The 72,089-nt window shown below is 38.3% G+C and overlaps 1 pseudogene; it reads right to left on the bottom strand.

Moving 5' to 3' along the window:
• Positions 1–39,519: 39,519 nt before the first annotated feature.
• Positions 39,520–50,603, bottom strand: LOC107651406 (olfactory receptor 2Y1-like; annotated as a pseudogene).
• Positions 50,604–72,089: the final 21,486 nt, after the last annotated feature.

The raw sequence follows: 72,089 nt of genomic DNA, 5'->3' as shown, positions 1-72,089 counted from the left end.
AGGCGTGGACTACTACATCTCCCCCTGTTTGTTTTACACACAAATGAATAGTGTAGCAACATCACAGCATTAACAAATACAAACACTCTGGTGCATAATCATATTCTGATACAGAGATGAAAAACCCACCCTGATTGTATAACTTAGATATACCAATCAAGAGTGAACCTCAGCATAAACTGATTCAGTGATCAATCTTAAAAATCCCAAACTGATCTTTCTATCTGCCTGTCTGTATTTCAGGATCAATGCAACAGTCTTAGTAGATATAAAATGTTAAGAAAATAATTTCCACGCTACTGATCCTGGTCTAATGAGGTAGAATTCTATGGTTCACATGACAGGTGCAATAATCAAACACGCCACCTTTCACAGTCTGGACCATCAGAAGTTGTCTGCCTTTTTCAACAGTTAGCAAAATACTATCTCTGGAGATGAAGGATAAGTCCTTCCTTTCTCTCATACTGATACTGCATCTTGGGGATCTTTCCGTGCTCACTGCCAGGTGCCTGCCACATAGGAAACTGGTTGGTAGCTCGATGCCAGGACATCCAGCGACTGAGGGTGTCAGTACGCCATGTCTCTGCATTTCCCAACGTCAAACATCCATTTCACATGGAAAGTGTATAATCGTGGCTGAGGCTGTCTGGTCCATAATGAAAGCTTCATTATGATTCCCCTTACATGCAATCAGACATCACTCTCCAGAATGGTCATCTGAAAATTAACAATTGCTGTCATGTTCTCATGTTCACTGACTGTCAGGTGACTGTAATTCTAGAAATCTTTGCACCTTCATAATTCTGGATCAGAGCATTAACAGTACTTTCTTTGTACTGAAAGTTCTGGCAATAATTGTGCAACAGAAAAATCAAAGTTGAATACTTGAAAATGAATCAAAAGTGTTCTCTCAAATGAACATACTGATCTCTATATGATTCCTCTCCCTTTTCTTTTTGTTTGTGTGTTGGGAGAGATCCCTTCAAAGAAAAACATCCTCTCTGAACAATTCTGGAGGATCACGTTATCATATGTCAAATGATCTTAGAAAATTGATCCTGGGAACCTGATCCCAAAATTAATACAAAATTCTCTTGGCTCTACTGAGCCAATGTAAAATATCAGAATTTATATTCCCAATGATTCCTAATTCCTGATCTAAAAAGATCAAAATTCACCTTGTATATGAACATAATTTTGCACCATTACAGGCTTTTCAAAAACATTAATACAATAATCACAGTGCAATTTTTAACAAATACCAATATTCCCATACACTTTACATTCTCAATTGTAGCTTAGATAGCCACGATGGTGACAATGAAGTAATATTTCAAGTTCTGACTGCATATTCCTTATGTCATCCTTATTTAAATCTCTGCTTGTATAAATAAACCCATCAATATGATAACCAAGCCTATACCATTACCAATATTTGCAAAATTCATTCCACCAAACCAATGTTTGGGTAAATAGAAGCTTAAAAAAACAATTTCTACAGTTTCTTGTACCTATAGAATTTGACATAGCTTTTTCATACCTAGTTGTTAGTGTATAATATTCAATGTGACAATAACTCAGGTTCCTGATTAAAGATTTCCTAGTGTCTTTTGCCTGATCTCTCATCCTTTCTTGAGAGTAACATCAGTGTCATCTGTCCATTAACCATGAGTGAGCAGCATTTTCTGCTTAGCACCTCATTTTTGTTGTCAGAAGTATCAGATCTATGCTATGAATGAAAGTTTTCTATCTCCTACTCTCTGGAGAGTCATACCAAGGTCTATACCCTTGTTGGATAACAGCATTTCTTACAATACAAGTGGTAGATTCACAATGCATACAATATACATTCCTTTTGACAGTATCATATACAAAATACAGGGTATACATTAGTAGCTAGACAATTTGTAGCTAATTCATCTCAATCCCATAGCAAAGTCTTTGGAGTGTGGGACACATCTGGTGTCTTATACTGAAATGAGTGTGTCTTTCAGTCCTTCTGAGTTAGCATACTCGATGTTGCTCTGGATACCACATCTCAATGGATGTCAGCATGACAAGTGTCCATCAGTGGTCTAATAGCCAATGTCTCTAATAGTGTAATGTCATTGTTCTGGAGTGATATTAGTTACCAAAAGAAGTGTCTCTCCAGCGTGCCTGGATTGTGGCTGGCATGTAGATAGCTGATGACAACAGCGTTCGTCTGCTTCTCTTCCTGGTCTGTATCAGCTGGCATGAAGCATGACGTGGGTGACCAGATGTTTTCATCATCTGTGAACATACAAACAAGACCTCGGCCCAACATTATCATCCCCTTGGGTCCCTTACAGTCTTAATATCTCGATGATATTCAACCCAATCAGGTATCTCACACAATGTGATCTTTATCATTACATTCAATATTGATTATTACAAAGCTTTAACTTATATTCCTTCTGGGGTATAGAAGAGATAGATGATTAGTGATACCATATCCACCTCTTTCCTTATGAAAGTGGAACAGTCACAGCTTAACAAAATTGACTTCTAGATAAGTCTGATTCTAATAAAAACATGTTGTTTGCAAATATAATGTACCCTTTAAGACAACAATCATAATTACATGTTGGATAGTAATACCATTTGTGCTGCAAGTGGACAGCGTTCCTTATACTGTCATAACATTCCCAATTATACCCTTTTGATATTTGATCAAATTTGGCTAACATGGAACAATTCCAATAAAATGATTTCAAGTTACACATTGTACCAATACCATTCAAAATTTTCAGGCATGTAATAGATCTCTTACCAAATACCCATATATTCATAGAACAGAATATCTGTCCATAACCTCGACCCCAAATGAAAGCCTCATTGGGTCTCAGAGAGTTAGAAAGTGACAGAACATATATACTGTCAGTTTTTGAATCTTGGGGCTCATGAATTCCTTTGATCTCTATTTACCATAGCTTGCATGTAAGCCATGAGCTATGCAATTTAGCCCTTGCATTACTGTTAAAAGCCCTGCTATTCCAAGCTGTGTGGAATAGATAGTAGTGCACGGTTATCTGTAATCACTTTGCTCACTTCTTCATTTGAGCTTGAACCCTAAACCAGGAGAGTAAGTATCTCCCATTACTTTTCACAGCTCAACCTTTGTGCCAGGAGCATGCTGAAATGCACCTTTTGCTCCAAAATATACAGTGGATATCTATCAGAGGTGAAATTAACCCACAACAGTTTGCATTGATAAGCAATATCACCTGCTTAGAAAATTGTTAATAATTCCTCCATAGTTAAAATTAGAAAGCCTTATAAATTCCTTTAAATCATATTCCAATTCATGCTTATTATATCTCAGTATTAAATTTTTCTTCTAGCCAATTACAGCATTAGTGATAAAACTTGCAACCGCAGTTGCTCTGATGCTATCTTCCACGTGGCTCAAGCCACCTGGCCGGTAGAGAAAAAAATTCAAGCTGCTTCAGATTTAAGCCCAAACCTTAAATTTTTCTGTTAGCACTTTAATTACCTCGTGCTTTATACCAATATTTCTCTACAGATAAAACATTTCTAGTCCTGATATTCTGTGGCATATAACAAAAGTCAGAGAAAGATTTTTAATTCTCCTTTTTTGACTTCCTTTATCAAAAATATAAGTAGACATTCCTTTATAATTTTGCCTGTATCCAACCTAAATTAAAATGATTCAATTCCCAGATCTCATCTCACTGTGCTTCTTATCATTTGCAATCACCCAGGTAAAAGCCTGCCTTTACCTGGCTGGACCTCAAACAAAAGAGTTCCTAGGACCTTTTTCAAATGCTAAATGAGTGCAGAGGCTTGTCTTTTTTAAAAAATCTTCTGCCTTTGGTTACAGAATGGCAATATATCTTTTTGCAACTTAGGCTGTTCCGAATTGAACCTAATTCAGGATTATTACCTTGATTCATTAATTTTGCTGAGACCTGCGGTTTTATTAGAAAAAGTTTTTTTTTTGCCTTTAAGTGCCCAGCTTTGAGTCAAAGCAATTACTTCCTGATAAGCCTTTCAAATGCATCCCAGGAATCTGCCTGTGAAGATTAGCTTGCTCCTTTCGAAATCCACTATGCTCTAGCAACTGTCTGTTTCAGACTGAGAGTTCTCAAGTTCTCAATCGCCCCTAGTGAGGGTTTTGCTAGGTCAAATTTTCTTTTTTCTTCCCCTCCCCCTCAGACCGCTCCTCTGGTGTTTCTTAACCTCCGGAGATCCAGGGCGGGGAGAGGAGGCCTCTAACTAGCGGCGGAGGCGTGGGAGGATGGGGGGGGGGTGCCGAGGGGTCCGGCTGTTTGCCCCCAGTGGCTCGTTGGTCTAGGGTGAGTGACTTCTAATCCCATGCCCGCCTGCCTCCTTTTAAAATCCCCAAAATGCTGGAGGACCAGGTCGATAGGCTGGCTTTGAGAGTTTCCTATTCTTGTTTAGTGAAAGTAGGAAGAAAGATGAGAAGACAGATAAGGAGAGAAAGGAAGGTAAGGAAAATAAGGCCACGCGTGGTGAGGAAGAAATCAAGGGGACCGTCAGCCGAGTTGGTGTGCCTGCGACGGGGGGGGGGGGGGGGGGGGGGGGGGGGGGGGGGGGGGGGATAGCCCAAACAAATTAAGGTTAAATTTGGGCCTACCCATGTGCCGGCGGCCGAGTGAGGCGTCCCTCAGTCGATGCGCCGGGCGGGACTCAAACCCACGGATGGGACTCAAATCCACCTAACAACAAAAGACTGTGGCCTCAGGACTCGAACCTGGGGCCACGAAAGACTGTGGCCTCAGGACTCGAACCTGGGGCCAGCAGCGGGACTGTAACCCACTGAAAGACTGTGGCCTCAGGACTCGAACCTGGGGCCAGCAGCGGGACTGTAACCCACTGAAAGACTGTGGCCTCAGGACTCGAACCTGGGGCCAGCAGCGGGACTGTAACCCACTGAAAGACTGTGGCCTCAGGACTCGAACCTGGGGCCAGTACCTGCAGGTGGGGTATGCGTTGGGGGGGAAGGGCGCATCTTCCCGGATCCAACACCCCGTTTATCATAGCGTCGAGCTGAGACTCGAACTCAGGACACTATGAAAGGACTCGAACCTAGATTTGGTAGAAACCGAAACTAGCGGGTAGGGTTGGGAGGGGGTGGCGGGGAGGGGTGAATGGGATGGCATTCGCTTCCTCGGTTTCCCGGCTGGGCCCCTGCTGGGGAGACAGAACCGCGGTACTGCCAAGTCCACACTCAGAAACAGGTCTGGAGTTCAACCGAGTCACGGGCAAGCCCTCACCCCAGAATGGGATGGACCCGTGACGCTTAGGACAGGTGTGTCGTATAAACCCCGACCTGGAGCACAATGTGCCACCCTTTGCCTGTATGCGTTTCACGGGGTCTCCCTCCAGCCATAAAGTATGCCACGCTCTCTCATTCACTCACACACTCAAACCATAACCCCACAGTTTCGGTTTCAAAAAGCCAATAGGGGTCCCGGAGGCTTACCTGCTCGGCATAGGTCTCCTGCTCTCCGTCTGTGGTTCCTGGACACCCTGGGGACGAGCCCCCATATGTTAGGGTCCATTTAGGGGCCAAAGGAACAGAACAGACGCTGCAATCAGCACAGAGAGGTGGTTTATTGTAACTCACTTCACACGCGTGGGGAGGAGCCCAAAGGGGGTTCCCCCCCCCCCCCCAGCAAACTTTAAGGCAGGCTTATATACCCTTGGAGCTCACCGAGGGTCCATATGGTTATCACACGGGTGGAGAAGTCAATGTGGCTATCATTCAGGGTGGAGAGGCTATCCCCCAGGGTTCATTGGCCTAGGAAGGGTGCTTATCTACACCAGGTTCGTGGGCCTAGTTCCCTTTCATCAGGAAAGTGCAAGGCCAAAGCCACAGTTTTCATAATAATTTTTGAGTTTTAGGCTAGATAGGGAACTTATTCCCAAGAGAAATTGCCCTACAGTATCTCTAGGCTCCTGTTGTTCTCATGGGAGTCTCTATACTGTAATTTTCCATGAGACTAAACCTTTGAAATATTGATTGTACATATTGTCAGGTCAATTGAGAATCAATAACAAAATGGAAAGGTGTTTGGCTGCTTTTAAAGAAGTACTCATCAAAAAGAGGATTGGATGAGGCAAAGGTCTAATTCACAACAGGGAGGGGTTTTCCGTATTGTTCATTATGCAGGTAGGCTTCTTTTCTCTCTTCCCTGAAAGACCTTTCTATAAAGGAGTTGCAGGAACTATTGATTCTGAAATCATCACTATTACTATTAAACACTACTGATTTTTACTCCATACAACCTGGATCATACAGCTAGATAAAAGTCTGAGGCCACATTTGAACTCAGGACTACCACTTTCTTCATTGTGCCCCTTGGCATGCCCAAAATTTAGCATAAAATGGCCAAGTCAAAAGGAAAATTATACAAGGAAAAGAGACAATTAAAACGCCAAGAGGAACAACCACCTGATCAAAAACATTTTAAACTGTGTTTGTGTATTAAAGACTCCAAAGAATGGATACTCCTGAATCAGTGTATCAACTACTACAGCAAGCAAGTACAAAGTGTGTGAGTAGACAGCCTATTTTTTATATACAAGAGAACTCCTCCCCTCATTCATCATTGGCTGGTCACTAAAGAGTTACAATCTATACATGGAAGCTAGCTAATTAGAATGCAGACCAGCAATACCTAATTATACTAAATATTCATTTGGTCCTAGCCAATCAGAGTAGACCACATTCTTTTTAAACACTTATCTTCCCACTTGGAGTCAGTACTGTGTATTGGCTCCAAAGCAGAAGAGCAGTAAGGGTTAGGCAATAGGGGTTAAGTAATTTGCCCAGGGTCACACAGCTGGGAAGTGTCTGAGTCCAGATTTGAACCTAGGACCTCCCATCTCTAGGCCTGACTCTCAATGCACTGAGCCACCCAACTGCCCTGAGCACATTTTTTTAATCCTACTTATCTGCATAATATTTTCCTTCAACCAATCAGAGGAGAAGAAAGTTATGAGTTTCAATTTCTACATGTTATCTGTCATTTATTATCTCATCAGCCAGATGTACCTCCCTTAGATGAGTCTCTATTCCCAACAGAATGGTACAGTGGTAAGGGTACTGTGATTTTTAGACACCCCTTCACTGAAAGCTTTAGAGAGGGACACAGTTCAGACTTCAAGGGTGAGAGTAAAAATGTTTTAAACCCTTGCCTATCCTCAGTTAATTATATTAACTGAGGCAGTTAATATAATTAGGCAGTAGTCTCTTGGTAACCGAGGATGATGATTGTCTTTGTGCGTTTTAATCCATGGTCTATAGATGAGTGTGCACAAAGACACTTGTGCGTGAAGGGGATTTAAGTGGAAGTGTCGTTGCACAGAGACAGTCCCACTCTCTCAGTGTTGGAAGCCTGGGTCCAATGGCATAAAAAATTGTTACACCTGGAGACTTCCTCAGCTGCACTGGATGGCCGTGTTGTCCTTTGTGCTCCATCACGCCCTAAGCACTCCCCAGTGCTTTGCTGCATCGCCATCTCAGCCGTTGAACCTTCTTATTAGTTTCTTCTGTCTGTTCCACCGAAGCAGTCTTCACATGCTGGGTGAGCAAAGCCTTGATTCACCAGGGGTCTATGACCCGATAGCTACCCTCATAAGGTTTAGCTGGCCTGTCGAAGCCGTTGCCTGGGGTGTGGCCACTGCCGCATGCTAGCAGCTACTAGGAGCCACAAGTGAGAGCTGGATGTCAGGTGAGGGTCAGAGGCTGGAGAACTGCCCTAGGAGGGCATGACAAGCCCTCCATACCAGAGATACTACCCCTCCCTGAGCACCCCATACACCCCAATTTTACACACACACACATACACACATAAACTGTGTATTGGCACAGTTGTCTATATCCTAAATTCCAGAATTATCTCTGGATCCCAAGGGATAATTTAGAATTGTCCTTTAAAGGAGAAGTGTCCAACACATGGCCTTCCCATAACACTCTCGAGTGAGACACCAAACCAAGTTTAAATATTATTTAGATATAGTTAGCAACAACAAAAATACAGTAAAAAGCATAGATAACATTTTAAAACTAAGTAAATATGTGGCCCAGAAATTAAAATACAATAAAATGTAGTTAAAATTAACTTTTTAAATTAATATGCAGCCTGCAAGGTTCTTTAGGTATGGATTAGTAGTTCCACTATGCCTCCCACACTGGCTTGTACCAAAAAAAAAAAAATCACAATAAAATCCATGTGGTGAGAGAGAAAGAGAGAATAGAAGAGAATAGAACCTCTATCACATTTTTGAGTGAATAAATCAACTGTAGTTTACCTATTTGTCTATGCTAGCTTATTTATTGGCAGTAATCATTCAGTCAACATTTATCTGAAGTGGGATGCTACATAAAATGAATCCAGACACCCAGAAATTCAATTATTAGAACCATTATTTATTGATTAATAAAGAATCTACCAGCTAGGACATATTTCCCTAGTGGAAGCTGCATCAGACTGACATTGCAGGATAGTTTATATAGGTTACAGATACAAAGTTATTTCCTTTCACATACAGGTTCTTATTTGACAAACAAACCTTATCACAAACACAGGTATGTGTGGTCAATGATGAGTGGACAATCCTCAGGTTATTCAGGGGTTGTTTACTTTCACATGTATTTAATCACTTACCTGGCATTCCATCCTGACCTCTTTGATATTCCTGATTTTGCTTTGTTTCCTGACCTTCCTAATTCTCATCCTTAGGCTAATTAGAGTCTAGTCTTCAGCCTGCATAAACTGCTTGACCTCTTGAGGGGGCTGGGTCTGTTTCCTAAAAAATGCAGGAAGGGATTGATCTGCTTTATCTACTTCAATTTTATTATCTTCTCATATTGGGAATACTTCATATCAAGCACTATGCTAAACCTAGAGATACAAAAATAGAGGCAAAAGAGGATCTCAGCTCTCAAAAAGTTGATATTCTAATGGAGGAGACAACATGCAAATAAATATGCACAAATAAGCTGTTATGGTAATTTCCATAGATTCACTGATACATACTGCTGTCAATTAAAACTATCAATATACAGGAATTTAGGAGACAAAACTCAGGTCTATTATGTTTCTGCATAGACCCAGAGTTAAAAAAAAACAAACTCTTAAATTCAAACCTAGATTCTTAAAAAAAAAATAACATCAAAGAAAAAAATACATTTTTTTTGTACCACAGTAGCTAGAAAGAACTCCAAAAGATAGGAAAATGTAAAGATTTACATGATAAAGACATGGTTGTGAGATTTGTATTCCAAAGGTAACTGAAAATAATATCACATCAGATCAAATTTATTTTTTTAATTGCTTATAGGGGAGGAGTCTGGGATTTACAACCATGTGGTGGAAATCATAAATTCTCTTACCTCCATTAGGTTTCTTATCTAAATAAATGGAAGTCTTAGGAAATTATCAGCTGGATACTTTACAACTCTGCAACTTTCCTCAAATGTAGAAGGGCAAAGCATTGAGCACATCTTTGGAGACATGGTGTGAGATTTAAAATTGGTTGAGGTCTTAAACTGTAGTGATTAAAATAGTGGAAGATATAAATTGTGATAGATATAAGAGAAGGTGAGTAAATTTGACCGCAGCTTTCTCAACTCTCCAGACCCCTGCTTTGTTCTCTCTTATTTTCTCTCATCTCCCTTGTCCCTAATTGGGGACCTGTGAATAATTTGACAAGGAGGACTTGTCACTGAAAGTTAATATGGCCATTCTGGATCCAATGTAATTTTGGAGGAAAAACTCTTACAACAATGTTAACTTTGAAAAAACACAGAACCACCAAAGTAGTTAGAAAGAACAGGTCTTTAATCAGGACAAGAAAGACAATGTTATAAGGGCCATGGCACAGAGTCATATGCAAAATGCCATGCAGAGAAAAGTACTGGGACTCTGGGAATATTGTCTCCAGGAAAATGTACCTCAAAGGTGAAGTTTCCAGTGAATTGAAGAACTTTGGGTCTTATATACCTTTTGGGGAATAAAGGAAAGGAAGGACAATCGATTGACTTACATGGAGGCAAAGGAAAAAGGTTGTAGCCAGAGGCTGAGGTATGGAAAAGAGGCTAAGAAGTCAAAAATGGTACTTGAGGTTTGAGTATTTCTATCACTCCTTTTCAGGGCACTTAATGGATGCTTAATAATATATTGTTCATTCTAAGATCAAGTTCAGTTTGGGAGTTCCCTGAAGGCAAGGAACAAAGGTCAATTTGGGGTTTCCATAAAACAAGGTCATCAAAAGCTACATACAAATTAATAGGAAATAAAGATGGGAGGCAGTAGTGAGAACCTTAAAAAACAATACAAGAAAGAATAGAATTTTTTTATTTTTTTTCAAGTTTCCCAATTGGGAAACTTGACCAGCCCAGTACCAGTCCTCATTAATGTATACTACCTATAATTGTTGAAGGAAGCTGAGCAAGGAAAAGATATGGGACCATCTAGATGCCCATTATCAAAAAGTCAAAATATATGCCTCATTGGAAGTGACCTGAATTCTGGCTTTGCATTGTGTAGGCTCCTTGGAAAGTCCCCTACAAGTCCCACCCACCCCAAGTATGCTCCATGATGACTCCCTTACCCTACCTTTAAGAATCAGGGGAGCTCCTTATATTGAGACAGAGAGAGAATGATAGAGTGAGAGGATGTTAGCAAGCAAAATGTCAGAGAGGATGGGACTGTTCTGGGAGAGTTGAGTACCTCCCCAAGGAGATGTCTTCTGGGATGCTAGTATCCTTCTGACAATAGAGCCTATGTGACTAAAGATAGGATGGTGGTGGGATTTCCATCGAATGTTTTGGGGACTCTAGGACCTAGGATGACTCATGTGATTATGATCTATGCTTCAACGTGTTACAATAGGAAATAAGACTTAGGACATAAGAGTTATTGACAGGGCATGGAATTAGAATTTTCACTGGAGCTGGTGGAATAGAATCCCAGAGAAACAGTTAAGCAACTGGCAATCTCTTTGGACCTGAATGAAGTAGGAGGAGTATTTCCCTGGAGCAGCTTGAGAAACTGAAGAAACATGCTGTTACCATGGGAAATTGCCCTCCAGACAATATCCTAAATAGGGCCCCTTGTCCCAAGAACTAAAACTGCCACATCCTTATTTATGTACTGCCATAAGGATATGTTATCTCAAGACTTGAGGTTTCACTGACCTGGATCACAGGCAGACCATATGATAAGAGGAAACATCTGGATACCAGGGACTAAGATTGATGTTCTTCACTTTTGGCACCTGGTTCTCAAGATGACCCCCACCTCTAACCCCTCTATATAAACCAGACCTATGCAATTCTCGAAGTCTTCCGCTTCTTGTGAAGTCCAAAGCTATAGCTTGAATAAAGTACCTATTGTATATTGCATTACCATGTGTGTCTCCTCCTTGGAATCTGAACTAGAACCAGACCAAACATGTGGGGGCTCGTTCGGGATTCCAAAGGTTTGGACCACACAGTGGTAAAAGTACTTGTATCCCTGAAGGGAAATCTGAGTGCATCTGTCTGTGTTAGTGTGTATGGGGAAGGGAGAGTCTGGATTGAGGCATACGGCTAAGTGGCTGCAGATTCCATGCTTCACAGATTATAAGGAGATGACCTATTGCCAAGTCGGACCCATTAAGACCCCCTTTCACCTGTTTCTGAGTAAGAACCTGCCAAGTATGCAGTTTCCGAGTCCCATGAGGGGCAAGACCTGAAAGGCCAGAAAAACAGAAGTTGTTGTTTCAAGATATTGAGAGATTTCCCTTCTAGAGGATTTGATAAGAATGCTCAGTAGGAACTTTTGGGTGCTTAGAGGCCCTCCGCCCAAGTTGGACTTGGGACAGGAATTTTGGGGTGGTTAGAGGCCCCCTGCCCAAGTTGGACTTGGGACAGGAACTGGGTCCCTGCAACAGAAGTTCAAGTCCTCTGAGGACCCAAGGCATCCTAAGTAGCACTGTTAGACAGAGAGTGTGAAAAATGTCCACACTGGCAGATATGCCAAGGAATAGGATCTCTAAGATAAGCCCCTGGGACCAGGGGAATGTAGTCTTGCCTGCCCTGAAACCTAGTGAAAGTCTGTATCTCTGTTGTTCATCTTCCACGTCTGTTTGTTGTCTGGCTTTTACTCTTTGTCTCATGTTTCTTTCTATATTTGAACCCTTAATAGTCCTGATGGGCCAACAAACATCTACCCCCTTAGATTTGGTCTTGGATCACTTCTCCGTCTTTAAGGCATGAGCCAAAATCTCTACCAGGAAGCTTTCAATTCATTGATCAGATCTGCCTTCCTCCTCTGCGGCAGGGAAGAAGTGGGTTGATTCTGAACAGAAAGACTACTGGTGAGACACCCCTACTTTTGGGATGTTTCTGTTTATAATTTTCACTGTTACAGTATAGTCTCTATGTATTCTTAAATTGGACATTCACAAAAAAAGGAAAATGGGGGAATTGCAAAATTGAACTTCCCACAATCAAAAATCCTCAGCAGAGGACAAAAGCAAATGTCTATTCAATGATTTCTTCCTCTTTCTTCCTTTGGATGGCCCCTCGAAGGAGAGAAAAAGAGAAAAATTCAGAGCAGAAAAGGGAGATGTTTTACTCCACAGTTAGAGGCACTTTTCCCTTAAGATTAATTCTAAGGGTTGATGCATGCAACTTGGGAGGATTGCTAATGATTTTGATATGGTACAAATGTAATTTCATGTATTGTGGTAACTGTCAGTTAAATGTGAAATGTTAGCCATATTTTATTAAGCACAAAAACTCATTTTTAGAAGTTTGTTTTGTTAGATCTTCCAATGCATAATGGTTTCAGAGAATTTGAGAATTGTCTAAATGTGATTGATAGCCAGACTGACACAGGGAAGGAATGTTTTGTTCTATAAGAACATAAATTGCACTGGCTACTTTATATATGTAAAAGTCATCCAGAAAAAGTTGTTATGTTGTTGAGGAGAACTTATTCTAAATTTAAATTTGGGATTTTTCAAATCAGATGTTATTTTAATGTATGTGCTGTCAGAACTAGCAACAAGTACTCATATGACACACAAAAAGGGGATGTTTAGATATCTGAGATCAAAACAGATGTTTATCAGAAGTAAACTGGAAGGTTTATCTGTGCTCATCAAGAAGCTAGGAGAGGTCAAAGGAAGTATCTCCTTCAGAGACTTCATATCATTTGACTTCTGTTGCTCAAAGTGACCTTCCTTTGGCCAGCACTTACAGAAATGCAAGGGAAGAAAGGAATTCCTTTTTGACCTGGAACACCTTTGGGGTTTTGAGGGTATCTATGGGAAACCAATACTTCCATATCAGGACCATGGGAACAAGTGTATTTCTTGATCCTGGTGAGGAAAAGAGAGTAGGGAAAAATATCAAAGAATTTTGAGATGGAGAAGAAGAGAGAAGAAGGATTCAAATAGATGATATATTTTCTTGGTAAAGCTCACAAGAAGAAATGAAGTGACAGTTTTTGAATCCTCTCAGTTCATCTGTTCTTTCCTGGAATCTTGGGTCTTCTCTGCCCTTCCCCAACTTGAGCTGCTCCTTTGCATGCTGGATCCAATTTTTCTCTCTTACAATTAGAACCCATGTTATGGAGCATACTTGGGGGGTGGGGTGTTTGTGATGGGCCTTCCACAGAACCTACACAATGCAAAGTCAAAATTCTAGTCACTCCCAATGAGGCATCTGTTTTGACTTCTTAATAAGAAGATAAGCATAAAATGCCAGGCTTGGAAAGAAAGAAAGTCATTAGCCTCACTCTCTCTTATAGAATCATCCAAGTCCAGTGGCATGCCTCAAGATACAGTGGATGATCTTGACATTTTTGACATCTGATCAAGCTCTAAGCACTCTTAGCTGCCTTTATGGCTGTTGGAACAAAATTATTCTCATCTGCACATTCTACCAGGGGGAGTTTTCAGATGCATGTGGCAAGCATCCCCCTAATTCACAGACACTTGGGAATTAGGAGATTGTGAAGCTTTGGGAGAGAATTCTGAAAGAATGATGGCTGCCAGAAAAACAAATCAGGCTGAAATTTGGAGGATTATGAGCCTGTGGCTCATTCTTTATGTAGAGACTAGGTGGAGAAGCTCCAGATGCCTAGGTGTTCTCCTCCACCACTTATTTCACAGGGCATAGGAAATCTATGTATTTGCAAAAGACTGAAAATTCCAGTAGCTGGTGGTATTACTATATGAAAAATAACACCTAAAAGCAGGGTCTGATCATTTGTATTCTTTGATAAATTGAGAAATAAGAGTTTTACTTTCTTTTGATATAGAAATAGAATGTGGGGAATAGGCAAGGGTGGTTTTCCTAAATTTGGCTTAAAATGAACTTCAATTTAATATCACAACTTTATGGATTATACATTGAATGTTTTCTATACCTATGTACACACTTGAATCCATGTAAATTTTCAGCTATTTATAGTTGCCATTCACATTTCAAAAAGCTGCTAGACGGTTAATAGGGAATGCTTTGCCCACTATTTAATATATTTTCTTGCATTTTTCCTGTCAATTTTTATAATACTGTGAGATTTGAATTGCTATGAATTACAAAGATAGTTGTTACCAGCATTTCATTCTGACTTTGCCTCAAAATTGCCATGGAGAAAAGAGATTCAGAATCTACTGGAATTTTTGGTCTTTTGCAAATAAAATCTTTTTTAAAAAACAACTATAATTTGACAAAAATTTAGCAATATTGATGAAAGAGACCTGGACATATCCTCCTCACTGACAACCCAGAAAACAAATCAGATAATGACCCCAAAAAGAAGATGAGGTACCTACTCTCTGGTTTGCTACTTTACATGAATTCTGAAGAAAATGTATTAAGTAAATCTTATATATGTCTCATCTCAAGAGTCTCCCCTCTTATTCTCTCCTTTCTCTTTTTAATTAATTTAGATATCTTCACAAAATGACTAACATGGGAAAATGTTTTACATGATTATATATTTAAATCCATATCAGATTGCTTACTGTCTCAGGGAGTGGGGAGGGCAAGGAGGGAGTGGAGAGAGAATCAGAAGAAGGGAGAGAATTTGATACAATTGTCTTCTGCTTGATTGGCTAACATGACAACAAAGGATAGTAATGAATGCTGGAGGGGATGTGGCAAAGTAGGGACATTAATTCATTGCTGGTGGAGTTGTGAATTGATGCAACCATTCAGGAGGGCAATTTGGAACTATGTTCAAAGGGCGATAAAAGACTGTCTGCCCTTTGATCCAGCCATAGCACTGCTGGGTTTGTACCCCAAAGAGATAATAAGGAAAAAGACATGTTCAAAAATATTCATAGCAATGTGCTCAAAGGAATAATAAAGTAGAGGAATTCCATGGGAACTGGAACAACCTCCAGGAAGTGATGCAGAGTGAGAGGAGCAGAACCAGGAGAACATTGTACACAGAGACTAATACACTGTGATACAATCAAATGTAATGGACTTCTCCATTAGTGGCAATGCAGTGATCCTGAACAACTTAGAGGAATCTACGAGAAAAAACATTCTCCACATTCAGAGGAAAAACTGTGGGAATAGAAAGACAGAAGAAAAAGAACTGCTTGAATACATGGGTCGAGTGGATATGGCTGGGGATGTAGACTCTAAATGAACATCCTAATACAAACACCAAAAATGTGGAAATAGGTTCTGATAAAGGACACAAGTAATACCCAATGAAATCGCAAGTTGGCTGCGGGAAGGGTGGATGGAGGGAAGGGAAGGAAATAATGTGATTATTGTAACCAAGGAATAATGTTCTAAATTGAATGAATAAATTAATTTAAAAAAAAAAAACAATTGTCTTCTGCTCCCCTACACCTCTTCTTTCCATAGGTTCTTATCTTTTTATTCTATCTTTTTGACTTCTCTTTAATAGGCCTTATTTTTTTCTTAGGGCTTATCCCTCCCTTAATTTACTTTTCCTCTTATTCTCTTTCTTTTCTCAAAATTTTCCCCTGGTGTTCTCATTTCATTTGTAATATCAATTTTAAAAATAGTTTTAAATAATTTCATCTCCTCCAGGAAAAGCTCTGTTTTTCTAAAGCTATTTTGGAATCATTCTCTTTTCCTGAATTTGTGACTTGAACATTTTTCTCATCTGAATAGTTCTTTATGGGGGTATTCTTCTCATTCTTCAAGTCTTCTTCTTGATTTAGGAATTCATGATAAGGTTTGGCCCTGCATAGTTCTAGGATGTCTAGACTGACCTCAGGACCTCTTGGCTTCTGCTATTGTATCCCTTAAATAATAAGTATTGTATTATTCCAAGATCACAGAGACAACTAGGGGTAGGGACTTACACACTTTTAACATTCTTAAAGCAGTCTGATTCCAGGCAAACTCTAACTGTCTAATGTTTTAAGTTCTGAAAGCATCTGACCTGGGTTTGGATCTGTGTAATACATCTGTGAGCTTGCCCTTGGTTGTACCTCAAATAGATTACTTTTGGATTTAGCAACAATTCTCTATCTGGAAAGCTCTGCTAATTTGGTGATAGACCTTGAGCCTCCCCTTTGGTCTAGGATTTCTGCCTTTGTTACTCAACTGAAGGTTGTTCTTGTTATTCTGACTGTAACTAAGATCCCACTCCATCCCTGAGGTCAGAGTCAAAAAGCTGCTGCTTTGTTTCTTGAAGCTGTTCCTCACTCAATACATACTTTAGGGTCCACGGTCACTTTTCATGATGGACTTTAAGCACAGGTTCCCTCCTCAGTCTGCCCTGCATCTATAGCCTGGAACTAGACAATGGCCATGCTTTTTCTTGCTCTTTGCCCAAGGTCAGATCCCTCTGAGTGGCTCTGGGATCTCTTGCACTAGAACAAACCAGTTCATACTCTGGAATGTTCTGCATGAATTTTTGTGGCCACACTCCCATCCCCACAGTCCTTGAACTTTTCTATCTGTTTCTATATATCTGACTGAGCTAGAAAAATAATTCACTGTGATTTTTTCCCACTTAGATTTCCCAATCAGGACTCATTCGGGTACAATTTTTAAATAGATTGATTCATTGATCTATTTGGTTAATTGGAAATCTGCTTTCCCATGTGAATGTTGGGAACCAGAAATCTACTTTCCTATGGGAAAGTCAGTCCCTGTGAGGAACTTCAGAGGCCAGTGTCCAAAATAACATATGGTTCATGTATGTGCTAAATCTAATATAGATTAAATATAATAGACAATATGGTACATTCTGCACACAAATGCTAATGGCACATCTGGCTTCTGTAAGATAAGGCTTGCTTGCTTTTGTCAATAAGGCAGTGTATCATTCACAGTACTGTTTAAACTTACCTTGCATCTTGCACGTATATGTAACCCTATAAAAACTGTCTGTAACCAGTTCAGTGTTTAGGAAAGATTGCCCTGGTCAGTAACTTCATTTATTAAAAAATAGATTAATAAATAATTGGTTTCATTAATTTGAACTTTTGGGTGTCTGGAATCATTTTATGATGTTGCCCTAATTAATTTTCTAGACTAAGAAGGAAGAGATGTAGGGGAGAACTCAGCCATATTTTTATCAGTCACTCCATCATCTGACTGGTCTCCCCAAATTTATGTCCTTGTCTTGTAAAAGGGAATTCTTTGTTCTCTCTGAGTTTACACTTGTGAAAGGGAATCCTTTATTCCTTTTGTCTATTTTGAATTAACACTAATTTAAGTACCCCTACTTAGATTGTGAAGACAGGATTAACTCTCCTTTGTCTACTTTTGAACTGAATCAACAAAAGATTGAACACCCTACTCAGTACTAGATGAGAAGCTAGCAAGATACCTAGAGAGAACTCACAAGTCACTTAGAGAGCTCCACCCTTTTAGCTCAGTCCTAAATTTGTGAATCCGATAATTAGAGTTTACAACCTCTGAAATTCAATCAGCCAGAAATCTGTGAACGCTTTTGATGAGTATTCAACCCTCCAGAAGCTGAGAATTGGTTCCCACAAACACTGCCTTCAGTGTTAGACAATTTGGAAACTGTGATTGGGGCCCTGTAAAGAGGGACAGGGACAAGAAATCACCATACAAAGCCATGAATCCTGAAGCTTGAGTTAGTCTTGTGGAAATAGTCACCTGACTGAAGAGAATCTTCAAGAGAGCTTAGATGAAGACTGCAGCTTGGATCATGGGCTTGGAGTTTGGCTTCAATTTTGACTCCTGGACTACTTTGTGGGGTGAGAGAAAGGTTGACTCCTTTCCTAGTTTCTGAAAAAACTAGCTTCCCTCTTGGAGGAGGCTGCATGGTTAATCACTACCAGCTTTCCTGGTTGAGAACTAATTAATCTCTGCCTGGATTGTGATAGGATAGATAGCTTTTGTTTCCTCTCTGTTTTGTAAATAAATTTCTGACTTAAGATATAATAAATATTGGTGACCACATAATTTTATAAAATTATTGTCCAACCATTACTTCTCACCTTTACAGTCTGTATACCTTGCCCTCCCCTGCTCCCTTTTCCCCTGGCTTTTCCTTCATCACAATGTGTCACAAGGATCATAAATCATTATAATTATTTAAGTTCAATAGGCAGAATGTTCAAAACGAATTAAACATATGTTATGAATTTAATGAATAGAGATAAACTTTAGAAAAAACATTATCTGACTGGAACAGGAGACAGGAGGAAAGAGGAACCATCAGTCTCAGTAGACTTGAGCAGTGATGGTCTCTCATTTTATTCCTGGGTGGCTTAGAGTCCTCATTTTGATAGTAGCAGTTAGCACTTCATCTCTCTGTCTGTGTTTTGTTAACTTAAAATTACATAAAAGTATTATAAAAATGAATTGTTCCTATTGCCTGAAATCACATCACAACAATTCTTCAAGTTAGGTGTTTTTATTACTCTCATTTTATAGTTGACAAAACTGAGGCAGAAGTTAAATGACATGCCCAGAGTCATGTTGCCCAAGTGTCTGAGACTAGATTAGAACTGATCTTTCTGACCCCAGGCCAAGTGCTTTATCCATTGTGAGATCTAACATAGAGAAAAGTAACATGAAATCAGGTTTGAGGAAAGCCATGCATACCAGCCAAAAAAGCTTGAACTTAAAACTGTTCTCTCCTGGCTCTCCTACCACTTGTCTGACAGTGATTCTTACTGAGCTCATTCATCCATGTCCAACCCCTTAATCATGGGTATAACCAAGGATTGTGCCCTGGGACTTCTCCATATTCTTTATACTTTTTCTCCAGATGATCTTGCCAGCTTCTATGGATGCAGTAGATACTTCAATGTTAAATACTCTCAAGTCTACAGATATAACTCTCATTCCTTGCCTGAGTACCCACCTCATAGCACTACCTTCTTAATTTACATTCTCCTGCATTTTCGCTAAGCATCTTATGTCCAGAATCAAAAAACAGATTTTTTTTTACTTCTGAAATGTACCACTCTTCTATAATTTCCTCTTTCTGTAAAGGACCCCCTTATCCTTCCAAAGATTTGCCTTTTCAGGGTCACCTTTGATGATTCACTCTCCCTAACACAGCAGCTACTCAGCTTTGTTGATTCTATCCATTTCCACATCTTTGAACCTCTTTTTCCCCTCTCTCCATCCCCATAGCCAATACACTAGTTCAGATCTTCATCTCTCATCTGTACTTGGGAGGACACCAACAGGTCTCCATTGAGCAAAGCTGTGGAGAAAGTAGACCCCAGTAAAACCAAAGCCATAGCTCAGCTAAAGTTTAGCACATACCTCACCTTTTCACCCTGGGGCATGTGGCCTCAAGCTCTCTCCCCAACCTGTACACAGTGTACCTACAAAATCACTGATACCTGCCCTTTTCCTTGGGAATCCAAGCTCCTGTTATATGTTGATTTATGACCTATAGAAATTGCTGTGTAGATTCAATGAGGTAAACCAAAGCCATTGTACCAATCCTGTAAATTATTGACAACCACTGTGTATATGAAAAGCTTACCTAATCCCTTAGCTTATGCAAGTATCTCTATGTAAGACTAACTGTGATCAATAAACTTTGCCATTGATTTGCAACCTGCTTGTCTCTGCCCCTCCTGATCCCATGCTCATTAATCATCTCTCCCACTCCATCTCAGGACCCACAATTACTTTGTGAGTTGGTTCTTACATGTACTCATAACTGGTGCCTCTGCTCTCAATTTCTCCTTTCTCCATTCTGTCCTTCATATTGCTGTGTCTAAAGCATAAATCTTGTAGCCTCCCAGCCTGCGAGAGGCTGCAAGGGGAGAGAGAGAGGATAGAGATAGAGTAGAAGTTTGATCCCGCGAAGGGCGTGAACGAGCCGACTTTAGAGATGTGAATAACCGAGTCAGTAGACAAATATTATTTGTATGAGCCACAGCTAAGCTCCGACCACTGAGTGTTATCCAGGCTAAACCACCCAATGATCTCAATTTAGCACTATACTGGTCAGAGGATAAAGCTAGCTCAGATGGAAAGGAGATCAGAAACTAAAGGAGGTAGATAATGCTAGGTAGCATTAGGAGAAAGAGAGGAAGTAAGGCAGGCCTGGCCTAAGGACCAGGCCTTAGTGAGAAAGATAGAGAGGAGAGAGACAGGGGAGAAGATGTTCCTTATCAAACCTGTGGATGCTCTTCCAGTGGGCGGAGCTTACTGGGGCTCGTTTATTTATAGTCTTGACAGCTCAATACATATTGATGATATGATGATACATATGATACCTCAATACATATGGATGAGTTACCTGGGGTATTCCCATTGGATAATGCAACTTATGACAAGGTGAAGGTGGGGTTATTATCCCCGGGAGAGTGAGACAAAGGAAAGCAAGGTTTCGCGCCTAAACTTCAGCCACGCTGGCAATAAAATTTATTGCCATGCACAGGATGGCCATGTGCTCACTCACATTCCTTGTCTCCCCATAATGTCTATGAGCTGGATTGCTACAAATCTGATCATGATATTTCCTCAGCTCAGGCATAATCAGTAGGTTTTTTTCTTGCCTCTAGAATAAAAGAGTTTCATTCTTTTTTTAAAATGACAAATTTGCATATAAATTTTCCAGTTATATGAACCATATTGTTTCCCTCCCTTCTTCCCACTCCCCCCAGAGTTGACAAGCAATTCAATATGAGTTATACATATATTATCAACCAAAATATATTTCCATATTATTCATTTTTATAAGCAAATAATCTTATAGAATCAAAGTCCCAAAATATACACCCAAATTAATACATGATAAATCATATGTTTTCATCTGCATTCCCCCTCCAACACTTCTTTCTCTAGAAGCAGATAAAATTTCTTTTTCATAAGTCCTCAGAATTGTCCTGGATCATTATATTGCTGTTAGTAGCAAAATCTGTCACATTTGATCTTTCCACAATATTACAGTTTCTGTGTGTAATGATCTCTTGGTTCTGCTTATTTCACTCTGCATCAGTTCACTTAAGTCTTTCCAGCTCTTTCTGAAATCATCCTCTTCATCATTCCTTATAGCACCATAGTATTACATCACCATCATATACCACAACTTTTTCAGCCATTCCCCAATTAAGGGATATCCCTTTAGTTTCTAATTCCTTGCCACAACAAAAAAGAGCATATTTTTGTACAAACATATCCTTTCCCATTTTAGTGCCATTTTTTTAGAGTCAGGCAAGGAGAAATACCACCTATTGCCTTTGTGTCTTTGATCAAAAGCCCCTTGTCTTCTGAACTCCAATTTACCCATCTTCAAACTTAGGGGTTTAGATTAGATAATTTTTGTCTAAGGTCCCATTTATTTCTGACATACTATGTTCTATTTCTAAAGCCCATCCCTTCCAAATGTAACTGTGTTCTAAGATCCATTAAAATCAAAGAACCATTTATTAAGCATCTACACTTTGATAGGAATTGTGAATACAAATAAAATGAATGAAAAAATACCTCTGATATTTACTCTTTTGTATGCAAAGGGCCCTTGCAACTCAACAACAGAAAATGTAATTATCTGTTCTAAGGATCCTTCTAGCTCTGACATTATATGTTCCATGTTCTAACACTTTATATACTAAGCTTCCTTTCAGCTCTAAAATTTTCTGAAACAAATGTTTCCCTACCATAATAAACTTTATTTAGTAAACATATATTAAATGTACCCCTCCTTCAAAAAATACTTTAAAACTCTGATCATCCCAACATCTCTAGAAGATCCATGATGAAACAAGTTGCCATCCTCTTCACAGAGAAGTGATGTACTCCATATGCTTAAAGAGATACATTTTTTAACATGTCTATTATAGGGATTCATTTTGTTTGACTATACTTCTTTATTATAAATACTATTTTCCTCTCAATCTTTAATTGTAGGAGGGACATTTGAAAAGTGAGTAAAATGAATAAATTGTTAGATAATTTGATTTTTTTAAAGAGAGTGGAAAATCCAATAACTAAAGTCAAAAATAAAAAAGAATCAACAACAAATATAGATGAAATAAAGGAAGTTGCTAGAAAATGTTTTGCCTACATTTATGACAACAAAACTGATCAATGAAATTTGTAATATCCCCTCTGGTCTATTTTCTTGGTCTTGGACTTGTGGATTGAGTCCTTAAAATATGACTGCGACCTCAGGTTCTAGGGATATTATATGAATCTGTACTGCTAACACCCCCAACTCAGGAGGCTTCAGTGGTTCTATCCAATTAACAATCAACCAATAAATACCATTAGCTCCTTAGCAAAGGTTTTTACTATCATGGCATAGTGATTAATAGCTAAAAAATATAACCATATACTCAATAATCTAGCACAAACAATTCTTTGGCTATCAGGGGAGGAGTCAAGTCATAAACCCAGAGTGTAATGGTAAAGAAATATGTTGCAAAGAAAAAATCACAACTCCTGAAACTGCAGGGCCTGATAATCTTTACTCTGGCCAATGAGTCTTCATGAAATCAATGAGTTGCTACTCCAGCATTCAGTTGGCCTGGCCCCTTTGCAGGGAACAGTGTCTTCACACAGGTCACTCTATAGTTGTACTGGCTCCTCACCAGGCTTCATGTGGGTGACCAACACCAGGCAGCCAGATAGTGCTAGCAAGGCCACATGACTCTTGGGTAGCTACTGCTTGAAAGAAGATAATGGGAAGAGACTTGCCATTCCCATCAAAAAACTCTTCCTCAATGAAAACTCTATTTATTAGTCATTTATTAGTCATTGTAATCACCTTGGGGTGATTAGTTTCCATTCAGTTGCTTTTACCTCCCATACATCTTTGGATGTCTTCTGTAGAGGATAAGCCAGGAACAAAAATATGCTACTCCTTAGATGCATGTTCATTGTCTTGCTGGTATATTCTCTTGGTTGCTTTTTTGGTTTTAACAAGGTACATGATTTTTTTCCATATCATTGGCATAATAATCTTTCTGATTTTTTGCAAATATTTTTCCATTTTTCTTCTCTTTGTAATACTTTCATTTCATTCTTGAATGCCTTGGAATAATTTTGTTTAATGTAATATCTTGCCAAAGTAGCTTTAAATGAGTTTTACCCAACACTGATTCTCTGTTTTATGAAATAATACTGCTCATAACTGCCTCTCATCTTTCTTCATAAACAAAGACAAAAATTGTCTTCCTAGACAAATTTAAATTTTCACCCAATTCCTCTTTTGATCTCCATCTGTCTCTCTTTGGCAAGTAAGTCAGATGTTTTCTGTTTGCCATTTTTGTCTCCCCCCAGTCACAATTAATTTATATTAGTTAAACTTGTAGGTGAAATTGTTATAACAAATATTGGGAGTTTTCTGTTGCTGTTCTTACATTTTTATTTCCAATGGCTAGTTTCAATAATTCAGGGTTAAATAATTTTAAATGAATGTCATATTTTCCTTATTATTCTTTATTTAATATTTAATATATTAATATTCTTTTTTATTCTTCTTTTATTAATTTTTGCCTTAAATCTGATAAATGGATGATCTGACATCTGACTCAGATTTAACTCCCATATCAATAATAAGTCTTTTCCTATATGCTAAAGTAAAAAACATAAACTATTCACTCTTTATGGTAACTGCCACCAATCTATTTTCAAGGAAAGTGTTCATTGTATAGAAACATGAGGCTTCTATTCAATCATAAGTATTTGGTCTCTTATTTATTTTCCTGGGTCATAGTTTTTCAAATATTTTCCCTATTCACACATTTCTCACTTTTTCTAATAAATAAACAGAAATAAGAAGTGTGTGTTGATTTTATTTTATCAAGTTCTTAGTAGAATTTCTCTACTATTTGATCCTCTGTAGATTCAGCATAATCTACATTTATTTTTATTGTGGTCTTTTTACAAATACTTCTCATTAATACTACAAAAAACCTATAATGAAATGTCCCATTAAATAATGTTTTTTGTAACTTCTAAGAAAATCATAAAAACCAAATTTGCCTTTCAAAAGACTATTTCTTATGGGCAAAATTGATTAGGGTCTCCTCCAAAGAATTGCCTGACAGCTCAGACTGACACCAAAGTGAGGAAATAAACTTTACTATAAGAGAATATAGTGCTGGTGTCACTATAGATCAAGAAGCAAGTAAGTAAGGGAAGCTAGGTAAGTAAGGTAAACAAAGGTAAAGGGAAAATGTTGGGTATGGGTTCTGAGGAATGCTTTTTATCTTGATTGGTTACTAAGGAAAGAGTCATTTGTTTGGGGAGTTATTGCCCTATGTCTCCAGGAAACAGTTGTTATTTTATCCATGGACCACTTTGGTCCATGTGGCTTTATCCATAATTCATTGTGTTTACCTACTGTAAATTGGATGCTGATGATCCGTTAAATACCTCAAAGTAACATTAAGTCAAATTTTTCTCTGTTCTGAGCAGTGATTGCAGAAATTGTGCATTATCTGAATCTAGTCCAATGTGACTGGGAAACTCAATCACCTGTACTTGTTGTTCAGAGATGCCCAACCAAGGACCTAGGTTATGTCTAAAGATTGATGTGAGGAGTTTTCTCATAATATATCTTCTGTACCTATTTTGAGTGAATTTTCTACTTCCTAAAATATGAACTCCACAATTCCTTTAACTGACATAAATTTTTATCATTCTAACTTTCCTCTTCCTTATGACTCCTTACTTATATTGTTCTTTATCATCACTGTGATTCCAGCATAGTAGAGAACTCAGAAATCATATTGTGCCTAGACATGACCTTGATAGAACTAAGGCAATGAAGGAAATGAATTGTTATGACTTTAATCCTTCCCAAAGATCAAAGTGTTGTGTAGGAATTTTGCCCCCAAGATACTAGAGGAAGAGTTTGTATTTTGCTCTTTAATATCTTGGGTGTTTGTATATGTATCTATTCATATATCATCTATTTATATCACATATTCATATGTGTATTTTCAAATGTATATGTATATTATATAATATATTCACACACATATATATTGACATGATATATAACATACTTTATATTTTCTATATAGTATTTTGCTCTATCTTTGAAGTGTTAAGAGATTAAATTGAACTGGATTACTAGTTACAGGCCCCCTAACAAATGAGGGAAACAGCCAATGGGTACTAATTTTATAGCAGAAAGAAGAGACATTTCCATCCTTCTAGGTACTCTAGAACCCTGAGGGGTAATGTAGCATACCTATCCCTGAAGGAATGGTTTCAGAACATACATATTATATATATTATCTCTTTTGTTTCATTCTTCTTATTTGTTGTCTTCACTTGTTTTGCTCTCTTCTCCAAAATTGGTATGTCTTAAGTTTTATTTTCTCCTCCTTTGCTGTTATTTTTATCTCTTTCTTTACAGAATTTTTCCTTTAAGAAATGAGAGGGTCCCTTTTCTCTTTTTTACCTTAGAGTCTTTCTTCTCCTTTGCTCATTAGCATTTATAATTTTATTTCTTTATCTGCCTTTTCCTCCTCTTTGTTTTCCTTCTCTCTCTCTCTCTCTCTCTCTCTCTCTCTCTCTCTCTCTCTCTCTCTCTCTCTCTCTCTGTCTCTCTCTCTCTCTCTTTCTCTCTCTCTCTCTCTCTCCCTCTCTCTTTCTCTCTCACTCACTCACTTGCTCTCACTCTCTCCATTTCTTTGTGACCTCACTTCCCAAGACCACCAACCACTTCCCTTCAGCAAGAGTCACCAGCACAGTAGTGTCTCTTCAGCTCGAATCATCAACCCAGGAATGAATCCCAATCTCTACCAGAATCCAAATGGGAATCCCCCCAATCCCCCAAAAACTCATCAGACCTCTGGTCATACCTTTATAAGCCCTTTTCTTCTCCGCCCACTAGTTCTCCCATGTCACATCTCAGGAACCAATTAAATCCTTAATTTGGAAGGGGGAGGGGTAGAAGGTAGGGGAGTGGCAGTGGGATCAATTTCCTATCTAGTTGGTTTCTACTTCCTTTCACTGTGGGCTGGCCTATCCCTACACATCTCAATGGTAAAGGACCTCCAGGTCCCATATAAAATTTAAAAAAACAAAGGGAGATGAATTCTTTTTTAACATCCTTATGTGCAAGGATTAATTTTGTATTTCCCAAACAGATCTATGATGTATGATAAAATCTCTAACATCTCTTGCCACTTTTAAGGCTGTGTGTTTCTGAGTTTATTTACTTAAGCATAACTTTTTTTCTCAGAAATTTCTGGCTCCAAAAACTTGTGTGTGCAGTTTGAAGAAAATACCACTAGATGGTGATCTTATTTTTGGCTACAGACCACATTGCTTTCTCAAGAAACATGAATGAAGTCTGAAAAAAAAAACAAAAAAAAACGTATCTTCAAGAGGTTTAAGTGACCCCTCAAGGTTTTTTGTTTGCTTATTTGTTTTTTTACCACTTGAGGAAAATGGGACCCTGAAAGGTAAAACAATTTGCCCTGGGTCACATAAATAATCTGCCACAGAAAGAGAACTAGAATCCAATTTTCTTCACTCCTGGTATAATTCCTTTTGGTTATTAACTTTTTTATAAGAAGTCAAAATCCATTTCTAAAATAATTACATAATTTGTATTATCTAATGGAGGTTGTAGAAATGTCACACCTTCTCTTTTCCTCAATAAAGGAGAATTAGGCATGAACTGGAAATACAAGATACCTTGTATCCACTTATGTTAATGCCTTTGCCTCATATGTTTTCTAGGGTTGTTAATGTCCATTTGTTCATAACTTTGGGAATCTACCCGCTTATTTTTACAGCACATGCTAGAGAACTTTTAACAGCCAAACACATTGTTTCTAATGGAAACTTTAAAAGATATTTTTACCCACTCATAAAAACATTTGAAATGTTAGTTTAAAAGCCTTTATTAAACCCTATGTACCAATCACTCTGCTGCAGGCTGAGGATGTAAATTTAAACAAAAAAGAAAGATACTATCTGCAATCAAGAAGTATACCTTCTTTTTTTTTTAATAATATTTTATTTGATGATTTCCAAGCATTATTCATTAAAGACAAAGATCATTTCCTTTTCCTCTCCCCCCCCCCCCATAACCGACGCGTGATTCCACTGGGTGTCACATGTGTTCTTGATTCGAACCCATTTCTATGTTGTCAATATTTGCATTAGAGTTTCTTTTAGAGTCTCTCCTCTGTAATGTCCCCTCAACCACTGTAGTCAGGCAGTTGCTTTTCCTCGGTGTTTCCACTCCCATAGTTTATCCTTTGCTTATGCATAGTGTTTTTTCTCCTAGATCCCTGCAGATTGTTCCGGGCCATTACACCACCACCAATGGAGAAGTCCATTACATTCGATTATACCACAGTGTATTAGTCTCTGTGTACAATGTTCTCCTGGTTCTGCTCCTCTCGCTCTGCATCACTTCCTGGAGGTTGTTCCAGTCTCCATGGAATCACTCCACTTTATTATTCCTTTTAGCACAATAGTATTCCATCACCAACATATACCACAATTTGCTCAGCCATTCCCCAATTGATGGGCATCCCCTCGCTTTCCAGTTTTTGGCCACCACAAAGAGCGCAGCTATGAATATTTTTGTACAAGTCTTTTTGTCCATTGTCTCTTTGGGGTACAGACCCAGCAGTGCTATGGCTGGATCAAAGGGTAGACATTCTTTTGTCTCCCTTTCGGCATAGTTCCAAATTGTCCTCCAGAATGGTTGGATCAATTCACAACTCCACCAGCAATGAATTAATGTCCCTACTTTTCCACATCCCCTCCAGCATTCATTACATTCCTTTGCTATCATGCTAGCCACTCTGCTTGGTGTGAGGTGATACCTCAGAGTTGTTTTGATTTGCATCTCTCTGATTTTAAGAGATTTAGAACACTTTTTCATGTGCTTATTAATAGTTTTGATTTCTTTATCTGAGAACTGCCTAACCATGTCCCTTGTCCATTTATCAGTTAGAGAATGGCTTGATTTTTTGTACAATTGATTCAGCTCTTTATAAATTTGAGTAATTAAACCTTTGTCAGAGGTTTCTATGAAGATTTTTTCCCAATTTGTTGTTTCCCTTTGGATTTTAGTTACATTGGTTTTGTTTGTACAAAAGCTTTTTAATTTGATGTAGTCAAAACTATTTATTTTATATTTTGTGATTATTTCTATGTCTTGCTTGGTTTTAAACCCTTTCCCCTCCCAAAGGTCTGACATGTATACTATTCTGTGTTTACCCAATTTACTTATGGTTTCCTTCTTTATGTTTAAGTCATTCACCAATTTTGAATTCATCTTGGTGTAGGGTGTGAGGTGTTGATCTATTCCTAGTCTCTCCCATACTGTCTTCCAATTTTCCCAGCAATTTTTATCGAATAGTGGATTTTTGTCCCAAAAGCTGGGATCTTTGGGTTTATTGTATACTGTCTTACTGAGGTCGCTTTCCCCCAGTCTATTCCACTGATATTCCTTTCTGTTTCTTAGCCAGTACCAAATTGTTTTGATGACTGCTGCTTTGTAATATAGTTTAAGGTCTGGGACTGCAAGGCCCCCATCATATGTGGTTTTTTTTTTCATTATTTCCCTGGATATCCATGATCTTTTGTTATTCCAAATGAATTTTGTTATGTTTTTTTCTAAATCAGTAAAGAAATATTTTGGGAGTTCAATGGGTATGGAACTAAATAGATAAGTAAGTTTGGGTAGGATGGTCATTTTTATTATATTGGCTCGTCCTATCCATGAGCAGTTAATATTTTTCCAATTGTTCAAATCTAGTTTTAGTTGTGTGGAGAGTGTTTTGTAGTTGTGTTCATATAGTTCCTGTGTTTGCCTCGGGAGATGGATTCCTAGGTATTTTATTTTGTCTAAGGTGATTTTGAATGGGATTTCTCTTTCTAGTTTTTGCTGCTGAGCTGTGTTGGAGATATATAGAAATGCTGATGACTTATGTGGGTTTATTTTGTATCCTGCAACTTTGCTAAAGTTGTTGATTATTTCAATTAGCTTTTTGGTTGATTCTCTAGGATTCTTTAAGTAGACCATCATGTCATCTGCAAAGAGTGATAACTTGGTCTCCTCCTTGCCTATTTTGATGCCTTCAATTTCTTTTTCTTCTCTAATTGCTACTGCTTGTGTTTCTAGTACAATGTCAAATAGTAGAGGTGATAATGGGCATCCTTGTTTCACTCCTGATCTTATTTGGGAATGCATCTAGTTTATCCCCATTGCAGATGATATTAGCTGATGGTTTTAGATATATACTGTTTATTATTTTTAGGAATGACCCTTCTATTCTTATGCTTTCTAGTGTTTTTAATAGGAATGGATGTTGCATTTTATCAAAGGCTTTTTCTGCATCTATTGAGATAATCATGTGATTCTTGTTGGTTTGTTTGTTGATGTGGTCAATTATGTGGATGGTTTTCCTAATATTGAACCAGCCCTGCATCCCTGGTATAAATCCTACTTGATCATGGTGGATTACCTTTCTGATCACTTGCTGGAGTCTTTTTGCTAGTAACCTATTTAAGATTTTTGCATCTATATTCATTAGGGAGATTGGTCTATAGTTTTCTTTCTCTTTTTGACCTCCCTGGTTTTGGATTCAGTACCATGTTTGTGTCATAAAAGGAGTTTGGTAGAACTCCCTCTTTGCTTATTATGTCAAATAGTTTGTATAGTATTGGGATTAACTGTTCTCTGAATGTTTGATAGAATTCACTGGTCAATCCATCAGGCCCTGGGGATTTTTTCTTAGGAAGTTCTTTGATGACTTGTTGGATTTCATTTTCTGATATGGGATTATTTAAGAATTCTCTTTCCTCTTCTGTTAGTCTAGGCAGTTTGTATTTTTGTATATATTTATCCATATCACCTAAATTTCCTCTTCATCGGAGGTGCTCTCCCCCTTTTCATCTTTGATGCTGTTAATTTGCTTTTCTTCCTTCCTTTTTTTAATTAGATTGACCAGTAAGAAATATACCTTCTAAAGAGAAAAAACAAATTAAAGAGGAGCTGACAAGCAGAGGATAGATGTCTAAATCACAAGGATGAAGGCTGTAAACATTCCCCCAAATAAAGGGTCTGGGAAGAACTTAACAATGGGGAAACAGAACCATTCATTTTTTTTATATTTTAGAATATTTAAAATTAAAGCTTTGTCTAATGCTTCCTCACAGTAGTCCCTAAATTTAATTTACATTGTGATGATGAATATAGCCTTTTCTCAAACACCGGAGAGGCATTTTTCCTGATATCTCGACTTATTTCTTCATTTTTTCTTCATTCTGTCATTGTCAAACATTATATTCTGTGTCATTAGAAAATCTTGAACCCTTGGACTTCATCTCCCAGAATCCTTTTCCTTTCATTCAGTTTAGTGACCTCATGCTGTGTTTAAGTTCTGTGTAACTCCTCCCTCACTCTCTCTTCTCTCATGACCATGGCTGAGTTAGCTCCCTTTTTACTGTAGCTTTTTATTTTAGTTGTTATTAATAAATCTTATTAAATATGATACTTGGAATTATTGTATATTAATTTTTATGCTTATAATTCTGCTCAATTTATTGGGTTTATCTTCTCCTCTTTCCCCACTATTTGCTCTTTTCTCTTTTCTATTAGCTTTTTTCTTTTCACTTCTATTTAGCTTTTAGTAACTTTTCTCCTTTTTCATTTCTCAATTTTTATTTTTCTTTCTTTAATCTTTAAAAATTATTTATTTTTGCCTTTCTCCTAAATTTTTCCTAACCATCTTCTTTCTTATCTTCTATTATACTTTTTCTATTTTCTTCAATTGCTTCTTGACTTTTTCTTTCTTAATTGTAACTGAACATAACCCCTGCCTCAAAGTCCATTGATATGGGACCCTTTCCAAATTGGTGGAAATAAATATCCTGCCCCCATGTGAGGAGAGGTACAGAGTTAGTGAGAGTGGGAGAGCTCCATTTTTCTTCAGTCCCCTTACGACTCTTCAGGTTTTAAGTCTTCTTCAGGATTCTTCAAGTGTAAGTTGCTTTACATGCTTCTGGCTTCCAGTTCTGAGAGGGAAAATGAAAGAGGCCAAATTCACTTCTGGTTACCTGGAGAGAAAAAAAAAGGACTCTGGAAACATGAGAGGATCTGGCAGTCTCTAACATTTCTCTATTCCCAGCTAGCTACAGTAGAGACTTCAAGTGATCTTAAGAGAAACCAAAAACCCTTCCTTTCTCTTTTGGTTGAGCTGAATTATCTTGCTCCCAATGAGAAAGAACCTTCATTCTATATTGCATGGTATATATTCCCCTACATACACCTTTTTTGTTTCTTTTGCTACCAATCTCTATAAATGGTTTTTCTTTGCTATTCACCATATCCACAAACCTTTGATATAAAACTTGAAGCCCTCCTTGTCCCCAATAATATTTATTAAATAGTCAGAAGATAGATTGAACTTAATTATATCCCCTAAACTAATAGTATTTAGGAGAACCCTTGTATATAATTCTCATGTGTTATACCCTCTCTTTGAGAATATCCGAATAGCCACCTGTCCCAACTTCCTGCATCTCTTCTTGATAGGAATCAAAGTATCTGTTGAAGATAAGGGGTTGGGATAAGTGACTAGAGGCTAGAAATGTTTATTCTACCCTTTAAGCTTCACTACCCTATTGTGTAACTCCTTACAAAGGTGGGCCTCATTACATGTGGGATTCTCTCCTTAAATATGGGAGTTCCAAACAAAGGAATATAATATCTGTTCACTTATTTTTGCAAGATATTATGTTTTTTTGGAGATATATAGGAGAATATATACTAGATAATACAGAGAAAAGGAGTTCTCCCATTGGGCATTAGCTAGCCTAGCCAAGAGAGAGGGTCCCACATCTCACCCAAGGAAAAACTCCTCAAAATCTCTACTATAGGTAGCTGGGAATAGGAACAACATGGAAACTGCCAGCTCCTCTCATATTTGTCCAGAGTCTTTTCCTACAGCAACCTGAAGTAGGGTTGTCCCCTTCATCTTCTCTCTCAAAAATGAAAGTCCGAAGGATCTAAGCAACTTATACTTGAATATTGAAGAAGACTTGCAACCTAAAGAGTCCTGAAGGGGACTGAAGGAGGCTGGAGCTCTCCCACTCTCACCAACTCTGCCCTACCCTTCATGTATTGCAGGACATTTATTTCCACCAGTAAGGAAAGAGTCCCATAGCAATGGGTTTTGGGACAGTGGTTATGGTCACTGATGCTCTTGTCTACCATTTTTCCTTTGTCTCCTCTTTTTTTGTTTCCTTTTCTTCTGTATTACTTTTCTTTCACTTGACACAATCATGCTAGTCCCTAATAATCCTCTGAATAAAGTAATTACATTATAAATAGAATTCATTTAAATAGATTGACTCTACATGATCACTGTTTTTCCCATCCCTGGATAGTCAGTCTTACATAATTCATAAATATAAAACACAAAGACCTCTTTTCAAGTCTTGGCAATTCTTTCCTCCCTTTCTTCCTTTTCTTTTGCCCAATCACTCTTTATCATTACTATTCTTTCTGAGGCTACTGATTCTCTTTGCTGCCTTGACTATCTTTGTCATGTATTTACCTCTCCTTCCATTTGTATTCTCTTTACTTCATGCTGTTATCATTTTTTACCTTTTTCTTCACCCTTAATAGTGTTCATCATCCCTTTATTTCTCTTTCTTCTTCTTTCTCTTCCTATCTCATCATCCCATTGGCCTTCTTTGACTACCCATTCATTTACTTACTTACATAATTAATAACAATTTATTTTACATCAAATAAACCTACTCATATTTCTAGACTCCAGTTTCCTTTGGTTTTAGATATGTTTTCTCTCTTAATAGACTGCTCTGAGCTATGTCTGTATTTCACTGGATTACTTAAAAAATAAATAGCATCTGTCTTTTGTTTGCTTTTGCAAACTTACTTTTTCTCAGAGTCAAGATGGTGGCTTAGCAAGCAGCAAAAGTTCAGACCTCCCGGAAGACCCTTCCTAACTGATACAAACTGAATGCTCCTAGGGCAACGAAATTCAAAATGAAAAACAAGAGAGAAGCGGGGAACCCTCCTTCTGGCCTCAAATCAAAAGGTACGACCCCCAAAAGCCTGAATCCAAGAATACTCGAGCATAAGGGGAAGGCAGAGGGAAGGTCCCAGGACCCCTCCCCCCCAACCCAGAGGGCTGAGCCCCCAGCGGCAGCTGGAACCTCTGAGCTGGCAAAGGTGCTGGTTTGGAGGGTCTACCTTATGAGCAGCAGGGCGCCGGACCTGGAACACCTTGCGTGGACAGTGGGGAGTAAGCCAGGGACAGACCAGGGCGTGGCTGCGTCCCTCCATCAGGTTCCAGTCTCACCATTGCCTCAGGGCACATCCAGACGAATCCAGCTGAGCTTAATTCTATCAGGACTCCTCAGAGCTTAGGGAGGCGGACAAAGGCCCTTGTGGACAGCGGAGAAGCAGCTGGAAAAACTGGAGAGTGCCTGGGAGGCTCCAGCCTGCCAGGAGTCTTCAGTCACAGAGCACACAGAGCACACATAGCACAGAGCCCAACCCAGTTGTACTTAATCCGATCAAAAGCCTCCAGAGGACAGGGAAGCTAACATTCCTCCCCTAGAGACTGTACCAAGAGATCTGACAAAGCTCCAAGAGGGGAGACTGACAGCCCCAAAACCAAAACAAAATGAGAGAAGCAAGAGCACAGACAAATATGGAGAGCAAAGAAGGGGTAGACTCCAGCAAACAACAGAAAAAGAAGAAAGAAATTACAATAGACAGATTCTTCACAGGTAATGAACAAAGAGAGAACGAAACAGAGGGGGAGGGATCAGCAAAGGAAAAATCATAAATCCCAGCGAATTGGATACAGGCTTTGGAAGAACTCAAAATGCAATTCAAAACACAATTAAGAGAGGCTGAAGACAATTGGGAAAAGAACTTAAAAACTAAGATAAGTCATCTGGAAACAGAAAATAGTGTCTTGAAAGTCAAAATCAACCAGCTGGAAAATGAGGCAAAGGAGAAGAAAGATGAGGCAAAGCAGATGAAAGATGAGGTGAAGAAGATGAAAGATGACCTCCAAAGAAAATCCGACCAAAAGGAAAAGGACGACCAAAAAACTAAGGATGAAATCCAGTCTTTAAGAACCAGAATACAACAACTAGAATTAAGTGACCTCACAAGGCAGCAGGACACTATAAAACAAAACCAAAAGAATTAAAAAATTGAGGAAAATATGAAGCATCTCATTCACAAAACAGAGGACTTAGAAAAGACAGAAGGTAAGGGTTTAAAAAAAACTGTTGTTATTATCTGGGCAGCAAAAAGAAGTATACTTAGAGGGAACAGTGACAAACTGTATAGGATGAAAGGACAAGACATAAATAGGTATATAGATATATGCATGCAAAAATACACACACATGAGTATGCATATATATATATATACATATATATAACTAGAGCTTAAAATAGGTTAATATTAAAAGAAATGGGAAAAGAAACAAATGGGGGTAAATTTATATGTCATAAAGGAGCTCATGGTGGGAGGGGGGAGAACATCAATACACTAGAAGGGTAAAGAGGTCAGAGACAGGAAATACTCAACTTTTACATGCTTTGAAAGTGACTCAAAGAAGGGAAAACAATCCAATCCATTGGGGGCAGAGAATAGATTTGCACCCTATAGGGGAGTAGGAGGGTAATAAATGGTCTGGTGGGGAAGGAAGCAGTACAAGAAAGGGAGGGAGCGGGGGATTAATTTTAGAAAGACTACAGGGAAAATAAGGGGGGTATAAGAAGGGAGGGTATAGAAAGGGAAGTAAAATAAGGGTGGGAACAAGGGGGACTGTTTAAAAGCAAACATTGGTGTAGAAGGACATAGTGAAAGAAGAAAAGGCAGGAAAAGGAGCAGAAATCAAAATGATGGGAAAAACACAGCTAGTAATCATAACTCTGAATGTGAATGGAATGAACTCACCCATAAAACGCAAGCGAAAACCAGAGTGAATTAGAGACCAAAACCCTACCATATGCTGTCTACAAGAAACACATATGAGAAAGGTAGATACACATAGGGTGAAAGTAAGAGGGTGGAGCCAAATCTATTGGGCATCAAGTGACAAAAAGAAGGCAGGAGTCTCAATCATGATATCCGACAAAGTCAAAGTAAAAATAAATCTAGTTAAAAGAGATAGGGAAGGTAATTACATCCTGATAAAAGGCAGTATAGACAGTGAGGAAATATCTGTACTCAACATGTATGCACCAAATGGCATAGCATCCAAATTTCTACAGGAGAAACTAGAGGAACTCAAGGACGAAATAGATAGAAAAACTATACTAGTGGGAGACCTGAACCTTCCTCTATCCAAACTAGATAAATCAAACCAAAAAAATAAATAAGAAAGAGGTAAGAGAAGTGAATGAAATCTTACAAAAAATAGAGTTAGTAGCTATGTGGAGAAAAATAAATAGGGACAAAAAGGAATATGCCTTCTTTTCTACAGCACATGGTACATTCACAAAAATTGACCATGTATTAGGGCATAAAAACATTGCAAACAAGTGCAAAAGAGCAGAAATAATGAATGCAACTTTCTCAGATCACAATGCAATGAAAATAATAATTAGTAAGGGAACATGGAGAGTTAAGTCAAAAATTAATTGGAAATTAAACAATACGATTCTCCAAAACCAGTTAGTTAAAGAACAAATCATAGAAACAATTAATAACTTCATTGAAGAAAATGACAATGATGAGACATCCTTTCAAAACCTATGAGATGTAGCCAAAGCAGTATTCAGGGGGGAAATATATATAATTGAGTTCATATATTAACAAATTAAGAAAGGCAGAGGTCAATGAATTGGGCATGCAAATTAAAAAATTAGAAGGTGAACAAATTAAAAATCCTCAGATGAAGACTAAATTAGAGATCCTAAAACTCAAAGGAGAAATTAATAAAATCGAAAGTCAAAGAACTATTGATTTAATAAATAAGACTAGAAGCTGATACTTTGAAGAAACAAATAAAATAGACAAAGTACTAGTCAGTCTAATTTAAAAAAGGAAAGAAATAAACAAAATTGACAGTATCCAATATGAAAAAGGAGACCTCACCTCTAATGAAGAGGAAATTAAGGCAATCATTAAAAACTACTATGCCCAATTATATGGCAACAAATATGGCAATCTTGGTGATATGGATGAATACTTATAAAAATATAAATTGCCTAGACTAAAAGAGGAAGAAATAAAATACCTTAACAACCCCATTTCAGAAAAAGAAATTGAACAAGCCATCAAAGAACTCCCCAACAATAAATCCCCAGGTCCAGATGGATTCACAAATGAATTCTATCAAACATTCAAAGAACAACTAATCCCAATATTAAACAAACTATTTGACAGAATAAGCCAAGAAGGAGTTCTACCAAATTCATTCTACGACACAAACATGGTACTGATCCCAAAGCCAGGCAGGTCAAAAACAGAGAAAGAAAACTATAGACCAATCTCCCTAATGAATATAGACACAAAAATCTTAAATAGGATACTAGCAAAAAGACTCCAGCAAGTCATCACAAGGGTCATCCACTATGACCAGGCAGGATTCATACCAGGAATGCAAGGATGGTTCAATATTAGGAAAACTATCCATATAATTGACCATATTAACAAGCAAACTGACAAAAATCACATGATTATCTCAATAGATGCAGAAAAAGCCTTTGATAAAATACAACACCCATTCTTATTAAAAACACTAGAAAGTATAGGAATAGAAGGGCCTTTCCTAAAAATAATAAACAGTATATATCTAAAACCATCAGCAAACATCATCTGCAATGTGGATAAATTAGAAGCCTTCCCAATAAGATCAGGAATCAAACAAGGATGCCCATTATCAACATTGTACTAGAAACACTAGCAGTAGCAATTAGAGAAGAAAAAGAAATTGAAGGTATTAGAATTGTCAATGAGGAGACCAAGCTATCACTCTTTGCAGATGATATGATGGTTTACTTAAGGAATCCTAGAGAATCAACCAAAAAGTTACTCAAAATAATCAACAACTTTAGCAAAGTTTCAGGATACAAAATTAACCTGCATAAGTCATCAGCATTTCTATATATCTCTAACCCTTTTTAGCAGCAAGAATTAGAAAGCGAAATACCATTTAAAATCACCCTAGACAATATAAAAGTCTTAGGAATCTATCTGCCAAGACAAACACAGGAACTATATGAACACAACTACAAAACACTTTCCACACAGTTAAAACTAAATCTAAACAATTGGAAAAAATTGCTCATGGGTGGGACAAGCTAACATAATAAAAATGACAATCCTACCCAAACTAATTTACTTATTTAGTGCCATACCCATTGAACTACCAAAAAACTTCTTTACTGAATTAGAAAAAACCATAACTGAGTTCATTTGGAAGAACAAAAGATCAAGGATATCCAGGGAAATAATGAAAAAAAATGCAAAGGAAGGAGGACTTGCAGTCTCAGATCTCACACTATACTATAAAGCAGTGGCTATCAAAACAATTTGGTACTGGCTAAGAGACAGAAAGGAGGATCAGTGGAATAGACTTGACATAAATGATCTCAGCAAGACAGTTTATGACAAACCCAAAGCCCCAGCTTTTGGGACAAAAATCCATTATTTGATAAAAATCTGCTGGAAAAATTGGAAGGCAGTGTGGGAGAGATTAGGTTTGGATCAACACCTCAAACCCAACACCAAGATACATTCAGAATGGGTGAATGACTTGAACATAAAGAAGGAAACTATAAGTAAATTAGGTGAACACAGAATAGTATACATGTCAGACCTTTGGGAAGGGAAAGATTTTAAAACCAAGCAAGACTTAGAAAGAGTCACAAAATGTAAAATAAATAATTTGACTACATCTAATTAAAAAGTTTTTGTACAAAAAAAAAACCCAATGTAACTAAAATCAGAAGGGTAGCAACAAATTGGGAAACAATCTTCATAAAAACCTCTGACAGAGGTTTAATTACTCAAATTTATAAAGAGCAAAATCAACTGTACAAAAAATCAAGCCATTCTCCAATTGATAAATGGGCAAGGGACATGAATAGGCAGTTCTCAGCCAAAGAAATCAAAACTATTAATAAGCACATAAAAAAGTGTTCTACATCTCTTATAATCAGAGAGATGCAAATCAAAACAACTCTGAGGTATCACCTCACACCTAGCAGATTGGCTGACATAACAGCTATGGAAAGTAATGAATGCTGGAGGGGATGTGGCAAAGTAGGGACATTAATTCATTGCTGGTGGAGTTGTGAATTGATCCAACCATTCTGGAGGGCAATTTGGAACTATGCCCAAAGGGCAATAAAAGACTGTCTGCCCTTTGATCCAGCCATAGCACTGCAGGGTTTGTACCCCAAAGAGATAATAAGGAAAAAGACTTGTACATGAATATTCATAGCTACACTCTTTGTGGTGGCCAAAAATTGGAAAATGAGGGGATGCCCCTTAATTGGGGAATGGCTGAATAAATTGTGGTATATGTTGGTGATGGAATAATATTGTGCTAAAAGGAATAATAAAGTGGAGGAATTCCATGGAGTCTGGAACAACCCCCAGGAAGTGATGCAGAGCGAAAGGAGGAGAACCAGGAAAACATTGTACACAGAGACTGATACATTGTGGTACAATCGAAGGTAATGTACTTCTCCATTAGTGGCAATGCATTGTCCCTGAACAATCTGCAGGGATCTAAAAAACACCATCCACAAGCAGAGGATAAACTGTGGGAGTAAAAACACCAATGAAAAGCAACTGCTTGACTACAGGGGTCGAGGGGATATGACTGAGGAGAGACTCTCAATGAACACTCTGATGCAAATACCAACAACATGGAAATGGATCTGGATCAAGAACACATGTGATACCCAGTGGAATCACGCATGGGCTATGGGAGAGGTGGTGGGAGGAGGGGGAAGGAAGAAAAGAAAATGATCTTTGTTTCCAATAATAATGTTTGGAAATGACCAAATAAAATAATATTTTTTTAAAAACTTACTTTTTCTCATCTAATTTTTACCTGCTTTCCTGGACTATCCTCCATATTCCACACAGATCAACATAAGAAGATGGCAAAGGACAAAAAAGCAGAGAAAGTATAAAGGAGGACTTTATAAAAGAAGTGACAACTGACTAAATTAGGCCTTGAAGGAAAAGAAGAATTTACCAATAAGAGTAGGAGAAGGAAGGAATTTCAGACATGGACATAGTTATGTCCTCCTATAGAAATCCACAGAAGCTGGAGAGGGCAAAACAAGATTGGGGAACATATAGAATTTACATTTTGCCAGAGCACAAAGCTCATTAAAGAGAAGCAAAATGAGATGAGGCTGAAAAAGTAGGTTGGAACAAGAGGACCTTTGAAACCCAGGCTAAGTTCTTAAATTATTCTACATGTAATATTATTCCAATGATCTTCTAGACTCAGCTTTGTCTGCCTTTGAGATTTCTATTACTTATCATACCAGAAGTTCTTCATTGTCTTCTCAACCCCAAGGCTCTTTTTCTTTTTATCACCTTCCTCAAAGCTGCCTTCATATCCGTGTTTCTCAAGGTATAAATAAAAGGGTTGAGCATTGGAGTTATAATAGTATAAAACAGAGCAGCAAACTTGCCATGACTGGTGGAGTAGCTGTGAGTGGGCTGAAGATAAGTATAGATAGCAGATCCATAGAAAAGAAAGACCACCATGAGATGGGACCCACATGTCTCAAATGCCTTTCTCTGCCCTTCTGCTGACTTAATATTCAGTACTGTTTGGACTAGGTACACATAGGAGACTAAGAGGAGTGAGGCAGGGAGCACCATGATGATGACCCGGGCGACAAACATCTTGGCTTCTGTGTCTTTTGTATCCTTACATGCCAACTTTAAGAATACAGGCATCTCGATTGGACTTCCCGGTAATCATGGCTGCAATCTAGACGCTGCACGCTTTCTCTCCCCAGCACCGAACGAAATAGACTACATCAAAGGAGCATAAAATCACCTTTGGAGGAACAGAAGGACTCCCCAGTACCCCACAGAGGCAAAGGTACGTGGGGCTTGAACATCTCAACACTAAAATAAGAAGGAAAAGCTTGCACAGAAAAGTGAACTGAGCCGCCCTTCCCCCACCCCACCTCCCCCACTAAACCAGAGTGAGCTACCTGAGCGCTCACCAGGACAGCGAGTGAGTGGGGAGCGTCTCTGTCTGGGGGGGCACTCCAGGGTCCTTGGGATCTGGGGACTGCCAGGAAAAAATGTCTCAGGGCGCTTTCACTGGAGAAGCCAGCGGACTTCGGGCGGGCTGCGCTGAACAAGGCGCGCTGATTATCTGGGCGGAGCTGAATACCTGGGCTCGGAGGCTGGGAAGAACTAGTCTGAAGCAACCTAAATTCACAGAAAAACCGCTCTTATAACCCAGACCCCAGACCAAAAAGGAAAGGGAAATAAAACCACCAAAGGGATGGCTCACATGGCCCAAAATCAAGCCTCCAGGAAGAAAGGGAAAAAAGTGACTATTGAAAACTTTTATGGTGGAAGTACCCAAGGAAAAGAGGAGAATGAGGAAGAAATCCAAAAAAATTCAGAACACGCCTCCCAAAATGGAAACTATCAACAAGCTCTGGAAGATCTCAAACTGGAACTTATCCAAAAGATGGAAACCTTCTGGAAAGAAAAATGGGAGAAAGAGATCAGCTGTCTGACAGATAAGACTGCTCAATTGGAAAAAGAACTCGAAGCATCCAATACAAGGGCAGACAAGGCTGAAAAGCAAATCCAGTCCCTAATGACCAGAATCAAGCACCTAGAAGAAAGTGAGATGATAAAACAGCAAGAATCAATAAAGCAAACCCAAACAATTAATGAATTGGAAGAAAACATAAAATATCTCACTGAGAAGGTCATGGACCTGGAGAACAGAGGAAGACGAGAAAATCTCCGTATCATCGGTCTCCCAGAAAAACCAGAGGTAAACAACAAATTGGATTTTATTCTAGAGAAGATTATAAAAGAAAATTGTCCCCACATTCTGGAGCAAGGGGGCAAAATAGAAATAGAAAGGATTCATAGAACACCTTCTATACTAAATCCCCAAAAGACAACGCCTAGGAATGTAATTGCCAAATTCAAGAGCTTCCAAGTAAAGGAGAAAATCCTACAAGAAGCCAAGAAGAAGAGCTTCAGATATAAGGGGGCTCCCATAAAGATCACACATGACTTAGCGGCTAACACACTAAGAGACCACAAAGCATGGAACACGATATTTAGAAAGGCAAGAGAGCTGGGTCTCCAACCAAGAATCAACTACCCAGCAAAACTGACTATATACTTCCAGGGGAAAGTATGGGCATTCAACAAAATAGAAGATTTCCAAGCATTTGCTAAGAAAAGACCAGAGCTCTGTGGAAACTTCGATATCCAAGCACAGAAAGCAAGAGAAACATGAAAAGGTAAATATGAAAGAAAGGGAAAAGGAGATAAATCTTATCTTTCTCTTTAAGTCAAACTCTCTTCTATAAGGACTACATTTACATCTAATTATATATATTAATATGTGGGGAAAATGTTTTGTGTAACTCTCATAAATTGTATCATCATAAGAGTAGTTAGAAGAAACATGCATAGGGAAAGATTGGGGAATCAAGAAGATTTGGGGAAAGTTGGGGCAAAAAAAGGAAAAGGGAGGGGGGAACCGTGATAATACTAAGATTAACTTCAAGAAATAGGGGGGGAATCAATAGAATAAACTTTCCCATATAAAGATACACATGGGAAGGGGAGGGGAAGAACTCTCATATGAGAAGGAGAGGAAGAGAGCGTGAAGTGGAAGTACTTAAACCTTACTCTCAGTGAAATCAAATCTGAGAGGGAAGAACATCTAGATCCAGTGGGATCCTGAATTATATCTTATCCATTAGGGCAAGAAAGAAAGGAAAATTAAGGAGGGGGAGGGGAGAGGGAGTACAAAAAGGGAGGGAAGGAGAGGGGGGAGGGGAAGGGAGCATAAAAAGGGAGGGGCTAGAAAGGGAAGCATCTCAAGGGAGGGGACTAGGGGGACTGACCTAAAGTAAATCACTGGTTCAAAAGGAGAAAGCTAAAGAAGAAAGGTCAGAACTAGGGGAAGACATCAAAATGCCAGCGAATCCACAAATAACAATCATAACTTTGAACGTGAATGGGATGAACTCACCCATAAAACGCAGACAAATAGCAGATTGGATTAGAACACAAAACCCTACCATATGTTGTCTTCAAGAAACACATATGAGACGGGTTGACACTCACAAGGTTAGAATTAAAGGTTGGAGTAAGACCTTTTGGGCCTCAACCGATAGAAAGAAGGCAGGAGTTGCAATCATGATATCTGACAAAGCCAAAGTACAAATAGACCTGATCAAAAGGGACAGGGAAGGTAAATATATTCTGCTAAAAGGAAGTATAGACAATGAGGAAATATCACTAATCAACATGTATGCACCAAATGGTATAGCATCCAAATTTTTAATAGAGAAACTAGGAGAATTGAAGGAGGAAGTAGACAGTAAAACCATATTAGTGGGAGACTTGAACCAACCACTATCAAATTTAGATAAATCAAATCAAAAAATAAATAAGAAAGAGGTAAAAGAGGTGAATGAAATCTTAGAAAAATTAGAATTAATAGACATATGGAGAAAAATAAATAGGGACAAAAAAGAATACACCTTCTTTTCAGCACCACATGGCACATTCACAAAAATAGATCATACACTAGGTCATAGAAACATGGCACTTAAATGCAGAAAAGCAGAAATATTAACTGCAGCCTTTTCAGATCACAAGGCAATTAAAATATTGATCGGCAAGGGTACATGGAGACCCAAATCAAAAATTAATTGGAAATTAAATAACATGATACTCCAAAATCGGATAGTTAGAGAAGAAATCATAGAAACAATTAACAATTTCGTTGAAGAAAATGACAACGGAGAAACATCCTTTCAAACCTTATGGGATGCAGCCAAGGCAGTACTTAGAGGAAAATTCATATCCCTGAGTGCATATATTAACAAATTAGGGAGGACAGAGACCAAGGAATTGGAAATGCAAATCAAAAAACTTGAGAATGAACAAATTAAAAACCCCCAGAAGAAAACCATACTAGAGATCCTAAAAATTAAGGGAGAAATTAATAAAATAGAAAGTGACAGAACTATTGAGCTAATAAACAAGACTAGAAGCTGGTACTTTGAAAAAACAGACAAAATAGACAAAGTACTGGTTAATTTAATTAAAAAAAGGAAAGAAGAAAGGCAAATTAATAGCATCAAGGATGAAAAGGGGGATCTCACCTCAAATGAAGAGGAAATTAAGGCAATCATTAAAAACTACTTTGCCCAACTATATGGCAATAAATTTACCAATCTAGGTGATATGGATGAATATTTACAAAAATATAAATTGCCTAGACTAACAGAAGAAGAAATAGTTTTCTTAAATAATCCCATATCAGAAATTGAAATCCATCAAGCCATCAAAGAACTGCCTAAGAAAAAATCCCCAGGGCCTGATGGATTCACCAGTGAATTCTATCAAACATTCAGAGAACAGTTAACTCCAATATTATACAAACTATTCGACATAATAAGCAAAGAGGGAGTCCTACCAAACTCCTTTTATGACACAAGCATGGTACTAATTCCAAAGCCAGGCAGGCCAAAAACAGAGAAAGAAAACTATAGGCCAATCTCCCTAATGAATATAGACGCAAAAATCTTAAATAGGATACTAGCAAAAAGACTCCAGCAAGTGATTAGAAGGGTCATCCACCATGATCAAGTAGGATTCATACCAGGGATGCAGGGCTGGTTCAACATTAGGAAAACTATCCACATAATTGACCACATCAACAAGCAAACCAACAAGAATCACATGATTATCTCAATAGATGCAGAAAAAGCCTTTGATAAAATACAACACCCATTCCTACTAAAAACACTAGAAAGTATAGGAATAGAAGGGTCATTCCTAAAAATAATAAACAGTATATATCTAAAACCATCAGCTAATATCATCTGCAATGGGGATAAACTAAATCCATTCCCATTAAGATCAGGAGTGAAACAAGGATGCCCATTATCACCTCTATTATTTGACATTGTATTAGAAACACTAGCAGTAGCAATTAGAGAAGAAAAAGAAATTGAAGGCATCAAAATAGGCAAGGAGGAGACCAAATTATCACTCTTTGCAGATGACATGATGGTCTACTTAAAGAATCCTAGAGATTCAACCAAAAAGCTAATTGAAATAATCAACAACTTTAGCAAAGTTGCAGGATACAAAATAAACCCACATAAGTCATCAGCATTTCTATATAATTCCAACACAGCTCAGCAGCAAGAACTAGAAAGAGAAATCCCATTCAAAATTACCCAAGACAAAATAAAATACTTAGGAATCTGTCTCCCGAGACAAACACAGGATCTATATGAACACAACTACAAAACACTTTCCACACAACTAAAACTAGACTTGAACAATTGGAAGAACATTAACTGCTCATGGGTAGGACGAGCCAATATAATAAAAATGACCATCCTACCCAAACTCATCTATCTATTTAGTGCCATACCCATGGAACTCCCAAAAATTTTTTTTACTGATTTAGAAAAAAACATAACAAAGTTCATTTGGAAGAACAAAAGATCAAGGATACCCAGGGAATTAATGAAAAAAAATACAAAGGAAGGGGGTCTTGCAGTCCCAGATCTCAGACTATATTATAAAGCAGCGGTCATCAAAACAATTTGGTACTGGCTAAGAGACAGAAAGGAGGATCAGTGGAATAGACTGGGGGCAAGCAACCTCAGCAAGACAGTATATGACAAACCCAAAGATCCCAGCTTTTGGGACAAAAATCCACTATTTCATAAAAACTGTTGGGAAAATTGGAGGACAGTGTGGGAAAGATTAGGCTTAGATCAACACCTCACACCCTACACCAAGATAAATTCAAAATGGATGAATGACTTGAACATAAAGAAGGAAACCATAAGAAAATTAGGCGAACACAGAATAGTACACATGTCAGACCTTTGGGAAGGGAAATACTTCAAAACCAAGCAAGAATTAGAAAGAATTACAAAATGCAAAATAAATAATCTGGATTACATCAAATTAAAAAGTTTTTGTACAAACAAAACCAATGTAACCAAAATCAGAAGGGTAGCAACAAATTGGGAAACAATCTTCATAAAAACCTCTGACAAGGGTTTAATTACTAAAATTTATAAAGAACTAAATCAATTGTACAAAAAATCAAGCCATTCTCCAATTGACAAATGGGCAAGGGACATGAACAGGCAATTCTCAGCCAAAGAAATCAAAACTATTAATAAGCACATGAAAAAGTGCTCTACATCTCTTATAATCAGAGAGATGCAAATCAAAACAACTCTGAGGTATCATCTCACACCTAGCAGATTGGCTAACATGACAGCTATGCAAAGTAATGAATGCTGGAGGGGATGTTGCAAAGTGGGGACATTAATTCATTGCTGGTGGAGTTGTGAATTGATCCAACCATTCTGGAGGGCAATTTGGAACTATGCCCAAAGGGCGATAAAAGACTGTCTGCCCTTTGATCCAGCCATAGCACTGCTGGGCTTGTACCCCAAAGAGATAATGGACAAAAAGACTTGTACAAAAATATTCATAGCTGCGCTCTTTGTGGTGGCCAAAAATTGGAAAATGAGGGGATGCCCCTCAATTGGGGAATGGCTGAACAAATTGTGGTATATGTTGGTGATGGAATACTATTGTGCTAAAAGGAATAATAAAGTGGAGGAATTCCATGTGAACTGGAACAACCTCCAGGAAGTGATGCAGAGCGAAAGGAGCAGAACCAGGAAAACATTATACACAGAGACTGATACATTGTGGTACAATCGAAGGTGATGGACTTCTCCATAAGTATCAATGCAATTTCCCTGAACAATCTGCAGGGATCTAAAAAAAAATACTACCCACAAGCAGAGGATAAACTGTGGGAGTAAAAACACCGCTGAAAAGCAACTGCTTGACCACAGGGTTGGAGGAGATAAGACTGAGGAGAGACTCTAAATGAACACTATAATGCAAACTCCAACAACAGGGAAATGGGTTTGAGTCAAGAACACATGTGATAACCAGTGGAATCATGCGTCGGCTATGGGAGAGGGAAAGGCGGGGGGGGGGAGGGGAGGAAAAGAAAACGATCTTTGTTTCCAGTGAATAATGTATGAAAACGACCAAATAAAATAATATTAAAATTAAAAAAAAAAAAGAATACAGGCATCTCACAGAAAAAATGGTCCAGATAGCATAAGCCACAGAGAGGCATAGCCATCATAAGTCCTCTCTGGGCCACTGAGTTGACAAAACCTCCAAACCAGGAGATGGAAGCCAGCAGGAGACAGAGCCAGGGTTGCATGATAGTAGTGTAGTGGAAGGGCCGGCACACAGCAGCATAGCAGGCAAAAGCCATCACCACCAGAAGAACACATTCGGTAGAACCTAGGGCAAGACTAATAAAGAGTTGAGCCACACAACCTCCTTTAGTGATGGTCCGGTCAAATCCATGCAGATTAACCAGAAGCTGAGGGACAATGCTAGTTGTATAACACAGGTCTAAGAAAGAGAGATGACAGAGAAAAAAAAAACATGGGGGTATGGAGCTGAGGAAACAAATTGGACACAACAATGATGGCTGTGTTGCCAACCAAGGTTAAGAGATAAAAGATCAAGATGATCACAAAGAGGAGATGTTCCAAAGGGGCCAATCTGAGAATCCCAACAAAATGAAGTCTTGAGAACTGGTGTTGAATTGTCTCATAGTCCACTACCTGTCAAGACATTAAAATATAATTGAAGATTTCATATGAAGTATTTAGCTAATGTCTACTTATTTCCCAAAACTATCATTCTCCTCCCCATTCTACTTTACTACTCTTCTACATTTATGTTAATTTTATGTGCTTTTCTACTCACAATGCTTACTCAGTTGTGTCCTATTCTACTCAATTATTTTCTCTACCATTCTGTTTGTCCTTTTAGTTCTCTATGCTCAGTTCTGTTGTATTTCTCTCCTTTGCCTCTTTGCTTAAGCTAATTAAAGTCAAGAGTTAATGAGGTCAAAATCCCAGGTATGTCTGCTATATTCCCCATTTAGCTTCTTTCAGGTCTGTGGTAACAAACTGCATTTCCACCCTGGACCTACCTTTCTTACCTCTGTTCATTTCTGGCAAGTTATTGAGATAATACATATAAAATGCTTAGCGAATCTTAAAAAGCATCATATGTGAGCTATTATTGTTGTTGTTCTGTGAATCATATCTGTCCCTACTTTGAGGCAATCTAAAAGCATATATCCTTTTCATGAGCTGTATGGCACCAGCTTGCTATACAAAGATTAAGCCATTACAAGTATTGCAAAGGATAGAGAGCAAGACCTGGAGTCAGGAAGGCCTAAATTCATGTCCAATCTCAGACACTTACTGTGTGATCCTGGGCAAATCACCTAATTGTTTACCTTCATTTTTTCACCTTTAAAATGAAACTAATAACAGTATCTAACTTGAAAGGTTATTGTGTTATTTAAATACTTGTTCTGTCCCACTTGCCTCCCTGGGTTGTTGTGAGGATAAAATGAAATATCTGTAAAACATTTAGTATGGTGCCTGGAATATACTAGATGCTATATAAATGACTTTTCAAACCTAATCTCCTCCCTCTGGATCTTTTCCTTGGCCAATGACTTTCAAAAGTCATGCCATCTCCCCTGGCCTCCATGGTGACCTTATGTGGGACAATGGAGTCAAGTCAGATGCCCTTCAGATATGTGACTGATTTCTATGTTGATATGCTGAAGTGAATCTCCCAGGATTTGACTGAGTTAGAGGTTCCCCAGATAATTTTACTTCACTCATATTATTATTTCCTTCTTTCAAATTCCATTCAAGATTCATGTCTTTCAAAAAGCTTGCCTAATTAACAACTATCAATAATCTTTGAAAATTCAGGGGGATTTGGAGAGGTGCAAAATCTTTAAAATGAATATTGGTTTGATTTTTTGTAAGAAGAAAAGTTGAATTCTAGAAACTATAGATCAGCAGGTTTGACATTCATTTCCCATAAAATGCTTAAATTAATTTTAACATTTCATAAAGGCTTGGCAGTATTCACCAAAGTGGGCATTGCTATAAACTAAGTTTCATGATGATAAACTTACTTCATTTTCTTTTTTTTTAATAGAATAACAAGACTGGTAAACCAGGAAAATTCTGTTCATATAATATATCTTGATGTCAACAAGGCATATCATGATATTAAGACCTGCCAGATATATTTCTGAAGGATATCTATATCCTGAGTTCAAAAGATTTCTGAAGTCCTCATGCAAAAGAGAAAACTCAACATTTGTTCATAAACACAGGTTTTACTAAAGGGTACTTGGAGAGATAACATAACATAATCAGTCTCTAGATGACCCTAAATGAAATAAAACTGAAAATATTAAGAAATAGCATTCCTCTGTATACAGATGAAATAAGGAATATATTTTGATAAAGTTTTGATAAGCTAAGGAATCTGGAAGGTTGTCTCAGAGACTAGTGAGTGGCTGAGGCAGAAAAATTCTGTGACAGACTTGGAATTTGAAGGGGGGAAGGAAAGAGTTCTATAACAGTTAATCTTTGACTATGACAGGATTAGCTGCTCTGAGCCCTCCTGGTGAGGTGAAAGGAAGAGAAGACTTGCTTATACCTTCTGCTGTGACAACTTTGTTTGGAAGAAGAAAGACCAGAAGACTTTGTTTGCCTTAGACTCTAAGGGAAACCTCTCGATACATACTCAGCTTTAGTGAGCTTAATCAATTTAGCTCACTATCTTCATTAATCTGGAAAAAAACTTTAAATAATAGATAAATAAGGATTTAATTAGTTTATCATAGATAATTTGGGGAATATAGTAAGAGTTAAGGAGCTATAGTGTAGCTCAAGTGAATTCCTGAGACCAAAAAATTTGTTTTGCGATGAAAGTGGTGGGTTGAATTTATTTAGCTATCTTAGTGTTAAGGAACCTTTCATATATCCTTATTATCCTCAAATCTTTATTGTATAAATAAAAGTTATAATCTTTGTAAGAAGGATCTCCAGATCAGTTTGTTTACTGAGCCCTAAGGAGGGAAACTGTTGGATACTTTGTAAACATCTAGCAAAGTATATATAGCAGTATCCTCCTTATTTACACATTTATTAACATTTATTATTACATTTAGTGAGGTTTTTTTAGGACAAGAACCTAACAAAATTTGAGTTTTTACAGACCAACTGTTATTACCTGTTCTGTTAGAATTCTTCCTCACAGCAGGGGACCATCACAAACAGTTAGTCACTGGCACTCAAAATAGAACTGCAGTTCCAGTGAGAAAAGCAGCAGAGGGTGCTATTTTGTAACAGTGACTGTATCCCAGCTACTTTACCAAGGTAATTCGAAACACAGGCTTTGTATTGTTTCAAGCCTTATGTAACAGATATAAGAGCAAGATGTTACAATTTGTGTGGCAACTAGCTTTTCTACCAAACTTTTTTCTCATAACCCTGCTTGAATTCATATACAACTTAATAGGTTATGAGATACTAAAGCCAGTACTATCTATAACAGTACAAGTATTTATAACCACTAGTATTTATGATACTGGTCTGCTTCTACATGATGACAAAAGTTCTGGTAGCAATTTTTAAGTGATGGAACAGAAATAATAAGAATACAATTGAAAAGAATGAAATGAAGTTAGAACTCCAATACCTTAAAACTATGTTAGACCAGATGGAGGCTTAATATCAAGAATTAACAAAGGAAAGAGACAGTACAAGAAATTATAGCACAAGAAGCAACAAAGTTAGAGGGTGAAGAAAAATCTAATGCACCAACTAAGCTCCAGCTAGAAACAGAGGCTCTAGAGAATACTCCTGCACATCTGTTCCCTTTAAGAGAAGTACCTATGGTCTCCCCAGATATGGGAATCTAGCATGTCAAAGCCCACCAGATATTTACATGGGCAGACCTCAAAGCCATAAAAAGAGAATTCCTAAATTTGAGGAAGATCCCATGGGAGTAGTAAAAGAATTTAAGAGAATAGTTAAAATCTTAAACCTTGTATCTGGATTTTGAAATTTTAATGGATGAAGTGTTAACTAAACAGGAAAAGCAACAAATAATAGAGGAGACTCACAAAAAACCCAGACTTCCCAGGTAGCCAGAACAAGACCCAGATTGGGAACCCAACCCAGTTTCATCTTATGAAAACTTTCCAGGGTCAGGGAAACTATTATAGAGACCATAAGATTAAATTCTAAGAACTAGGGACTTGGTCAAAGTTTGAATGACTGAGGCAGAAGGTGGCAGAGACTCCATCAAGTTTTTTAAACTGTGTGATATAATGTGGGGAGAAATGGGTAGGAATTGATTTGCTAACTAAGGACAACATTAGTCATATCCACTGTCAATTTGTAAAAAATGCTTACCTGCTAGTAAGGAATTTTTTCAGGAGTAGCTATCCAAATTGGTTTAATATGATGCTATATGAACTTAAAAGGGTTGCTACTGTAAGGGTGAAAAGGGGTTATTTATAAAAGGGTTGAACTGGATTATTTAAGAGTGTGGTCACCAGAAATTTCATTTATTGCAAAGAGATTTTTTTATGATTTATTTACGAAATGCAGAAAGAGTGAAGTAAGAAAATCAGAGAGAGGATAGGGTTAGATATCTAGCTTAATCACTAAGTAATTTATTTCCAGCCCCTAGCCTAAGCCAGGCAGGGAGAGTGGGTTCTTAGCTGACCTCAGGTAAACCAAGGACTTGGGGAAAAACTCTTTCAAGAGGCTAGTCTCTCCTGAGGCTAATTTCTTCAGAAAATATCCAGGAAAGGAGTCAGCTTTTCACTAACCATGTGTCAGTTCAAAGGAAGAGATTTTAGAACAGCCTCACCAGTAAACAGGGTCTCAGGTCTAGTCAGCACATTCTTTTCCAGCCTCCACTTCAAAGAATGAAGAACTGCCAGTAGAATTGCCTCCAGGAAGTTATCACTCCCTTTTAAAGACACCTTCTCTTGCATCACTTCCTGTACTTTCCCCTAATTCTACATCTACCAATTACAGTGGAAGTCCTGCTTTATGACTTCCCAGGAGAAAGTCAGTTGATTCTGATTTGTCACTCACTATTGCTCACATGGGTCACAGACCTCCCATTTAATGATTAAGTGTAATATTTACACTTTTGGTGATCAGATCTAAAAATGGGTAGATCTCCATACTCAAATTTTAAGTAGAGTGTTAACATTTTTGGTAATTAAAACCTAAAAATAGGCAGGGATTATAATTTTAATCTTCACAATCAGGAGAGAGTTAATTTTAATCTTCACATACACAAACTATATATATATATATATATATATATATATATATATATATATATGCATATATATATATCAGTATATATCAGGATGACAAGGATAGATAATCAGATGAGAAGAATGATATAATTGATAATCTAACCAGAGAGATAAAAGAGCTGAAATTAAAATAAAAAGAAAATTAAGTCCAGCAAGACAAAGCTGTGGCTTGGAGGACCAGGAAGATGGCGGCTTAGAAGCAGCAGAAGTTCAGACCGCTGAATACCCTTCCATACCGAACACAAATTGAATGTTCCTAGGGGACTGAAAATCAAACCTAGCAACAAAACAGAGCCAAGGAACCCTCCTGCTGTACTCAATTCAAAAGGTACTCCTCCCCCGAAAACCAGAATCTGAGAACACTCGGGTTTAAGGGGAGGGCAGAAAGAAGGTCCCGGGACTCCACACACACACAGACACCTAGAGCACTAAGACTCCAGTGCTAGTGAGAAGCTCTGGGTGGGCAAAGGCTCTGGTCTGGAGGGTGTACCTTGTGGGCAGGGCTGTGCCAGACTCAGAGCATTGAAACCAGGTGGCGGGGAAGGAGCTGGAGAGGGATCATAGGGCAGGAAGCCTGGTCAGAACTTCAGAGACCCTCCATATTGCTCCAGACCTCCAGGAGGTTTTGGCCTCAGAGCACACCCAGCCCAACCCAGCTGAACTTAATCCCATTAAAAGTCTTCAGAAGCTAGGGAAGTACAATCTCCAACACCCCTCTCCCACAGACTGCTGGACTTTAATCCAATCAAAAACCTCCAGAGGACAGATAAGCTCAATCTCCAACACCCATCCCCCACAGACTGCATGGAGAGATCTCCTGACAAAGCTCCAAAAGGGGAGACTGACAGAAAGCCCCAAAACCAAAAAACTGAGAGGAGCAAGAGCACAGACAAATACAGTGAACAAAGAAGGGGTAAATAGGAGCAAACAACAGAAAAAGAAGAAAGAAATTATAATTGACAGCTTCTGCACAGGTAACAAACCAAGAACAAACAAAAAACAGGAGGAGGCAAGTAATAAAACAGCAATCCCAGTGCATTGGATACAAGCTTTGGAAGAATTCAAAATGCAATTCAAAACACAATTAAGAGAGGCTGAAGATAATTGGGAAAAGAATTTAAAAACTAAACTAAGTCATCTGGAAACAGAAAATAGTGTCTTGAAAGCCAAAATCAACCAGCTTGAAAATAATGCAAAGGAGATGAAAGATGAGGCAAAAAAAAATGAAAGATGAGGCAAAGGAGATGAGAGATGAGTTAAAGAGAATGAAAGATGACATCCATAGAAAATCAGACCAGATAGAGAAGGATGACCAAAAACTCAGGGATGAAATTCAGTTTTTAAGAACCACAATACAACAACTAGAATTAAGTGACCTCACAAGGCAGCAGGACACCATAAAACAAAACCAAAAGAATGAAAAAATTGAGGAAAATATGAAGAATCTCATTCACAAAACAGAAGGTTTAGAAAATCGTTTGAGGAAAGACAATTTAAGAATCACTGGTCTACCAGAAGACCATGACAAAAGAAAAAGCCTGGACATAATACTATAGGAAATTATTCAAGAAAACTGCCCAGATATTCTAGAACAAGAGGGAAAAGTGAAGATTGAAAGAATCCACAGATCACCTCCTGTACTTAATCCCCAACTGACAACACCCAGGAATGTTATAGCCAAATTCAAGAACTACCAGACCAAAGGAAAGATATTACAAGCTGCCAAGAAGAAGTCATTCAGATATCATGGAACCACAGTGAGGATAACTCAGAATCTGTCTGCATCCATGCTGAAGGACCAAAAGGCATGGAATATGATATTCTGGGAAGCAAGGAATCTAGGTCTACAACCAAGAATAAACTACCCAGCAAAACTGATTATATTCTTACAGGGGAAAGTATGGTCATTCAACACAATAGAAGAATTTTAAGCATTCATAAAGCAAAGACTAGACCTGAACAGAAAATTTGATGCCCAAGCACAGAAATCAAGAGAATCATCAAAAGGTAATTTAAAAAGAGGGGAAAAAGAAAAAACAAAAAAAAACTTTTTTTAAGAGACTCAACAAGGTAAAATGTTATGTATCCCTATAAGAAAAGAGGATATTGGTAACTCTTAAAAAGAGTTATTATCACCTGGGCAGCTAGAAGAATTACACTTATAGGGAACAGTGACAAACTGTATAGGACGAAATGACAAGAAATAAATACGTATATATAGATATGTATTCATAAATTCATATGTGTGTGTATATATATATAAGTATATACAATAAGCTAAAAAAGAGGTTAATATTAAAATAAATGGGAAAAGAAACAAATGGGGGTAAATTTATATGTCACAAAGAAGCACATGGCAAAAGGGGGGAGAACATCAATACACATGAATGGTAAAGAGGTTGGAGATTGGAAATACTCAACTCTTACATGTATTGAAATTGACCCAAAGAGGGAAGAACAAGGAAATCCATTGGAGCAGAGAATAGATTTGTGCTCTGTTGGGGAATGTAAGGGTAATAAATGGACTGGTGGGGAGGGAAGCATTACAAGGGAGGGAGATGGTGGGGGGTAGTTTTAGAAAGACTGCAGGGAAAATAAGAGGGGGAATAAGAAGGGAGGGATATAGAAAGGGAAGTAAAATAAGGGTAGGAACTAGGGGGACTGATTAAGAACAAATAATGGTGTAGAAGGATATAGTGGAAGAAGAAAAGGCAGGACCAGGAGTAGAAATCAAAATGCTGGGAAATACTCAGCTAGTAATCATAACTCCGAATGTGAATGGAATGAACTCTCTCATAAAATGCAAATGAATACCAAAGTGGATTAGAATCTAAAACCCTACCATATGCTATCTACAAGAAACATACATGAGGAAGATAGATACCCATAGGGTGAAAGTAATAGGATGGAACTAAATCTATTGGGCATCAACTGATTAAAAGAAGACAGGAGTCACAATCATCATATCTGAAAAAGCCAAAGTAAACATAAATCTAGTTAAAAAAGATAGGGAAGGTAATTACATCCTGATAAAAGGCAGTATAGACAATGAGGAAATATCAGTACTCAACATGTATGCACCAAATGGCATAGCATCCAAATTTCTACAGGAGAAACAAGTGGAGCTCAAGAATGAAATTGATAGAAAAACTATAGTAGAGGGAGACCTGAACCTTCCTTTATCTGAACTAGATAAATCAAACAAAAAAATAAATGAGAAAGAGGTAAGAGAATTAATGAAATTGTAGAAAAATTTGAGTTAGTAGACATGTTGAGGAAAAAAAGGGACAAAAAAGGAATATACCTTCTTTTCAGTAGCACATGATACATTCACAAAATTTGACCATGTATTAGGGCATAAAAACATTGCAAACAAGTGCAAAAGAGCAGAAATAATAAATGCAACATTCTCAGATCATGATGAAATGAAAATAATAATAAGTAAGGGTACATGGAGAGGTAAATAAAAAATTAATTGAAAATTTAAAAATACGATTCCCCAAAACCTCTTAGTTAAAAAATAAATCATAATCATTTGGTGGAGACTTCCAGTTAAGATGGCGGCTTAGAGAAAGCTAAAGTTCAGATCTCCGGAAAACTCTTCCCGACCGATCTCAAACTATAAGCTCCTAAGGCGCCAAAATTCAAAACGATCAACAGCACAGACCCTGGGAACCCTCCTCCTGGATCTGGACCCGGATCAAAAGGTACGGCTCCCCTCAAAAGCCAGAACCCGAGATCACTCGGAACTAAGGGGTAGGAGCGCAGAGTCCAAGGCTCCGGGAAGCCGCAGCCCGGCCCGGCTCAGAGAGCAGGGTCCTCGGAACAACAACCCTCAGGGCCTTCTATCGGAGTCCCAGTGAAAGTCACTGCCTGGAGCTCCCGCTGCAGAGAGCAGGGTCAAAACAACAGCAATCCTCAGGGCGGGCAAGACAGCCTCACGGGCTGGATCCTGCTATCCAAGTCTCAGTGAAAGTCCCTGCCCTCGGAGCTTGGGGAAGCTGCAGCCTATCCCCCCGCAGGCCGACGAAACAGCCTCACAGCCAGCGATTCTGAAGGCAACTTCTGGAAAGCAACCCGATCCAGAGAGCCGGGGGGAGAGTGTGGCCTCATGGTCCGACCCTTCCATTCCAGTTCCAGTGAGGCATATTCAGTTTAACCCAGGGAAAGCTCATAGAACTGACAATCTGCCCAGGACTAAAGCCTCTGAACACCAGTCAGAGATAAGAAAAGCTAATCCTCCACATTCAGAGATGGCAAACTCCACAGAAGCACAGAAGCCCCAAAATACCAAGAAAAATAAGAAGAAAGGGGCGACTTTGGACACATTCGATGGAGCCAAAATACAAAATACAGAGCAGATAGAAGAAGATATACAAGAAAATGCTCCAAAATCTTCCAAAGGAAATGGAAACTCTCCACAAACCCATGAAGAATTTGAATCAGAAATGACCAAAAAGATGGAAGCCTTCTGGGAGGAAAAGTGGGAAATAATGCAAAAGAAATTCACGCATCTACAAAACCAGTTTGACCAAACTGTAAAAGAAAACCAGGCTTTAAAGCAAGAACTAATAAAGCAAAGCCAAAACACCAAGAAATTAGAAGAGAACATAAAATATCTCACCGACAAGGTGATAGATCTGGAAAATAGAGGGAGAAGGGATAATTTAAGAATAATTGGACTCCCAGAAAAGCCAGAAATAAACACCAAACTGGACATGGTGATACAAGATATAATCAAAGAAAATTGCCCAGAGATTCTAGAACAAGGGGGCAATACAGCCACTGACAGAGCTCACAGAACACCTTCTACACTAAACCCCCAAAAGACAACTCCCAGGAATGTAATTGCCAAATTCCAAAGCTCTCAAACAAAAGAAAAAATCCTACAGGAAGCCAGAAAAAGACAATTTAGATATAAAGGAATGCCAATCAGGGTCACACAAGACCTTGCAAGTTCTACTCTGAATGATCGTAAGGCATGGAACATGATCTTCAGAAAGGCAAGAGAGCTGGGTCTCCAACCAAGAATCAGCTACCCAGCAAAACTGACTATATACTTCCAAGGGAAAGTATGGGCATTCAACAAAATAGAAGACTTCCAACTTTTTGCAAAGAAAAGACCAGAGCTCTGTGGAAAGTTTGATACCGAAAATCAAAGAGCAAGGAATACCTGAAAAGGTAAATATTAAGGAAAGGGGGAAAATGTTATCTTCTTCTTTTACTCAAACTCTCTTCTATAAGGACTACATTTATATCAATCTATGTATACTAATATGTGGGGAAAATGTAATGTATAAATAGGGGGTAAAGAAAGACCAAATAGAATAATGGTTCTCACACAAAGATTCACATGGGAAGGGGAGGGGAAGAAAACTCCTATAAGAAGGAGAGGAAGAGAGGGGGGGTTACTTAAACCTCAATCTCAGGGAAATCAACTCTGAGAAGGAAAAACATCCAGATCCATTGGGATCTTGAATTCTATCTTACCCAACAAGGGTAAGGAGAAGGGAAAACCAAGGGGGGGGAGGGGGAGAGGGAGAACAAAAAGGGAGGGAAAGAGAGGGGGAGGGGGAGGGAAGAAAAAGGGAGGGACTAAAAAGGGAAACATCAAGGGAGGGGACAAGGGGGACTGATTCAAAGTAAATCACTGGACTAAAAGGTAGAGCCGAAGAAGAAAAGGTTAGAATTAGGGAAGGCAATCAAAATGCCAGGGAGTCCACAAATGACAATCATAACTTTGAACGTGAATGGGATGAACTCACCCATAAAACGTAGACGAATAGCAGAATGGATTAGAATCCAAAACCCTACCATATGTTGTCTTCAAGAAACACACATGAGGCGGGTTGACATCCACAAGGTCAGAATTAAAGGATGGAGTAAGACCTTCTAGGCCTCAACTGATAGAAAGAAAGCAGGAGTGGTAATCATGATATCTGATAAAGCCAATGCAAAAATAGACCTGATCAAAAGGGATAGGGAAGGTAATTATATTTTGTTAAAAGGGACTCTAGGCAATGAGGAAATATCATTAATCAACATGTATGCACCAAATAATATAGCACCCAAATTTCTAATGGAGAAACTAGGAGAATTGAAGGTAGAAATAGACAATAAAACCATACTAGTGGGAGACTTAAACCAACCATTATCAAATTTAGATAAATAAAATCAAAAAATAAATAAGAAAGAGGTAAAAGAAGTGAATGAAATCTTAGAAAAATTAGAATTAATAGACATATGGAGAAAAATAAATAGGGATAAAAAGAATACACCTTCTGTAGCAGTCCACCCCTAGCTATGGGCAAGGGGAACGGTTGGTATGTGCAGATTGCCTTAAAAGAGAGCATGCTCAGTCTTGAACATGCTCAGTATTGCTCATGGCTGGGAAGGCCTCTGACCCTTGACCCCAGCTTCTCCCAGGTTAGGAGGGAAAACAAGTTTCTTTGTTCTCACCTGGTTAAGAGAAACCACACCTATGCCTTGTCATTAACCAATGAGGGTCATCCCTATGTACTGTGTAGCAAAGTGTATAAGTAGCCCAGCAAGCTCCGCCTTCTCTCTCTCTCTCTCTCTCTCTCTCTCTCTCTCTCTCTCTCTCTCTCTCTCTCTCTCTCTCTCTCTCTCTCTCTCTCTCTCTCTTCAGGCTAGCTGATGGCTGTCCTTGCAGGAGCTTGGCCTCTGGCCAAGCTCCATCTTTAATCTTTCTCTATTCATCTCTCTGACCTGTGTGGTATTAAATATGGATCTCTGGACTGGTAAAAGCCTTCGGAATGGTCCTTTGATCAGAGCTTGGCGGTGGCTCATTGATAATTAATAAAGACTCATTCTGGCCACCTCATATCTCTAATTTGACTCCGTCATCCCCCTCGTGGTATCTAAAACTTCTATCCTGTCTCTATCTTCCTACCTTGAGGCTTCTCTCCCCTCTGAGAGAGCTACATATGGCGCCCACGTGACCAGGACTCACACCTGACACTTTCTCGTGGCATTCAACCTTTTTATTCCTCACAGCTGGTAGGCAGGGTGCACCCCAGACATGAGGGAACAACAGAAGGCTGGCGATGGCGTGAGTTTGAGGAATTCCGATTCTCTAGCCAAGAACAGTAAGTCTTCCTCTGCTCGAAGTGGGTCACTTCTCTGAACCCTGCTCTACTCTTAATGTGGTTGTTGACGGGGGAGGAAGGGAAGTATTGGAAAAAATATCAGGATGAGGAAAGCACATGGTTGGTCAGAGCATGATTCTTAAACTATCTCTGTGGGGGGGAGTGCCGTTTCCCTCCCCCACCTGGGCCTGCTAGTACAATGCTGTGCCGAGGCCTCCTCTCCCCAACCTGGATCTCCAGAGGTTAAGAAACACTTGAGGAGTGGTCTGAGGGGGAGGGGAAGAAAAAAGAAAATTTGACCTAGCAAAACCCTCACTAAGGGAGATTGAGAACTTGAGAACTCTCAGTCTGAAACAAACAGTTGCTAGAGCATAATGAATTTCGAAAGGAGCAACTGGGAAAAGAAAAAGCAGGAGTTAAGATTTCATAAGGAAAGTGCAAAGTCAAATTTACCGCCTCCTAAGACAAAAGCTCAGAGAGCCAGGCTGCTATTCATAGGCAAAAACAGGCAATTTAGCCCTAGTGGGAAAGGCTAACAGACAAGAAGCAAGGAGCAAGCTAATCTTCACAGGCAGATTCCTGGGATGCTTTTTAAAGGCTTATCCGAAAGTAATTGCTTTGACTCAAAGCAGGACACTTAAAGGATCAGAATCACTTGGAAAAAGGGATAAAAAACAAAAAAATTTTCTAATAAAACCGTAGGTCTCAGCAAAATTAATGAATCAAGGTAATAATCTGGAATTAGGTTAAATTCAGAACAGCCTAAATTGTAAAAAGATATTGCCATTCTGTAACCAAAAGCAGAAGATTTTTTTTTTAAAAAAAGCAAGCCTCTACACTCGTTTAGCATTTGAAAAAGGTCCTAGGAACTCTTTTGTTTGAGGTCTGGCCAGGTAAAGGCAGGCTTTGCCTGGGTGATTGCAAGTGATAAAAAGCACAGTGAAGTGAGATCTGGGAATTTGAATCGTTTTAATTTAGGTTGGATATAGGCAAAATTATAAAGGAATGTCTGCTTATATTTTTTGATAAAGGAAGTCAAAAAAGGAGAATTAAAAATCTTTCTCTGACTTTTGTTATATGCCACAGAATATCAGGACTAGAAATGTTTTATCTGTAGAGAAATTTTGGTATATATCACGAGGTAATTAAAGTACAAACAGAAAATTTTTAAGGTTTGGGCTTAAATCTGAAGCAGCTTGAATTTTTTTTTCTCTACTGGCCACGTGGCTTGAGCCACGTGGAAGATAGCATCAGAGCAACTGAGGTTCCAAGTTTTATCACTAATGCTGTAATTGGTTAGAAGAAAAATTTAATACTAAGATATAATAAGCATGAATTGGAATATGATTTAAAGGAATTTATAAGGCTTTCTAATCTTAACCATGGAGGAATTATTAACAATTTTCTAAGCAGGACATAAAGCATCAAGATGAATCTTGAGCAGAGCTTATTCAAACAGCCTGTATGCAGTTCAGAAACTTTTTACTGGGCATATTACTATACCTGTATCCAGAATGCAAGTGAGTTATAACTAGAATAGCTTTTACTATGGAAAACTAAGACATGCTCAGCAGAGTAAAATCAGGGTTAGAAGGATTCAATCTGTTTATCAGTGGTTAATTATTAAAGTTATCAAGGAATCTGTTACTCAGTACAGTGATTTATTAAGGATTTGAAAGAGGCAATACTATCATTTATTAAAATTGCAGATATTGAAGCTGATCATGATATTGAAAAGAGACCTATGATAATAATGCAAATTCAAAGGTTACTGGCACAATTTGATTTATTTTCTGCAGTGAAGATTTGCAGAACTACCAGATGAAAGTAATGATTTTAGTCACAGTATTAAGATCTTTTCAGTTATGAAGCTAATTGCAGTAGTTCACAAATAACAACTTCTGTGCAACTGTTTGATAATTCTGTGCATGTTTTTCCAGCATAAGAAAATGCTATAATTTTAATAACTGCACAAGGTGGAAATTTTTCAAATAGCAAAAATTGTGTGCAGGCAAACAAAGGCTTAAGATCCCAGCACACATGGGTCAAATCATAAGTGATTTATAGTCACAAAGGTTGAACTGTGAAAAGTGATGGGAGATACTTACTCTCCTGGTTTATGGGTTCAAGCTCAAATGAAGAAGTGAACAAAGTGATTACAGATTTTATAAATATCTGTGCACTACTGTCTATTCCAAACAGCTTGGAATAACAGGGCTTTTAACAGCAATGCAAGGGCTAAATTGCATAGCTCATGGCTTACATGCAAGCTATGGTAAATAGAGATCAAAGGAATTCATGTGCCCCAAGGTTCAAAACTGAAGGTATATATGTTCTGTCACTTTCTAACTCTCTGAGACCCAATGAGGCTTTCATTTGGGGTCGAGGTTTTCTGTTTACGTTCTCAGATACATGGAGTCCATGGAAGATGATCAAGAGCATCTGATGGCAAGAAAATCTGCCCAGAAGAAGGACAGAAGGCAGAGGTTTCTGGCACAGGACACCTGAAAAGCAGCACATGGCCTATAAAGGCTATGACTGCCCTATAGGCACGTTTAACACAATATCCACACACATGTAATTGTATGAGAAACAATTTGACTACAGAAGAATATCATTAAGTTACTGACAGATATTCTGTTCTAGGAATACATTGGTATTTGGTAAAAGATCTAACTTTATTACATGCCTGAAAATTTTGAATGGTACTGGTACAATATGTAACTTGAAATCATTTTACTGGAATTGTTCCATGTTAGCCAAATTTGATCAAATAGCATAGGGCATAATTGGGAATGTTATGACAGTATAAGGAATGCTGTCCACTTGCAGCACAAATGGGTATTACTATCCAAAATGTAATGATGATTATTGTCTTAAAGGGTACATTATATTTGCGAACAACATGTCTTTATGAGAATCAGACTTATTTAGAAGTCACTGTTTAGCTGTGACTGTTCCACTTTCATAAGGAATGAGGTGGATATGGTATCACTAATCATCTATCTCTTCTACACCCCAGAAGGAATATAAGTTAAAGCTATGCAATAATCAGTATTGAATGTAATGATAAAGATTACATTGTATGAGATGCCTGAATTGGGTTAAATATCATCAAGATATTAAGACTGTAAGGGACCCAAGGGGATGATAAAGTTGGGTCGAGGTCTTGTTTGTATGTTCACAGATAATGAAAACATCTGGTCACCCACGTCATGCTTCATGCCAGCTGATACAGACCAGGAAGAGAAGCAGACGGAAGGTGATGGCATCAGCTATCTGCATGCCAGCCACAATCCAGGCACGCTGGAAGGACACTTCTTTGGTGACTAATATCACTCCAGAACAATGACATTACACTATTAGAGACATTGGCTATTAGACCACTCATGGACACTTGTCATGCTGAAATCCATTGAGATGTGGTACCCAGAGCAACATCGAGTATGCTAACTCAGAAGGACTGAAAGACACACTCATTTCTGTATAAGACACCAGATGTGTCCCACACTCCAAAGACTTTGCTATGGGATTGAGATGAATTAGCTACAATTGTTTAGCTACTAATGTATACCTTGTATTTTGTATATGATACTGTCAAAAGAAATGTATATTGTATGCATTGTAAAGCTACCACTTGTGTTGTAAGAAATGCTGTTATCCAACAAGGGTACAGACCTTGGTATGACTCTCCAAAGAGTAGGAGATAGAAAACTTTCATTCATAGCATAGATCTGATACCTCTGACAACAAAGATGAGGTGCTAAGCAGAAAATGCTACACAGGCAGGTTTAATGGACAGGTGACACTGATGTTACTCTCAAGAAAGGATGAGAGATCAGGGAAAAGACACTAGGAAATCTTTAATCAGGAACCTGAGTTATTGTAAAAGATCATTGACATCCAGGCTGAGATTATGTTCCAGACAATACCAGGATAGACATTAAGGGCTGACTACCAGAGATGTAGTTCAGTGTTAATACCATCGTTAACCATTACTCCTGATACCCTGTCTTTGTGGGTAATATCTTGATAGGAAAAATGTCTTGCTCTCCTCCAACAATCCCAGAATTCAGATCCCTTTCATATACTGGAAGACGTTCTGGTATATGGAAGTAAGACCTCAGGAGCAAACTGAGGACTCTAGGTTTGACAATTTCTGTGGACGCGCAGTCATTGTCTCTCCTAGGTGGAAAAAATTATTATTGCACAAAAACATGGAGCAAGGGCAAAGTATAATCTAACTTTTACTGTTTTGGAGTATGGATTGAAAACATGACACAATAGGCACAGATAAACTTGTAGAAGAAGCACATTGAATATTATACACTGACAATTAGGAATGAAAAAGCTATATCAAATTCTATAGGTACAAGAAACTGTAGAAATTGTTTCTACATGGAAAACAACTTGAGCTTCTATTTACCCAAACATTGGTTTGATGGAATGAATTTTGCAATATTGGTAATGGTATAGGCTTGGTTATCATATTGATGGGTTTATTTATACAAGCAGAGGTTTAAATAAGGATGACATAAGGAATATGCAGTCAGAACTTGAAATATTACTTCATTATCACCATCATGGTTATTTAAGCTACAATTGAGAATGTAAAATGTATGGGAATATTGGTATTTGTTAAAAATTGCACTGTGATTATTGTATTAATGTTTTTACAAAGCCTGTAATGGTGCAAAATTATGTTCATATACAAAGAGAATTTTAATCTATTTAGATCAGGAATTAGAAATCATTGGGAATATAAGTTCTGATATTTTACATTGGCTCAGTTTCAAAGATACCACATAGACAGTGAGCCAAGAGAATTTTGTATTAATTTTGGGATCAGGTTCCCAGGATCAATTTTCTAAGATCATTTGACATGTGATAACATGATCCTCCAGAATTGTTGAGAGAGGATGTTTTTCTTTGAAGGGATCTCTCCCAACACACAAACAAAAAGAAAAGGGAGAGGAATCTTATAGAGATCAGTATGTTCATTTGAGAGAACACTTTTGATTCATTTTCAAGTATTAAACTTTGATTTTTCTGTTGCACAATTATTGCCAGACCTTTTAAGTACAAGGAAAGTACTGTTAATGCTCTGATCCAGAATTATGAAGGTGCAAAGATTTCTAGAATTACAGTCACCTGACAGTCTGTGAACATGAGAACATGACAGCAATTGTTAATTTTCAGATGACCATTCCGGAGAGTGATGTCTGATTGCATGTAAGGGGAATCATAATGAATCTTTCATTATGGACCAGACAGCCTCAGCCACGATTATACACTTTCCATATGAAATGGATGTTTGGGGTTGGGAAATGCAGAGACATGGCGTACTGATACCCTCAGTCGCTGAATGTCCTGGCATCGAGCTACCAACCAGTTTCCTATGTGGCAGGCATCTGGCAGTGAGCACGGAAAGATCCCCAAGATGCAGTATCAGTACGAGAGAAAGGAAGGACTTATCCTTCATCTCCAGATATAGTATTTTGCTAACTGTTGAAAAGGCGGACAACTTCTGCATATAGTGTCCACCTCTTCTTTTGTTACTCTTCATTTTTCGTTACCCCAAACAGGATGTCACAGGACTGGCCGACCCTGTGGATGAGTCTTGTAAGCCATAGAGTCTCACAAATGGCTGCCCGGACAGGGACTTTCATTTGTAACCCTGATTCCTTTGCTGGTCTTAGGATGACGAAGAGTTAACAGCTTTTGCCCCGAGACTGCAGGTCGGATGGGCAGAAGAATCGAACAGAGAGAGTGCAGTATTTGTGGGCCTCCTCTGTTCCCCAACTTTATTATTGCACCTGTCATGTGAACTATAGAATTCTACCTCATTAGATCAGGATCAGTAGCGTGGAAATTATTTTCTTAACATTTTTATATCTACTAAGACTGTTACATTGATCCTGAAATGCAGACAGACAGATAGAAAGATCAGTTTGGGATTTTTAAGATTGATCACTGAATCAGTTTATGCTGAGGTTCACTCTTGATTGTTATATCTAAGTTATACGATCAGGGTGGGTTTTTCATCTCTGTATCAGAATATGATTATGCACCAGAGTGTTTGTATTTGTTAATGCTGTGATGTTGCTACATTTTGATATTACACTATTCATTTGTGTGTAAAACAAAAAGGGGGAGATGTAGCAGTCCACCCCTAGCTATGGGCAAGGGGAACGGTTGGTATGTGCAGATTGCCTTAAAAGAGAGCATGCTCAGTCTTGAGCATGCTCAGTATTGCTCATGGCTGGGAAGGCCTCTGACCCTTGACCCCAGCTTCTCCCAGGTTAGGAGGGAAAACAAGTTTCTTTGTTCTCATCTGGTTAAGAGAAACCACACCTATGCCTTGTCATTAACCAATGAGGGTCATCCCTATGTACTGTGTAGCAAAGTGTATAAGTAGCCCAGCAAGCTCCGCCTTCTCTCTCTCTCTCTCTCTCTCTCTCTCTCTCTCTCTCTCTCTCTCTCTCTCTCTCTCTCTCTCTCTCTCTCTCTCTCTCTCTCTTTCAGGCTAGCTGATGGCTGTCCTTGCAGGAGCTTGGCCTCTGGCCAAGCTCCATCTTTAATCTTTCTCTATTCATCTCTCTGACCTGTGTGGTATTAAATATGGATCTCTGGACTGGTAAAAGCCTTCGGAATGGTCCTTTGATCAGAGCTTGGCGGTGGCTCATTGATAATTAATAAAGACTCATTCTGGCCACCTCATATCTCTAATTTGACTCCGTCATCCCCCTCGTGGTATCTAAAACTTCTATCCTGTCTCTATCTTCCTACCTTGAGGCTTCTCTCCCCTCTGAGAGAGCTACACCTTCTTCTCAGCACCACATGATACATTCACAAAAATTGACCATACATTAGGTCACAGAAACATAGCACACAAATGCAAAAAAGCAGAAATAATGAATGCAGCCTTCTCAGATCACAAGGCAATAAAAATAATGATTAGTAATGGTACAAAGAAAACCAAATCTAAAACCAATTGGAAATTAAACAATATACTACTCCAAAACTGTTTAGTTAAAGAAGAAATCATAGAAACAATTAATAATTTCATCGAGGAAAATGACAATGGCGAAACATCCTTTCAAACCTTTTGGGATGCAGCCAAAGCAGTAATCAGAGGTAAATTCATATCCCTGAATGCTTATATTAACAAACAACGGAGAGCAGAGACCAATCAATTGGAAATGCAAATGAAAAAACATGAAAGCGATCAAATTAAAAACCCCCAGCAGAAAACCAAATTAGAAATCCTAAAAATTAAGGGAGAAATTAATAAAATCGAAAGTGATAGAACTATTGATTTAATAAATAAGACAAGAAGCTGGTACTTTGAAAAAACAAACAAAATAGACAAAGTACTGGTCAATCTAATTTAAAAAAGGAAGGAAGAAAAGCAAATTCACAGCATTAAAGATGAAAAGGGGGACAGCACCTCCGATGAAGATGAAATTAAGGCAATCATTAGAAATTACTTTGCCCAATTATATGGCAATAAATACACCAATTTAGGAGAAATGGATGAATATATACAAAAATACAAACTGCCTAGACTAACAGAAGAGGAAATAGAATTCTTAAATAATCCCATATCAGAAATGGAAATCCAACAAGCCATAAAAGAACGTCCTAAGGAAAAATCCCCAGGGCCTGATGGATTCACCTGTGAATTCTATCAAACATTCAGAGAACAGTTAATCCCAATACTATACAAACTATTTGACATAATAAGCAAAGAGGGAATTCTACCAAACTCCTTTTATGACACAAACATGGTACTGATTCCAAAACCAGGCAGTTCAAAAACAGAGAAAGAAAACTATAGACCAATCTCCCTAATGAATATAGACACAAAAATCTTAAATAGAATACTAGCAAAAAGACTCCAGCAAGTGATCAGAAGGATCATTCACCATGATCAAGTAGGATTCATACCAGGGATGCAGGGCTGGTTCAATATTAGGAAAACCATCCACATAATTGACCACATCAACAAGCAAACTAGCAAGAACCACATGATTATCTCAATAGATGCAGAAAAAGCCTTTGATAAAATACAACACCCATTCCTACTAAAAACACTAGAAAGCATAGGAATAGAAGGGTCATTCCTAAAAATAATAAACAGTATATATCTAAAACCAACAGCTAATGTCATCTGCAATGGGGATAAACTAGATGCATTCCCAATAAGATCAGGAGTGAAACAAGGATGCCCATTATCACCTCTACTATTTGACATTGTTCTAGAAACACTAGCAGTAGCAATTAGAGAAGATAAAGGAATTGAAGGCATCAAAATAGGCAAGGAGGAGACCAAGTTATCACTCTTTGCGGATGACATGATGGTCTACTTAAAGAATCCTAGAGATTCAACCAAAAAGCTAATTGAAATAATCAACAACTTTAGCAAAGTTGCAGGATACAAAATAAACCCACATAAATCATCAACTTTTCGATATATCTCCAACACAGCTCAGCAGCAAGAACTAGAAAGAGAAATCCCATTCAAAATCACCTTAGACAAAATAAAATACCTAGGAATCTACCTCCCAAGACAAACACAGGAACTATATGAACACAACTACAAAACACTCGCCACACAACTAAAACTAGACTTGAACAAATGGAAAAACATTAACTGCTCATGGATAGGACGAGCCAATATAATAAAAATGATCATCCTGCCCAAACTTATTTATCTATTTAGTGCCATACCCATTGAACTACCAAAATACTTCTTCACTGATTTAGAAAAAACCATAACAAAGTTCATTTGGAATAACAAAAGATCAAGGATATCCAGGGAAATAATGAAAAAAAACACATATGATGGGGGCCTTGCAGTCCCTGACCTAAAACTATATTACAAAGGAGCAGTCATCAAAACAATTTGGTACTGGCTAAGAAACAGAAAGGAAGATCAGTGGAATAGACTGGGGGAAAGCGACCTCAGCAAGACAGTATATGATAAACCCAAAGATCCCAGCTTTTGGGACAAAAATCCACTATTGGATAAAAACTGCTCAGAAAATTGGAAGACAGTGTGGGAGAGACTAGGAATAGATCAACACCTCACACCCTACACCAAGATAAATTCAAAATGGGTGAGTGAATTAAACATAAAGAAGGAAACCATAAGTAAATTGGGTAAACACAGAATAGTATACATGTCAGACCTTTGGGAGGGGAAAGGCTTTAAAACCAAGCAAGATATAGAAAGAATCACAAAATGTAAAATAAATAATTTTGACTACATCAAACTAAAAAGCTTTTGTACAAACAAAACCAATATAACTAAAATCAGAAGGGAAACAACAAATTGGGAAAAAATCTTCATAGAAACCTCTGGCAAAGGTTTAATTACTCATATTTATAAAGAGCTAAATCAATTGTACAAAAAATCAAGCCATTCTCCAATTGATAAATGGGCAAGGGAAATGGATAGGCAGTTCTCAGATAAAGAAATCAAAACTATTAATAAGCACATGAAGAAGTGTTCTAAATCTCTTATAATCAGAGAGATGCAAATCAAAACAACTCTGAGGTATCACCTCACACCTAGCAGATTGGCTAACATAACAGCAAAGGAAAGTAATGAATGCTGGAGGGGATGTGGCAAAGTAGGGACATTAATTCATTGCTGGTGGAGCTGTGAACTGATCCAACCATTCTGGAGGGCAATTTGGAAGTATGCCCAAAGGGCGACAAAAGAATATCTACCCTTTGACCCAGCCATAGCACTGCTGGGTCTGTACCCCAAAGAGATAATGGACACAAAGACTTGTACAAAAATATTCATAGCTGCGCTCTTTGTGGTGGCCCAAAACTGGAAAACGAGGGGATGCCCATCAATTGGGGAATGGCTGAACAAACTGTGGTATATGTTGGTGATGGAATACTATTGTGCTAAAAGGAATAATAAAGTGGAGGAGTTCCATGGAGACTGGAACGACCTCCAGGAAGTGATGCAGAGCGAGAGGAGCAGAACCAGGAGAACATTGTACACAGAGACTAATACACTGTGGTATAATCGAACGTAATGGACTTCTCCATTAGTGGCGGTGTAATGTCCCGGAACAACTTGCAGGGATCCAGGAGAAAAAAACACCATTCATAAGCAAAGGATAAACTATGGGAGTGGAAACACCGAGAAAAAGCAACTGCCTGAATACAGAGGTTGAGGGGACATGACAGAGGAGAGACTCTAAATGAACACTCTAATGCAAATACTATCAACAAAGCAATGGGTTCAAATCAAGAAAACATGTAATGCCCAGTGGATTTATGCGTCGGCTATGGGGTGTGGGGGGGGAGGAAAAGAAAATGATCTATGTCTTTAACAAATAATGCTTGGAAATGATCAAATGAAATATATTTTTAAAAATTATAAAAAAAATAAATAAATCATAGAAACAAATAATAATTTCATTAAAGAAAATGACAACAATGAGACATCCTTTCAAAACCTATGAGATGCAATCAAAGCAGTACTCAGGGGGAAATGTATATCCTTGAATTCATATATTAACAATTAAGGAGGACAGAGGTCAATAAATTGGGCATGCAAATTAAAAAACTAGAAAGTGAACAAATTAAATATCCTCAGATGAAGACTAAATTAGAGATCCTAAAAATCAAAGGAGAAATTAGTAAAATTGAAAGTCAAAGAACTATTGATTTAATAAATAAAACTAGAAGCTGGTACTTTGAAAAAACAAATAAAATAGACAAAGTACTGATCAGTCTAATTAAAAAACGGAAAGAAGAAAACCAAATTGACAGCATCCAAGATGAAAAGGAAAACCTAAACTCTAATGAAGAGGAAATTAAGGCAATTGTTACAAACTATTATGCCCAATTATATGGCAACAAATATGGCAATCTTGGTGATATGGATGAATACATACAAAAATATAAATTGCCTAGATGTACAGAAGAAGAAATAGATTACTTAAACAACCCCATATGAGAAAAAAGAAATTGAATAAGCCATCAAAGAACTCCCTAAGAAAAAACCCCAGGTCCAAATCAATTCACAAATGAATTATATCAAACATTCAAAGAACAACTAATCCCAATATTATACAAACTATTTGACAGAATAAGCCAAGAAGGAGTTCTACCAAATTCATTTTATGACACAAATATGGTACTGATCCCAAAACCAGGAAGGTCAAAAACAGAGATAGAAAACTATAGATCAATCTACCCAATGAATATAGATGCAAAAATCTTAAATAGGGGAGAGGTGGAGTCAAGATTGCGGCCTAGAAGGAGCAGAATTTCTGACCTCTGAATACCCTTCCTTACTGATCAGAAACTGAATGCTCCTAGGGGAATGAAAATCAAAACTAACAACAAGAGAGAACCAAGGAACCCTCCTGCTGGACTCAATTCAAAAGATTCACCTCCCCAAAAGTCAGAATATGAGAACACTCAGGTTCAAGGGGAAGGGAGAAGGAAGGTCCCAGGAACCCCTCCCCCCGTCCACCTGCAGCACTGAGACTCCAGCTGCAGTGGGAACTTCTAGGTGGGCAAAGGTGCTGCTCTGGATGGTATACCTGGAAGGCAGGGATATGCCAAGCTCAGAGCATCAAACAAAGATGTGAGGGAAGGAGCTGGAGAGCGAGCATAGAGTTGGCAGCCTGGACAGAGCTGTGGAGATAATCCAGATGTGCTCCAGCCTTTTAGGAGGTTTTGAGCACACCCAGCCCAACCAACCTGAACTTAATCCCATCAAAAGTCTTCAGAACTCAGGGAAGCCCAGGCTCCACACCCCTACCTCATTGACTGCTGGACTTTAATCCAATAAAAAAGCCTCCAGAGGACAGGGAAGCTCAAACCCCCTACACCCCTCTCCCAGAGATTGCACCAAGAGATCTTCTTTCAAAGCTCCAAGAGGGGAGACTGAAAGAAGCTCCCAAAACCAAAAAAATGACAGGAGCAAGAGCACAGACAAATATGGGGATCAAAAAAGGGTGAATATAAGCAAACAACAGAAAAAGGAGAAAGAAATTACAATAGATAGCTTCTGTATAGCGAACAGAACAGAGGGGTATGGATCAGCAAATGATAAATCAGAAATCCCACGGAATTGGATACAGGCTGTGGAAGAACTCAAAACACAATTAAGAGAGGCTGAAGACAATTGGGAAAAGAACTTAAAAATTAAGATAAGTCATCAGGAAAAAGTGGCACTTGAACTAAAATGTGAAAATAGATCCCTGAAAGACAAAGTCAACCAGATGGAAAATGAGGCAAAGGAGATGAAATATGAGGCAAAGAAGATGAACAATGGGGCAAAGGAGATGAAAGATGAGGTAAAGAGGAAGAAAATGACCTCCATAGAAAATCAGACCAGAAAGAGAAGGATGACCAAAAAATCAGGGATGAAATCCAGTTTTTAAGAATGAAAATACAAGAACTAGAATTAAGTAACCTCACAAGGCAGCAGGACACCATAAAATAAAACCAAAAGTACGAAAAATTGAGAAAAATGTGAAGCATCTCATTCACAAAACAGAGGATTTAGAAAATCGTTTGAGGAGAGGTAATTTAAGAATCATTGGTCTAACAGAAGACCATGACAAAAGAAAAAACCTGGTCACAATACTACAGGAAATTATTCAAGAAAACTGCCCAGATATTCTAGAACAAGAGGGAAAAGTGGAGATGGAAAGAATCCACAGATAACCTCCTGTACTTAATCTCCAACTGACAACACCCAGGAATGTTATAGTCAAATTCAAGAACTACCAGACCAAAGGAAAGATATTACAAGCTGCCAAGAAGAAGTCATTCAGATCATGGAACCACAGTGAGGATAACTCAGAATCTGTCTGCATCCACATTGAAGGACCAAAAGGCATGGAATATGATATTCTGGGAAGCAAGGAATCTAGGTCTACAATCAAGAATCAAATACCCAGCAAAACTGACTATATTCTTACAGGGGAAAGTATGGTCATTCAACAAAATAGAAGAATTCCAAGAATATGTAAAGAAAAGACC

This window comes from Monodelphis domestica, chromosome 2 (genome assembly GCF_027887165.1).
Source record: "Monodelphis domestica isolate mMonDom1 chromosome 2, mMonDom1.pri, whole genome shotgun sequence".
Taxonomy (NCBI): domain Eukaryota; kingdom Metazoa; phylum Chordata; class Mammalia; order Didelphimorphia; family Didelphidae; genus Monodelphis; species Monodelphis domestica.
The sequence above is the reverse complement of the archived record's forward strand: the minus strand, read 5'-3'. Positions and strand labels throughout refer to the sequence as shown.